Source organism: Squalius cephalus, assembly GCF_949319135.1.
Source record: "Squalius cephalus genome assembly, chromosome: 3".
NCBI lineage: Eukaryota > Metazoa > Chordata > Actinopteri > Cypriniformes > Leuciscidae > Squalius > Squalius cephalus.
Window position 1 is genome coordinate 23,392,129 of NC_137124.1, and position 72,089 is coordinate 23,464,217.

Genomic DNA, 72,089 nt, shown 5'->3' on the forward strand with positions numbered 1-72,089 from the left:
CTTCATTAGTATCCAGATGCTGCTCCTCTCCTCCCTGCAGCTAAACTGCTTTGACAGAGAGATACCACACAAATTTGGAATGAACAAATTGGCTTGAGACTTCGCTGTCAACATTTGGTAAGTTAATAACAGTGAAGAAATTATTTTGTGTTTCTCTCCACATCAACAACTGTTGCTTTGATTGAAATCCATCTGTCTACTCTACATTAAGTCTGCACATTACCATGACCCAAACAAAGACCTTCAAAACTGAAACCAGCCCTGAGATCAGACCCTACAGTATCCCTGACTGGATCTACCATTGATCTATTGATCCAATGCCAACAATCTTAAAGGGATTCTCCACCCAAAAATGAAACTTCTCTCATCATTTACTCACCCTCATGCCATCCCAGATATGACTTTCTTTCTTCAGATGAACACAAAGAAAGATTTTTCGGAAAAAAAAATCCATCTCTGTGAGTCTTTTTCTTGAGGCATGAGGATCATTTTGGGGTGGAATATCAATTTAAGCTGAAAAACTAAAACAATACTTTTAAACATGTTTAAAAAAAACTATTTAATCCAGCACTGGAAATTTGTTTCTGTATATTTTAGCTACTAAGGTAATAATATCCAGCAGTACATAATAATGTCAGCTCAGCTGGTATAAGAACTAAGGTCTGTTCAGTACTTCACATAGCTTATTGTGCAGGCATTTGTGCAGTATTCTACACAGTTTATAGAATGGAAGCAATTATGCATTTAAATATAATGGCAATGATTGGCCAAAACGATCAAGAAACATTTTGTCTATTGTTGTGTACATGTAATAAGCAATCCAATTTTTTTTTCTAGTATATAAGGTATTGGATAACCTAACGCATTCTTAAATAATAAAAAGCCATGAGAATCTTAAGAGTCAAAGACCACAGGTCACTGCTAGACCTTATGAGAGCATTGATAGTGATACCTCTGGTCTTGAGACAAGACGTAAACAAGATCAAGACTTCAGTTCTACTACAATCAAACAGGGTACTGCAGTAAATGACCAAGGTAAGTGTACACAGTGCACACGAATGGTCAGACTGAAAGGTTAGATTATTAACATGATGCCCTGCCTCACATTTGGTTCTCACAGCCATCAACCAGTACAATAACCACTAGTGGTATGAGCGCTCAATAGATTGCTGGAGTAGAATGTTATTAGTAATGGGTCGCTGTCTTGATTTCTGTCCCACTCAAATGGCTACTCTTCATTGGGCAGGGATTGAGCGGTCATTAATCAGGAGCTTGGCAGCTGCTGGACTAAAACTAAAACTGTTAGATTTGCAGTCTGTGCAACAGGGAGGGGATTGCTTTCACAAGCATAGTCAATAGGCCTTTTCCACAGTCCATGTGACATCACATGGCATACTTGTCAATGGACCGTTAGTAGATTTGATAAAACAATCAAACTTAGTTTAACTTTACAATAAACACATTTTAAACTGTTTTATAGCTTGTATAACAGTATCTGAAGAGGTAATTATAAGGGCAAGTGTGCGTAAAGAAAGATGACATTGCACGTGTTCAGGTTATTGAAGTTCGAGCCCAGTTTTCAAGCTTGTTTTATGTATAACATTAGCGTTTTCTTTGCTTTCTTTCTGCAATCTCCAATTTATATTTCAATACATTTTCAGACACAGTGACATTTCAGTGTTAAATATTGTATAGTAATTATTTACACTGCATACAGATCAGTTGACCAAAACTAGCATGATATAACTCTCTACATTTAAGATATTTAAGACAGTGGTTTCTGACTATTCAAACAATGAATAGCTTTCTATTTTTTTTCTATTTTTTTCTTTCTATTTCTATTTTTCCAGAAAGATTTCTTCTCTCAATTAATTTAAAACATGTACTGAATATGAACATGTAAGCAAAGCATAATGTAAGCTTCTGGGTAACTTTTCCTTGGTCTGAATCAATTTAAGATACTAAATACTGTATATTGAATTTATACAATAGTAAGGCAGTGTGAATGGCTTAGGTAGGTATACTCCAATAAAATGCCATAAAATGTGTCCTTACATTAATTTAGATAACATAAAAGAATATTTCATTTGTTATCCCTGAAATGGTTGGACAGGTGTTTAAATGAGCTGTTGGTGATGAACATCAAAACAATGCATGCAAATCATCAATGATTCCACTTCCCTACATGAACATTGAGGTGTGAAAAAGGCCTGTGTTGTGCTGTGAACTGTAACCACCGATTCGCAAAAATGCACCTAATGCACTCAAAAGAGAACCCTGAAATTTTTTTCAGAGAATGTGGACAAACTCAAAGCACTAATTCTGTGGATTTCGTGTGTTTATTGTCTGTGCGATCACAATCACATACTCAATTTAAAACAGCCATTCATTCATTCACTTCGTATACCTGAAGCAGCAGATCAGTTTAGCACCAGTCCTGTCAATTCCAATCAATTTTGGTGTGCGAAGCTCTTTTCTCTTAACAGTAAATATGCCTACATCTAACACGCGCAGAAAGTCCTACAATCCTGATCATTTTGCTTTACGCTGAGTCTCATATTTCTCTGGAGACCGAGCCGAGGTCTTAAGCAGAACAGGTGTTCGCGATTTTCAAGAGAAACAGCGAGTAGGCTATATCTTTGTCGCCGACAGAAGGCTTGAAGGGAGAACTGCTGGCCAGTAACACAGATACGCATCGCCCGTTGGGCAGAGTTCCAGTGCGCGGCAGTTGGAGACGAGCGGCCCTGTCTTCTCTTCTGTCCGGAGACAGCTGTGACGCAGCAGTGCGTAGCGCCGCAATCAGGTGTGTGTGTGAGTCACCTGAGAGGAAGGCTGGTGGAGGGACAATCTGACGGAGAGAGAGATACAGACACACTACAGCAAATTGTGACCTTTAAGAAGATTAATTTGTTTGCCAACAAAGGTAGTGGCTGTCACCGACGATCATGATGCTGTCAGCCTGATGAGAGAGAGGATGGTGTGCTTATCAACTGTCAGTCTTTTATCAAAATCTGTAAGGACATCTTTCACAGCCCAGCAGGCCTAACGCTAAAGCACTATTATACAGTAATAATATTGACCTTCAGTCTGTATTATGCCTACTTATGATTAGAATAGTCCTTCCTCCTTTTAGTCTTAGAGCTATTCATTGTATAGTGCTATTAGATGTGTAGTTATAGATGCTATATGCAATTAGTTTACCCTGCACTTATTTTGCACTAATGTTTAGGCTATATGTTTAATATTAGGCCTACTTAATTTGTTGTTGGTTGTTTTGTCATCTGATTTCAGCTTTATCATCACCTTTCTTAATTTTCAAACTAAATATTGTTTTTAGGTTTTGTTGAAAACAAATGTCTCATTTCCCCTATACTTAGGCTATGTATGCAGGCCTATAGCCTACTTACCTTATATAGTAGCAGATGATTAATTTATATCCCATAAGACATGTCATAAAGTGAAAAATAATGTATTCGAGTGTTGTTAAACAAATAAAATGTAACAAATTAACAAACTTCCTTATTGGCATTTTTTTTCTTCTTCTTCTTTTTTTTTTTTTTTTTTTACCTGAACCGTTTTCCGCCATTTTTCTTGACGTTTTCCTTGACATTTCCTTGTCTGATCTCTATTCAGCTCCCGTGGCCTTATTATGGGATAGTAGTGTTCAGTTCTCAAAGGCAGTAGCCTACGCATATTCAGGAATCTCAGTTTACACCCACGCGTGCAAAAAAAAAAAAAAAAAAATTTTTAAAAAGTAAAGCATTATTCAAGAAGAATATTCTAAATGGAATTCAGTGTATATTCCGAAAGTATACCTAATGAATACGTGGCTAGTGTGTTTACTACAATAAAACTAGGCCTATAGATGAAGCCCAGAAACTCTAATCTACGGTTTATTCCGCAATAGACCAGGTGTGAAGTGTTTTGGTTGAATGAAAAAGAAATCAGAGGCATTTAAACGATGAGTGATGGTGATTCAACAGCGCAAACAACCTTTCCCCGTGTGACAGCTTCAGTCAACATACACTTGTGATTGCGAAATGTGGGGATGCGTTTCTCTCGTTTGCCCACAGAGAGCGCTAGCGCGTAGGGAATAATCCACCGGATACTGTATGCATCTAACCTGAAATTTGGAATAAGAGAAGAACCTAAGGGAACAAACACAGCTGCCTCATGAACCTGAAACAAACCTTGACACAGTGCCCTACACATTCGAGAAGCTGTGAATAATTCATGAGTGTTATAGGTTTTGACCCTCAAACCTGTTAATTTTTCAGCAGCAGAGCTGGGTTGAGAGTTTAAGCAGCTAAACTCCTTGTCTGGTGTCTGTCTGATCCATCAGTAAGGTATAGGTGTTTTGTGTGTGTGTGTGTGTGTGTGTGTGTGTGTGTGTGTGTGTGTGTGTGTGTGTGTGTGTGTGTGTGTGTGTTTTACCTTTATTTAACCAGGATAATCTCTATTTAATTAAAAATCTCTTTCACAGGAGTGTCCTGGCCAAGAATGGGCAGCAGTTACAATCACAAACTTACAGATCAAAATAACAAATAAAAAATGGAAAACACTTAAAAACAATTGCACATCGAGTCTTCTTCAAGTGACCGAATAATAGATTTAAAATGTTCCACCAGAGTTTGTAATTTCAATTTCATTTGGAGTAGATTCCGTTCAAACGGAGCTGCATACATAAAAGCCCTTTTTCCCAGTTCAGTTCTTACAAATGGAACAGAAAGAGTATAACCATTTTGAGACCAGAGGGAATATTTCCCAACACTTTTCTGTTAAATAAGACAACCTAGATACGAAGGCAACAACCCCAGAATAGTTTTATAAATAATTAGGTAACAGTGCATTTTCCTTCTAATGGACAGAGAGGGCCAGGCTACTCTGTTATACAAAGTGCAATGGTGAGTTAAAGGTTTACAATTTGATATAAATCTTAAAGCGCTATGATAAATGGCATCCAAAGAAGAGAAGATGAGAAGGAGCAAATTGATACACCACATCACCGTAATCAAGTACAGGCAACAAAGTAACCTCTTTCTTACATTAAATGAAAACAAAACTGGTTTCTAAAATAAAACCAAATTTTTTCTTTAATTGAGTTATGTGAGAGCCAAAAGATAATGCATCATCAACAATGATGCCAAGATATTTATACTCTTTTACTAACTCAATCACGTTACCTCGTAAAGTCTGGAGAGGAACAAGACTGTCTACCTTTTTCGAGCTGAAGATAACATAAGCTTGGTTTTACCAACATTCAAAACAAGTTTTAGTGTATGAGCCGTGACTGAATGACATCAAAAGCCATTTGAAGCTTAAGCAAGGCTTGCTGTTTAGAAGGTGCACCACAATACATGACAGTGTCATCTGCAAAAATAAAAAAAGTGAAAATTTACATCCTGAATATCACAATCAAGACTATTTATGGAGATAGTAAATAAAAGAGGCCCCAACACAGATCCTTGGGGAAGACCTTTAACAATCTCTAATAGTCGTGAATGTTTGCCTTCAGCCTGAACACATTGAGTTCTTTCACTTAAATAATTTTTAAACCAGAAAATAACATGATTTGATAGTCTATGCAACAATAATTCATGATCCACTGTGTCGAAAGCCTTTGATAAATCAATAAAAAGTGAAGCGCAATAATCACCTTTATCCACTGATTCCACAATATCATTTAAAACTTCCAGAACGGCTGTTGTGGTACTGAAAGCCTGAGTGATCATTAGATAGAACTTTGTTTACGTAATGTAACGTTATAAGTTAGCGAGGCGGTTGTTATAGCGAATAACAACCCCGACAGGCTGAACGGGACCCCAACCGCCTCGCTATACATTATCCCGCTTATTACATGGCTACCTACAAAATAAATAAATAATTTGACACAAATTATTAATTTATAAAGGAGTTTATTGATTTAAAAACGATTGTATTGCTTCCGCTAAAGAAAATAGTCCGTTCCGCGTCCATAGCAACGCTCTGTTTTTCATAGCAACGGTCTGTTATAGTTCGCAGCGGTCTGTTATCAAGAAATAACAGACCGCATTCTACATTGGAATTCAGCCAAGCCATGTAATAAATTCAAATAACAGGTCACCTGGTCACTAATAAAACTTTCTAAAAAAATTTGATAGGACACAAAGCTTTGAGATTGGCCTATAATTATCTAATATAATGGGATTATACTCCCCCTTTTAATAAGGGAACAACAAAACTGATTTCCAAATTTCCGGGATAACACCAGTATCTAGTGAAAGGTTAAAAAGATAAGTTAAAGGGGTTGAAATAATATCAGCTGCTAATTTCAAATACATAGGTTCCACACAATCAGGGCCTGGTGATTTTTTAGATGCTGCAGTTCAGAAGAATTCTAGCGCCTCCCTGCCCTTAGGGTTCTTTGAACAAAGAGAGCTTTCATATTTCAGCAAGGAGAGGTAAAAAGTGCATTAGGTAACAGGCCAGGGTTGCCTTACCTGTCTCCGTATGCCAATGCACCTTTTACAGCATTGTCTGTCCTGATCAAATAATAAGCAGAACCTGACTGGAATGTAGAGAATGTTTAAGACATTTTTGACCTAACAAATCAGATGAGACTTTCTTTTTTTCATTTAAACATTTATTAAAAGTACAACAATAACAAACAATTATTTTTTTTCTCCTGACAAACTTTAAAGATGGAGAGAAATAATAAAGATTATATACTTGTACAGAGAAAAAATCTAACATGTCAAGCACAACAATCACCACTAAGTCACAACGTCACTGAATGTGAAAGTTTAACACAAGCACAATAAATGCACATTACTTAAAATATGTTCAACAATTTGTTGAGAAAATGAGATTTGATTTTCTTCCTATCAAAGAAAACAATTAAATGTTTGCTTAGATGGACAACAAATCATTTCCTGAATAATACAAGTACCTTCTATTTTGTCTTGCCGGATGACATCAAGAGATTTTAAATACATTTCAAGGAATCCAAGTCATACGACACACTGACTGACTTTATCAAAGTAAAGTCTTAGCGCATTTAAATCACACATCAGTCCTTATAAACATTTAAGCAAACAGATGTTACACATCTTTTCTCCTATTTGTGAAGTACATGACGCACCTAAATGCAACTTTCCTCCGTGATTCCTTTAATAACACACTGGGAGACCGGAGATTTCAAAAAGCCTGCAAAGAGCTCCTCATTGCAAGCGCATCACACTGACCTGATGCTAATTGAAAGTACTGAACATGATCTGGCATTGTGACATTTCCCTTCTTCAAGCCCTTCTCCATATCCTATGAGTATCTGACGTATACAAAAATACAACCTTACAAAAACCTGCCAGCAGTACAGCCCCCCCCCCCCCCCTCTCTCTCTCTTTCGACGGTTACAAACACAGAGGTAAGAGCATTTACTTTCCCGTCCCACTTCTGAAAAAATATTTGGTAGCAAAATAGAGTCTACAGTACAAATGGCATGATTTTCAGAAAATAGGCATGCATAATCAATTTATCAGACATATTTACAAGCTCAGCTGAGAACAGATCCCAACCCTGAGTGGTCCAACACTGGACAACCCACTTACTCAATATGGATGAACGCCTGTGAAGAAGTCTCCAATATACTATTTACAAACTCTGTTGTGAAAGTTGATGCGAAGGCACACTCACTCAGTTTCATTTCTAGAGGATGTGAGAACACAAGGACTCACAGGTAAGTGTGCATATCCACAGATGTATACAGACACAACCAACACTGTGAGATATGAAGCATGAACTACATAGTGCTCAAAATTATGTAATGCCCAGTTTTCAAAATTTACCACAACATGAAGAGGAAGTTTCTTTTCCAAAGCGGATAACAGAGAGACCTCACCAAACCTTGAACGGCTCCTCACCCACTCACAAAAGATTAACAAAGGAAAGCTGGCACAACACATGCAGTTGTGAGTGGTGAATCCTGTAAAACTCAATAATAATTCACATTCATACCCACAGAACAGACAGCCGGTTCGCTGGAGACAAATCTAACCTCAACACCAAACCAGACACTATTCAAAACACTCCCAGAGGACGCTGGAACAAGTAAAACACCCTCATGTAACCTCCACACACACACACGCTTAGCATGGGTCCGTGATAAGAGATGAAAAACACTACAACTGGAAATCTGCTGTAGGAGTAGTATCAGGCTTTCAGAACCTGTACAATGACAAAATCCCCTAACATTTCAACAAACTTAGATATTGTGAAGCATTGATAACACTTTCACAAGTGTTACATAAACTGTTATGTACACATATGAAGTTTGTTATATAGCATTCTGTTTAGTGAATTTTAAAAAAGTGAAGAGCTAATGTATGTTTTTTTTTAAAGTGCAGTCCTGCACATTTCACTGGCTAGGACAAAACGGGAAATGGAAATGTAATGTTTTGGGGAAACCTGAAAAACAATACTAATTTGAGTTTTCTTTCTCAAGAGGAAGGACAAACCCTCTTGATACGTACTACAATCACATTATGACATGGGCCAAGTTTCAGTTTGATCAAATCAAAAATAGATCAAAAATACAGTTTAACTGATATTTGAAAAACTTGATATCTTCACTTTACAGTGAAGCCTCTGTTATGGTAAAAAGGTACCTAATATAACAGCATCATAACGGACACAACAGAGGAGAGATCTTACATACACATGCAACAGTATATAACAAAATATGTCATAAATGGCAATATTTGATATCAATAATGGCAATAAAAATGGCTACCAGTAACATAAAAACGAGTATATACACATCCTGTAATACACTCCTCCAACATGAAAGTGCTACCGAGTCTGTGGAACCCAATTAGTTGGCAGGTATGAAGGTCTTCAACCTTCGACTCCTGAAGGAACTTTTTTCCCAGATCTGGTGGTTTGTATATGGAGCGTTTTTCCTATGACACACTCGAGCAGCGGATGGAGGGGGAGCCCATCTGAGTGAGCACCTTGTCCAGCCACTGCAGAGGGCCGTTCAGGTGCAGTTCTATCCAGCAGGGGGTGCTAGTCACAGTCTGCCGCCTGACAGCAGTAAAGAGAGAGAAATAAAGAGAAAGGTCAGAAACCAGAAACACACAGTGGCCAAAAGTATTCACACACTTAAATCTATAAATTTAACTGCATCGGATCAGTGATTGCAACGAGCGATTTCAGTGAATATCATTGCAGTGCACGTTTTCATATTTGTTACATTCCTTTGTTTTGATCACAGCCATTTTTTGCTTATCTTTCTTGTAATAAATGCCACTTGGTTTGATATTTTATTATATTCTAATGCAATGAAATCGGAACATTAAGTGTGGCTTAAAGGTACACTTCACGCAAAAATGAAAATTATGTCATCGTTTACACATTTAGTTCAAAAACCTGTATGAATTTTGTTCTTCTGTACAACACAAAAGAAAGATATTCTGAGAAATGTCTCATACAATGGAAATCAGTGGTCACCAAAACTGTTTGGTTTACCAACATTCTTCAAAATATCTTCTTTTGGTCTGCAGAAGAAAGTTATACAGCTTTGAAATGACCTCAGGGTGGGTAAATCATGACAGAATTTTTATTTGATTTTTTTATATACATGAATGTTCTTTTCAAACTAATAATATACAGATTTTATTCCAAGCATGGACAGATTGTTAATAAATCATCCACTAAACATAATTTACCGTGAATGTGAATGACTGTCAAGAGATAATTCAAAGTTTGTCGGTTTGTCTGGATATAAACTGTGTGTAAACTCTGCTCTGCTGTTCTTTGCTTTGGTCCCTCATAGGGACGTACTCACTGCCAAACACACTTCTTTTACATTCCACAATGCTTACACAACACTCGTCTCCATTTCCAACGCTTGGGCTCACACTCTCTCTCACACACACACACACACACACACACACACACACACACACACACACACACACACACAGTTAATAACACCTCACACTGCTCACGTTCCATTCCTCACTGGGACTTCCTCTAATCCTTCCACTCACTCACACACACACACACACACACACACACACACACACACACGTGCGTAAGTCTCTCCTGAATCTCTGTCCCTCTCCTACTACATGACTTATAGTCACTTCAGCACTCGAGAATAATTCAGAAAATAATTATAGACAAGTGGATTTCATTTTAAAATGTAATAATTCTATAATAATCAATAATGAAAACAGCCAGCAATAAATTATATTATTGATTAGTCAAACCTTCACACTGTGCACAGAAAACGTATGTGAGTAAAGTAGTGAAAAAATTTATGGAATTTTCTTTTATTTTTTTAATTGTACTGTTATACTCTATTATATGTTTCTATTTTGAAAAATAAACCATGTGTCCTGACATCAAGTAAACATGTGCTATTAAACAGAGCTCAGCAGAAAAGTATTAAATAAATCCTAATTGAAAGTTAAAAATCCTTCACTACCGTTCAAAAGTTTTGGGTCGGTAAGATTATTTATCGTTTTTGAAAGAAGTCTCTTATGGCAGGTTGCATTTATTTGTTTTATTTTCTCCAGTGTCACATGATTCTTCAGAAACCAGTCTAATATGAAGATTTGGAGCTCAGGTAACATTTCTTATTATCAATGTTGAAAACAGTTGTGCTGCTTAACCATCATTTTTGCAAAACATTTTATCAGGATTCTTTGATGAATAGAAAGTTCAAAAGAACATTGTTTGACAGAGTAAAGACATTTATAATGTTACAAAAGATTGCTGTCACTTTTGATCAATATAATGCATCCTTTCTGAAAAAAATATATAACTCATGCAATGATATTTTTAAATAAAAGTAATACAAAATAATTAAAAAGTAGCACATTGAATGTGCGTTCCTGGAGAATGTGCGTTCTGCTTCTTAACAATTAACAGTTTTTAATTACTTTGGTTATTAAAACTGTTCTGTTGCTTTCACATAGTGTTTCGAATCATTTCATTATGTAACCATTACATTTTAGACATTTTCATTACAGTTTCATCCAACAATGATGTGTCTACCCACTGTTTTTGTCTCCTAGCAGCTTCTTTTATTGACTGTTTCTTGTTCTTCGACGAGTTTCTCAGTAAATCTTTCAGCCATCTATGAACGAACCCCTGACTTTTTTTTATAAGGGCAGTGCTGAAATACAGCATAAGCGGAGGTCGCAGCCTCCATTATTCTACAAAGTCTACTAAGAGTTAAAAAGAGATGGAGTAGTGGAAAGAAAGTAGGAGAGCAGGAGGAAATGAAAGAGGAAAGCTCTTCCTAAATTCAGGAGTTTCGTCTTCCATGTAGATACTGCAAAATTATTAACACTTTTAATGTCCAGTTTTAGAAAAGATATTGGTAAATAAAAGCAAAAATGAGGAGAGGTGAAATCTACTGTAGTCATCGACCAAGTAATCTGGGGCAGCTCAGGTGACAGACTGAGAGAATATGAAGGTGAATTCAGACAATGGCACTGTGCTGTTCTACGTCATGATATTCGCTGACATGATGGTAAATACATGGTCCAACCATAAAGTGCTCAAATGGCATTTTTAAACTGCAACAGGGAGAGTTTGTCCGCACTTAAAGAGGTGGATCTGAAAGTGGGGAGAAGTGGAGGGGCGTGAGAGGGAGTGGGTGTCTGCTGAAATCTGACACAGCTCAGATTGTGTCTCCACACGCCAAGCTGTCTGGAAACCACAGTCTCACTCTCTCTCACACCAGTTTTACTCTTTCCCACTCTCTTCTCAAGCTTTCTCTACAGATGTCCATGGTCAAAACCCACAACTGCTTCTAATTAAGGTCTTGGTTCCATGGGCTCAAACAATGAAGTTACTCACAAGAGCAAGAGCAAGATGGGAAGAGAACAAAGAGAAACCAGGAAACTCTGAGACATTTTGAAGCACACCATATGTGAGTTTGTTTGGTGTGGAATGATTTGCCAGCGCAGACCTAACAGTTTATATGACGGACACGCTAGGCTGGTGGACACTGGGTTGCCTTACTACGTCAGAGCTCTTCACCAGAGCGAGCCAGACCGAGAAAAACAGTTACCGCAGCCTGTCAGACCCTGTCATGACCCCGCAGGACTGTCCATACTAAAATAGCTGTAAAGCAACATTCACTCCTATTGTCTTACGGAACAGTAAAATGGTTTGGGCTTCCTTTACAAACTTCTGTCATTACTAGTTATATCTGCTGATATAAGAGATTTCTTACTTTATCATTATCAGTTGATGCTGGATATTAGGAATGAAAAATATTAAAATGCCCCTATTATGAATTTTTGAAAATGACCTTTCATGTAGTGTGTAAAATAGCTCTAAGTGAATGAAAACATCCTGCAAAGTTTTAAATCTGAAAGTGTACCGTATATAAAGTTATTGTCTTTCAAAAGTAACATCAAGTAATTCGTTGTGACATCAAGACGAAACATTGCCTGCTTACTTATTGCGCGCGCAGACACCAGTGAAAACATGGTGCATGCTCACTTCACCTATTTTTACATTTAGACACCTTTGCCATCATCTAACATTTACTTATTTTCTCACTCATTTCAAAATTATTTTAATAACACTGTTAAATGTTCTTTAGCATCTGAATTTTTAAATGAATATATATTTTTTAAACTGTACATTTTAAATTTGTGATACCTAAATTCACAAGCAACTAAACTACAGAGTTTTTTTATTTTATTTTTATTTAGACAAAATAGAAAAGAATATTAATATCAAGATTTTATCAGTTATCAACCATAACATGAGAGTTTTCGGTATTGGCCAGAATTTTTATATTTAACATCTCTATTCTCAGAGGCGCCCCAATAGGGCAGGCAAGCCAGGCAATTGCCTGGGGCCCCGCATTTTAAGGGGGCCCCCGAGGGCTGATCATTCAAACAATCAGGAATGTTAAAATAAAGACGTAGCAACATCTCTGCATCCATCCATAGTGCGGCCCCTCTCTCGTTACGCTGGTTATGCTTTTATTGCCTTGCCTCAGCCGCCTTTTTCAAACTGGCGCAGCGCTTACTCGCTGTAGAAAATGCATGATTTGATTTGTTAAACATGAAGAGGACTTATCCGTCTGGCAAGGCCGCTCGCTCTAACTTTAACCTTGATAAATGTTTGCTATTATTAGGTGCATATCCAAGTGTTTGTGCGGAGCGCGCACTGCATGACATGGAGGCGCCGACGCGATTACTTTCATTTTCCTATAAACAGTTCAAACAACTTAAAGGAGAACTCCGGTCAATTTTAACATTGAGCTCATTTTTTTTTACATTTGGAGTGCTGTCAATACAGAGAACAACGACAAAAATCGGTGTTGCCTACACCGAGTTATTCTATTTTTAAAATTTGCATCCTGTTGACTTCAATGGGGCAAGTACTAAACCTGCTTTTAGCCTCTTAACATCCTTGATGTGTCATTACAAGTGCACAGAAAATGTGAGTGATTCCTTCTGAGTGAACACGAGTGAGTCTGACTGCAGTAGATGTGAAAGATATGTATAAAAATGATGTTATTTAAGCCAGCGCAAATACCTTTGTTTACATCCTGTTTTTCGGTTGAAGTCCAAAGTAGTCGATTGCCGAGTTCACGCGCGTGATCATAGGTATTAAACCTAATACCCATTGAAGTCAACAGGGTGCAAATTTTAAAAATAGAATAACTCGGTGTAGGCAACACCGATTTTTGTCGTTGTTCTCTGTATTGACAGCACTCCAAATGTACAAAAAAATGAGCTCAATGTTAAAATTGACCGGAGTTCTCCTTTAAAAGACTTCATTTCTGGCCATACAGAAAAGAATAATGCATCAGTCGCAACTACTTTTATTTGTGTAAACTCACAATAAAAAGAAAACGTTGTACTTTCGTAAAATAAAATAAAACAATCAGGGCACGCTTTCATGGTCTCCGTGAACTGGAGCGCGTCTCAAAAATAAACAGAAACACAGCGTATGCTATACTAGCCTCACATACATGAGAAATATACCTATATAAAGCTTGATATGTCCACTTTTAAACAAAAAAATTCAAATCGAAAGCAAATATCATCTGATTATGTAATCCGTATGAAAGATGCATTTCTTTCTAAAGGCGCATCCACTTTACAGCGGAGATGTACGGAGATATGTTTGTAGCCGACACTGATTTAGAAAACACTAGCTAATTAATAAACAATTAAAATGCCTCGTTATTTTTTAAGACATATTTATTTTCATTAGCCTGCTTTTGCGGCAAGATTTATGCATGCGCTTGAGCGCAGAATAGGCAATATTCCTCCATGCTCCCAGTATTTAAGCAGAAATTAATATAAACGTGCGATTAGTCGACCAGAAAAATCTTTAGTCTATGGCAACTCAAATCAATACATTTACTATAGTTGACATTATTTAATTGGTAATCTTTACGTTACATTTTGTTGAGTTAACAATTAGTTAAAACTAATAAAATAATAAAACAAAGATTAAATTAAGATGCTAACTATATATTTCTATTTAGCTTGGCTTGTTCCACCACGCAAATGACTGTTTTTAAGGTGACAATCTGTTACACATATGAAGATTTACTGTATCTTGAAGATTGTTGTATTGTATTGTATCTTCTGTTATAAAGATGAAGCTTTATAAATTTTATATTATAAAACATATATAAAATATATATATAAAAAAAAGGCCTTATTGATTAATTTTGCCTGGGGCCCCCACTCAGTGTTGGTTCGCCTCTGTCTATTCTTACGGTCTATTTAATTTAATTTAAATCAAGACAATGAATGTAGATGTAAAAGAAAATAAGCAGTAGTAGTGTTTAAGTCATTCAATATTCATAATCCTGTTTCTACAAAAAACTGATTACGACAATCAAATTCAAAGAATTTAACAGGAAGCATAGGTGGCTTCTGTGGTTTAGGTAACACCACTTCACAAGTAATGCAAAAGACTGAGAGCAAGATAAATCAAAGCCACATTCCAGGAGTGGCAAGCGTGTGGATAGATATAGAGTGAAGTGATTGCAGTAATCGTACCTGTACTCAGCTCCCCAGCCCTTCACGAAGCTCATGCGAATGGTGCACATGCGGGTGAGCTGGTACACGGCCTCAAAGCCCTGATTCACAGACTGGGCCAACAGAGCTGCAAACTCCTGGTTATTAAAGATCTTCAGATTACAGCCTGGATGGAAACAAAGCGGTTTGAAACAAGCTTTCAACTATCAAAAAGGGAGCTCTGTTTCATCCTTTTCAGAACCACAATTCAGTAACTTAACAGTTGAACTCTGTTGATGAGGGCTATTTGTTGAGGGTCTCTCGCTTTATCTTACCTGGTGGGATCTTGCAAACAGTGGCGGGGTGCCAGCCGTAACGTTGGTTACAGTTGGGACTCTGAACAAAGATGGCGCTGTCACTTAGACACTCTGCAAACACTTCACCACCAATGTAGTACAAACGCACACCTCGGCCTGCAAAAATAGAAGGTTGCCACATAAATAAAAAATACAATTATTTTATTATAAAATAATAAAATAAAATAAAAATAATGTTGTCTTATGAATGAGTGATTGAAACAGATGTGTGCGTACCAATGTGCCTGCGCGTGAGCTCCACAGCTGCGTTGCGGTTCACATTGGACAGCAGGCCCAGGCAGAAGCGCTCAGAGTTGGACGGGTCTGTGAAGCCGTCTACCGTTAAAGAGGGCTGGGAGGCATGGAAAGTTTCACCGACTCTCTGGTTCAGCTCATAGTAGGAGATAGAGCACCAGAACGCTGGTTCACAGTATGTCACTGGCTGTAGATCTGAGAGAGAAAGAGAGAGAAAAAACAATAAAAGGAGTGAATCCGACAGGCACAGACATACACAGAAAATGAAAAGAAATAGAAAAAAGAAAAAAAAAGAGACAGGAAAAAGAAAACAAACAAATGGGTGGGGATACAGAATATCCGAAGAGAAATAGCACGGGGGCTGGGAACTGACGGCACTGTGATGTCAAGAGCAAATGTTACTTCCCAGAAATAAAGGCTGAATCGGGAAATACCATCATCACTTGGACACAAATCTATATTAAATTACAGGCTCATGGCACTGGCCGTTCTCTCTGACACACACTCATACACCACTGCTGTGGAGAGGAGAAATCGCTGTGGGATCTGAGCGGTGTCTGCAAAAGCACAATCTGATTCAAAAGGAATTGTGGGCACTCCCTTGCTAAGATGGTCACTGACAGGATGTTTAGAGTGGGAGGTTTTCTTCCAAGTTGTTTTGGGGACATCCAAATAATCCATTTCGCAATCCATTTCCTCTAAAAGACTGAAAACACATTTCTACAAACACTCAGTTTGTGGAAATGTTCTAAATGTGTATTTTTAATAACAAACTGTCATTTAAACAATCAGTCGGTATTTGCACTGATTTAGATCTCACAAGCCCTTAAGCACATAACACAGTAACAGTTCTTGGTTCATTTAGAGCTGGATATGAGGAAGATAATGACTTGAATGAGTAAGAACTGCTTCGACTGACTCATTTAGCGAGTGAGTCATTAGACTGATTCAAACCGTGAGTTCATGCAGAAGAACTGTTAATGCAACTGGATGTCAGGAAGACTCTGAATCAAGACTAAGGGTGTCGCAATATGCCGGTATTGATGATAACTGTGATATTTAACAAGTGTGATTCATTAGCCAAAACAAGAGAAAACACAAAACAAAGTTAAAGATGAATTTAAAGATGAATGAGGTTTGGAGACACTATGAAGGGAGGCTGGGATCTTAAGCTTTCAAAGCTAGCTTGCTATTGCTAGCCTTTACGAAATTACCCACTTTAACTTTAATATCGAATTCTTTTGCCGACGATAATCTACAGTGAAAATCTGATATCGAGACAACCCTAATCAAAACCATTTGATTAAAAATTACTGCAAAAATGGCAAAGAAAAGTGAAGTTAGTTATGTGAAAAGATTTAGCATCATATATTTTCAAATAACACTTAGTTTTGTATATTGGTTTTTGCAATACAATTCGATCATTTTGTGTCCAAAATCTACACACACATGCAATCAGAGTTACCTAAGTTGTTATGGGCAGGAGACACAGGGTTCGGTGACAGGTTTGGAGACCCTGAAAAGAAAAGGACAGATTAATAATTAATGGTATAAGAATGTACAGTAAACAGGACAAACACATTTTGATTAAAAAACTATTACACTTCCAATAATTCAAGAGTGCAAAGTCAATTATCATGTGTTTGTCTTCAGACATTTTTCAGGTTTTCGTCCCAAAATATTGGTGTGTGTAGAACTACTTTCATACACCACTGATTAAGTGTCAGAAAGAAACTTGGAAAAGTGATATGCAACTGAAATGTCACCCAAAAAAACAAACCTGGAACTACTTCATAGCTGTGCAGTTATAGAAAATTCAATGTGTCAACCAATCAAAGAATGCAACAAATGCGGTGGTATAACTGGCGTCACCTGTGTCCATGCTGCGGTTCATCTGATGATCACTGGTCTCTCCATCCTCACTGATGTAGCCTGGAGGGGGCGTCTCTGTAACACACACAAACACACAAGGTTAGCCTGCATGAACACAAATTGTACACACCCGTAACACAGTGAGCCAGCTGATGGATGAAGGATTAGGCACATCAGCAAACACATCCGGCAAAATCTAGCAGGTGCAGCAGAGACAATGTCTCACAAGGGTTTTATTTTTCCCCTTCACATTAAGACACCCGATTTAGAAAGCTGGGGTCAGCTCAGTTTCAGCAGCAGGATATGAAACAACACACACCACCCTATTACAGTAAAAGACTGCCTCTCTAAAGCAAATACCATTCAGATGAAACTAATCCCAGCTAAAGCCACTCCATACAGACTTCATGGGATAATCTTCCCCTTATGTAGACAAAAGCAGTCTTAAAATCACTTCAGCGTAAATTGTTCAATTGTAAAATGGTTAAACATATTTTATTATGTTTAACCATTTAGTCCTACAAATATAGGCTAATAAGTAACAGGACCCCAAACTTTTAAATGGTAGTGTATATACAGGAGGTCAGAAACACAAGTGACCACATTATCTGTATAGTGTAAATGCTGATGTATCCAGGTCAACAAAGGCCACCTACCACTCACCCGTCAATCAACAACTCTGCTAAAACAAGGGATTTCAACTATGAAGTTTCAGAGCAGCTTAAATCAAAATAACCATCCGATCATAAAATTTGAAAGAGCACAAAGACAAAAATGCTAAACTTCTTTACTATGACTGATCTGTGGCACATCTGAAGTTCAGTTATAAATAAATACAGGCATAAATATCTAAAATAATTAAGAATTCTGCTTGAAATATCATGTTTGTATTTAGATTAAAATTCAGATTTATTCTGGATGAACATGTTTTTTTCATGCATTTACTGTTCATTCTTTGTGCTTCATCAACACACTGTAACACGATGTAGTGATTGGACAGTACTGTTGCTTTATCTGTGTGTTTGGTCTCTTCTGCTCATCCTACATCTAAAATAAAAGTGATAAAGTGATCCACCCACTGCCCACTAGTTCTTGAATGATCCTTTTTTCGATACTAATTTTATGAAATCATTTTAACAAGATTACATTACATATCACCTAAAAAAGGTTAAAAAAATAAATACTCAAAGACATATATAATATATAATCAGATAGTATAATTATATAATATAATTACATAATCAGAGAGAATTTGTTTTCGATTCGAATTGGTTCGTTTAAAAGTAGACATTTCAAGCTGTTTATATGCCCATTTCTCAGGTCTGTGAGGCAAGAAGCCTATACGCAGAGTTTCGGTTCGTTTGTGACGTGCTCCAGTTCTTCCTGCAGTCGAAGACTTTCTGCTCTTAAGTTTATTAGTCGCGTACTTCATCAGATTTGTCGTGTTGCCGGTCTTGGCAGCAATTATATTATCACAAATATTGCATCGCATGCTGTTGGCATCGAGCCTGGTGATATGTAGCCACAGTTTTGATCTTTTTCACATCTTTTATAACTACGGGGCTTGGGACGCTTACACACTACAGCCTCACATGTGAGCAACATCTCTGGGCGTAACCGGCGTAAACTAGTGTTTTGCTTGATGCCTCGCCACAGCCAATCATGATGCATGCTTATTGGCTCACTGACGAGATTAACCCCTTAGGTATCGAAATTTGGTACAGAACCACAAGAGATTTTTTGATAGTCGATGGTAGAGGCAATTCGGTCGGTGTCTAAAAAGTATCGAACTCGATACCCAGCCCTACTGGGACTACAGCTACAGACTAAATTGACTCTAGTACACCTGGAAAACATTTGAGATTGTGCCGCTTTGAGGCAGCTGATGGAGCTATATTCATTTAAAAGCCACTTGACATTTTTTGGTTTGGCTTTTCTGTTTTTATAACACTATGAAACTCATTTCCAAGAGTCTTCTCCATTACTTCCTGTACTAGAGTGTATTTGTCTTTTACCTGGTATGTAGTTGCTCTGGGGTTCGATGCCTGCAGGAAAAATGGTGTTTTCTGGGATGGAGTGACTGTAGTCATCTAGAGGAGGAAACTCACTGGGGATTTCAGTGTGACGAGGCACCAACACTGGAGGAAGAACTTCAGAGAGAGAGAGAGAGAGAGAGTTAACAAGAATGAAAAAAAAGGAGAAAAAAAACATGATACCTGAATAACCAAACAAAAAACATGTTTCGATTCACAACTTGCACAATAAATACTACATGCATATACTACATGTAAGGGATAATGTAGAGCGAGGTGGTTGTTATAGCGAATACAACCCCGACAGGCTGATCAGGACCCCAACGCGAAGCGGAAGTTCGGACTTCCCAAGTCCGACTCAGGAGAATGACTCAAGGACGCAAGTCCGGTAATTCTGCAAATGCGTTCTTGAAAGCATCACTCAGCGCGCTCTGCTACTCTGGTTATCTCTGTATGTACATTTTAGGCAACAATAAAACTAAATATGTAATAAAACACCACTCTGCCTCTTTTTGTTTTCATTTAAAGAAATCTTAAACATTAGCCACACAAATGTGGTTCAGGCATCGCGTAGGCTATTGATTATATTCACTGCATGTATAACGTTAGCCTAGGGGTGTGCCATATCATACTGTCTACGATAATATCAGTATACATTTTTACATGATAAAAAAAGTGTCATATCGCGATATCAATTATATTGCGATGCAACGATGTATGGCTCATTTACGTTCCCTAGCGCGCAACAACACCCGTAAGAGTAAGAGCAGGATGTCAGCCTCCGATGACGATTTAGTACCTAAAAAGGAAGCTACTTCAATAGAATGGAAGTGGTTTGGTTACAAGAGGTCAGACCTCCAACAAAGCACAATATTTTGCAAAATATGCAAGAAAACTGTTACCGCTAAAGGTGGAAACACAACAACCTGTTTCACCACTTGAAGCAAAAACACACCGACGAGTACAACCAGGCTATGAAGGGATACTAGCACAGGACTCGAATTTTGGCACGGGTATTGCGCATAATTTGAATAATTTATGTCACTTATAATAATCCCACTAATAATGCGGGAAATTCCCCCCAAAACATTGATTCACTTTAGCATGTAGATTATATGAGTAATTTAATCCACACAGATTATAAAATCAAATCAATCATTTTAAAACTATCTGAGAGACGCAATTTCACAAACAGTGTAAGTGTTCAGCAGTGCTGCATCTTCTCTCTCTCGTCTCTCAAAATGGGTTGAACAGAGCAAGCGTGAAGCGATACTAGACTCTCGCGTTTAGGAGTCGGGACAAGACGGAATTGTCACTTACACATTCGGGCCAGCATTGCATCGTAACTAAAGTTTATCATTTTCACGTCTTTTTAAGTCTTATCGGTTTAAATATTCAAGCGATTTTAAACTATCCAGTACTCGCACACTATCTGAGAGATGTTTTTCTCTGCATGCATACATACACTAAAGTCGCCTCACAAACAGCTCATGAGTAACAAAAGTTATTTTACGCGGATTATATCGCTTTAATGGGGAAAAAAACACGCAAAATTGTGTCAAAATTCCGGTCTTGGTAAGTATACTCGTAAACACAGTCGGTTATGTGTAAAACGCATGTAACTGTGACAGACAGTATAATGAAAACAGTAATGGATCCGTGCACTAGCTCTAAAAGTGACAGAAGCCATGTGTCTGTCATTAATGTTGTCGTCAAAACAACAAAAGATAGCTTTAATTGTAAGGAATCAGAATTAATAGCCTATGTATTTAATTTAGTCAGGACTAAAAGACTATCAGTGTTATTTTACATTTGATTACTTTATTCAGTTTCTGTAGTATTTCTGAATACTAGTGTTAGACCTACCCAAAAACTTTTCTCTTTATTTCTCTTTTTTGTATCTTTATTATTTTGTATACATTTTTGCTACTTTTTTCAATTTAATTCAAAGATTGAAATCAAGCTTCCTTGTGTTGTGTAAACTCTTAAATCTACTCGTATTATATCTCATGTTTAACCACTACAGAGACGTCAGAGTCAGCGGCAAACGTCAGAACGACTAGCCGAGGAAAGGTTGTTCCAGGGGGGGGTACATGAGCGCCGGGAGCGCGGTGATCGCCTGGAATGGATCTCACAACCTGGATAATTTTCATAAATCTTTATAAATAAACCACAGATCTGAGCTTTAAACAACTACATTCTCGCCTAAAAAACTCTTAAAACTTTTGACAGTGGAAGCGGAAATAATTGCGTACCATACTGTACCGTACCGTACCGCTCGGTGGAAACGAGCCATAAATATCAGTGTGCATTACCTGGTGTCTCGACCCGCTGGTAGTGGTAGGGATTTACGCAGACCTCGTCCTTTTTCGTGTGAAAGGCAAACTCGCAGAGTTCAACGGCTCTGAGCTCATGATGTGACTGCAGGTCAGGCCAGCGCCACAGACGACAGTAGATCACATGAGGGAGTCCTTTCCTATGAGATACTTGCAACCGACCATCTAGTGATCTGAGAGAAAAAGAGAAAAAGAAAAGGCAATGATGATGCTCACTGTAGCAGAAACAATCCCAGCAGCTCATTCTCTAAAATCCAAAGCAGAAATACAGCTGAAATGTTATTATGGCTTAAGTCAGAAACATTGTGTAAAATCCTAAATTACCACAATAAACACTCACTGCTCTAAGGCTTGCAGGGACAACGCCAAGGTATTATGTGAGACCGCAGATGAAGTAAAAGTGGCCCAATTTCCTGTTAATGTGGTGCTTTCGGTTACACATCACACGTGATGTGAATGAGGTGAAAAAAGAGGAAGAGGAAGTCCAAAAAAAAAAAAAGTGTTTCAGAACAATGTGTGTGTTTAAGAGGTTGATTGTGCTCAAGTTTAACAACAGCTTCATCTCATAAAGCCATATGAAAGCAACAGTAGACTCCTCACACACATATGTAGTGCGGGCCAAATAATGCAAATCCCAAAAGCTCTTTAAAGCATGTCTGTCAGAGCCCCCTCCTCCCACTTTTACACCCACCAAGCCTGACCCAGACAATGGCACGGGCCTGCCTGGCCAGCCCGAGGCTTCTGTGGCTCTCCCAGCACCTAAATATGCTTTAAATTTTTCATAGCAGAGCTTTCGCTCCACAGGCAGATTGCGTGAGGAAAAAAAGAATGATGTGAAAACCAGACACCCCAGGGAGTGAATGAAAAGAGAATCTATTAAGCAATAAAATCTAAAGAATAAACAAGAATATTTAGGCATAAACAATCCACTTTATGGTTGCAACACAGGCTCACACGGGCAGAGTACAGCAATAGAGTTGTAAACACAGAGTCACTTCCTTCAGTTCACAGTTCACACATGCACGCACGCCCAACCAGTCAAAGACACATTAAGGCTAATGGAGACGAGAGAGGGAAGGAAGAGGAGAGATGAACTCGGACAGAACAACAACAAAAATATGTATTCCAGAACACACTGTATTTTTTCCTGCTTCACTTTTTAACTGCAGGCAAATACAACTCAGACTTTTCTTTGGATGGCCCCATGTGGAAAAGGAAAAAGGCATAATCATTTCAGAATAATGCAGGGAAGGCCTTGAGCAATATTGAAAAACCACACAGTGAACTTTTCATGTCTGAGGCGAGTTATTCACTGGTCCGGTCTCAGACAAAGATGACTTTTGCAGACACAATCGAGCACACCATCATATCAAAACACATTTTCACACTAACCCCACCTACATTTCTTATCTTTACAGTCAAGGGCTGCGACCAAAACATTTTTATAATGCTTATCTGTGTAGCGGCCTCCTATAACGGCACACTCGCTGTCGAGATCAGATTAAATACGCCAACGTAATGCACGCACTGCTATGGTGTGCTGAAACGGGGCCGTACGGTGTGGCCCAAACCTCTCAGAGAACTCTATTATACATGACTGCTACATTGTGCGCTTGAAATATGCAACAGCAGACAAAGTGCTGAGAGAGAGGAGGGCTGTGCACTAGGTCAGCAACTCTTTGAGGAATCCAGGGCACAGATACCATTCATGACACTCTATTCATCCTTTATGCATACTACATAAAAGCAGAGACATGAAAAGAAAGGAGGAAAGAGGTGTGAACTTTCCTTACCGGAGCCCTTTAAAATGGGTCATATAATACATTTCACATCATTTTCTTTTTGTTCATATCCTGCACTTATGTTTTTGCCCAAATCAGGTCATTACACTGTTTTTTCATGACCATTCCCTCTCTCAACTTTTGAATTAAACTGGCCTTTTTTTACTTGTGTCTTGAAGACTTCTATGGCTGCGTTCACTCAGTCAGTGTTAGACGGTAATCACAGGTTTGACTCTTCTGTTCATACAACAGCGTGTATAAAATATTTGAGCAGCTACTGTATGAATCAATAACCAAGGTCAAGCCCCTTTTTTATTCTTGTGATAGTTGTGAAAAATGATATTGTCTATCATACTTCCTCCTTATGACCGCAATGTGACTATGTGGGCCACGGTGCGGTTACCAAATAGGTGTCATTGTGACAATGGCCATGTGTTATTGCATTCACCAACTATTTTGAAATACATTTTACAGTTCTGAATCTTACGGTCCGTATTCATTGAGCATTGAACCCTTTTATTTCAATTAAGGAAATTTAGCATTTTTACACTACCGTTCAAAAGTTTAGGGTTGGTAAGATTTTTCTGAAAGGGGTATCTTATGCTTATCAGGGCTGCATTTGTTTGATCAGAAATACAGTTATATTGTCAAATATTATTAAAATTAAAATAAATGTTTTTAATATATTTGAAACTTTATTTATTCCTGTGATGTCAAAGCTGAATTTTCAGCATCATTACTCCAGTCTTCAGTGTCACATGATCCTACAGAAATCATTCTAATATGCAGATTTGGTGCTCAAGAAACATTTTAATGTTGAAAACAGTTGTGCTGCTTAATATTTGCAAATTTTTTTCAGGATTCTTTAATGAATAAAAAGTTTAAAAGAACAGCTTTTATTGAAATCAAACTGTCACTTTTGATCAATTTAATGCATCTTGCTGAATATTGACCTCAAACTTTTGAATGGTAGTGTGACTCCTTTTAAAAGCATTTTTTCATACACAAAAGTCTAATTGAGATAAAAAGAAATGCAACAGATAACATCAATTAGGATCATTTAAGAAATGGCAAAGTTTGCAATGAGATCATTCCGTGGGGTCTGGCATTCATGAACTGCATCAGTCTGAAAATATTGTATCCATCATCAGTCCTTTACATTTCCATTACATTCCAGTGCTCAGCGGAGAGAGAGCCTGTGTTTGCTGCCATGTGGGCAGACCTCATGTGAAAAGGAAGCACTGAATGACTATTGATTGAGCTGCAGAGGGCAAATTGGGTCAGCAGTAAGGCACATCCAACCAACATAAACGTAGACACACACACACACACACAGCCTGGAGGGCGGGTCTAGCCTGCTCTCCCCCCCACCCGCATGCCGGCTGTCACTTGAGTAGAGAGCAGGGTGAGATTTGAACAGGGAGGGGGTGAGGAAGAGAAAGAGAGTTGAGGGGGTGAGCTGGAGGGATGGAGGGGTCTGACACAGGCTGAACCACGCTGGGCAGATTTAATCTAGAGGGTAAAAACACAGACGCCGTGGGCTGTAGTGGACAATTTCTGTATCAGCCCAGGCATCCTTGACTTGACCATGACACTTCCACTGAGAGCATTATCATACTCAACTCAATGCTTACAAGGAATCAGGATCAGGTCGATTTCTTTAGATGCTTACATGCAACTCGACATGAACTTATACAAAGTTTTGCTTAACACAAATTTAGACAGAGCAACAAAAATATGCAAAGGCAAACTACAGCTGAAGTGTAGTTTATTTGCACTAATACACTAAAATTAACATGATGCATTTTGTTTGACAGACAACAAGACAAACATCTTTCCTAAGTAATTTTCAACTTTTTTGTTTCACTTTTTCAAGCTGTGTTTAGCCTTTAATGTGTATGTTTTTAGAGCTGAACTTGCACGTCTCCGTTTGAAATCAGAGAGTCTGACAAAACACAAACTCTGTGAACTCTGATACATGCAAATTTAATGCAGAGGGAGAGAAGGACAAAAGCAACTTCGACGTCAGACCAGACCGTCTGCGGGACCATTTCACCCTGTGGAACATACCCCGACCCAGCCCCCCCCCCTAAAAAACACTTTTAAGACCATTGCTATTCCCCCATCCCCCCAGCCTAAACCCAGACAGCATGCAGCAGTACAACAGACCTAATACACGACACAGTGCAGTGATGAAGGACACATACCTGATCGTACAGTTACTACTGATGATAATGTCTACTTTTATGTCTGAACATACATTTACTCAACTTTGGATTGACTGGTCAAAATATTTGTATTGGAATAATAGCTGGAAGCTGATCAAATATAAAATTTGACTGTAAAGAATACGGCATAAATATCTGGAAACCCAACTCATATGGAAACTCTTATAGTCTAATATTTTTTTCTAATTCAAGGCTTATATACCTGCTTATCTTTTATTTCATAATATGAGTGTGTGGAAAATATCATGTTTAACTTGTATTATTTTTTTAAAGGTTTTGGTTTTCCTCCCTCTGCTAAAGTCATTAAGGCCTTCCTTAAGTAAACAGAGCCCTGCAGGGGTCTCATGTGCAGGTGGTTGGATGTGGTTACGGGGGCCCGTTCTCAGCAGGAGAACAGGACTATAGCAGAAACACTACAACCATCATACAAATGCAGCAGGGGCCAAAAGTAACACTCCAGTTAGCCACTTTTTTTAGTGTGAAATACTGCACGGGTCAAATCGCAATGTAAAAAGAATGTAAAATGGGCTAATCAAATTACACACAGATACAGATCGCTTCCTGAAAAAATGGTCAGTGACTGCCATGCATTGTATATTTTATAAGTATTATTTCAATAGACTGGCCTGTATATGATGCTGCTGCAAGTGACAATGTACCTGCTAAAAAAAGTATTTGGAAATGTATCTTTTTTTTATCATTCAAAATCTTGTTTTATACCTTGATAAACCTAAAACATGCTGTGTGATGAACACCACAATGTCAAACATACACATCACTGAACCTCAGGTTCCATAGCATAGCATTCTGTAGAATTCAGAGTAGATTTCATGCAATATTCTGAAGTTGGCATAGCCTGGGTTTCCCCATGCTGCCTTGCACGCAGCGCGATTTTATTCACGCTGCTAGGCAGCCTGGATTCCATGGACCAGATTTTCGCCTCAGCGAGGGGACCAATCACAGAACGGGGAGGGAGCAGCAAGACGATGACGACGTCTATGCGACACACCGAAGCAGTTTGTTTATATCTATACATACCTTCTACCCTCATGTTTGTCTTGCACAAACGGCAATAGTCGCTGAACGCCATCATGTACACATAAATCTCTGACCCATCGTCTTCTTCCTCGTCGAATTTCTGTCGCTCTACATACGTCATCTGGTATAATTGAAACGATTGGCTATGAGCTACGTACAGGAGCATTTGATAGACATTCGTAGCACCCAATAAACAGCTCTGGGCATTCGTAAACCACGCCTCAAATACGAGAAAATGAACATGTGGTTCCCAGACCACGTCTCAATGAGACTAGGTCTGACGTTAGCCAGGCTAAAGTTGGCATTGAATGAAAATTTCTAAAAGCATGTTATTGATCTTATTGTGAAAAATTAATCCATGCATATGTTTCCTTTTTGTTTTCATTTTTTGACTTTGTAACCTTTCATCAAAATGTCTGAACTCAATCCTCAGGTGAAACGACAGACTGGTGTACATTTATGACCATTTATGTACATTTCTGCAAATATTTTTTTGCATGGTTTTACTTACGATCCTGTCAGAACTAGGATCTGAACAAGACTGATAGCCAACACCAGACAGTTGCTGTGCCCACCCCCTTCTTCACATCCTCCCATCACACCTTTTCAAAATTGTAATGAGAGCAGACTCATGCTGAAAACACATAGCTAAAGCAGGTTAGATACATCATGAGTTGTGTCATAGAAAACAGGGAAGATGACTTTGAAAAAAGATCCAACAAAACATTGTTCACATTGTCATGAGCGGCACAGTAATCCGAGATGCAGAATAAAACTAGCTTTGTAAAGTCCAATGTACACTTCAGTTTTACACACGCTAGGTTATGCATACAGTGCACAATGTAAATAGTATGCACATACTTTATGCACACAGCCAGAGTACCGCATATACTCTGTACCCCGCAACGTGACGCGACAAAAGACAATAAAACCGGTTATAATCAGTGATACTGTCTACACTGGATGCAGAAGTGCAATGCGACATGACAAATCCCCGACAGTAAACTGATGCCCCGTTCTATTTTTGATGTCTGACACGAAGGACAAATGGATTTGCAACAATCGCTTTGCTGTTTCCAGTGTGGACGGTGTGAGAAATAGTGCAGACAAGGATAAGATTTTATAGTATTTTGGTGCATGTGTCGACCACCTGTGTTCACGCACATCAATTATTGTATTGTAAACTTTGAAAGGCTATGCATTAGGGGTGAATAATAACCACAATATTATTATTATTAGGGGTGTGACGAGATACTTATCTCACGAGACGAGACACGAGATTGGGTTCAGGAGAACGAGACGAGATTTTTGCACAATATTTTATAGAAATCCTCAATGACAAAGTTCATGCATTTTGAAATGTTTTAACTAATAATCTTCTAATGAATGTCAATTCATCCCAAAATAACTGTATTTGAGGACAATCCAAGAGGATATGAAGAGCAATTTCATCAGGGGCACCAACCACAATATTCTTTTACCATTAAGGAAGGATATGCTTTACACATAGGCCTATTTGTTAGATCTTGAGAATGAATGTACTCATGAAAACTTGTTTGTTCACAATTAAAATCCACAGAGTAGCTACCTTTTAATTTAGGGAATGAAATCCTTTTTTTTCTTCTTTTTTCCCCCTGTGTTTTATGATTGAATAAAATTGATATGAACAAAAATTTAATCAAATGAAAATATGAAACATTGAAATATTTTTTCAAATGAAAATATAACAATTAATTTACAACAAAACTGCTTTTTTTTTTTTTTTTTTTTGTCAAACAAGATGCTGCACAACAGAACTGTATACATACATTTAAAACATGGATGAAAAAACATCTTGGTTGAATGATATTCCTGACATTATTACTTTGAGAAGTACATTTTAGTATACAGTAGTGATATATTTCTGTCATAATTTTTTAGCTCTAGAGCAGTGTGTGAGTTTGTGTATCCGACAAAACAGCACCATTCTTTCACACAGACACACGCAGAAGTCACTTATTAGCGACATGCATTGACTGGCTGTTGTCGTGTTTATTTCTGCTGTGTGATAGGCTGTTAGATTAATCTATATCGAGTAAGAATGTCTAGAGCTTATCATCGTTATCGGCATAAATTTTAATTACAATCTCGATATGATATTGTTTAATTACCCAGCCCTACTATGCATTCAGCTGTATGCGTTTGTGTCAAAACCGAAGTATACTTTTTAAGCTTTAGTAGTCGTATACAGGAGGACACTTTTACCCCTGAACATAACATTACATAACATAACATAGACAAGATTTTTCAGTGTACCTGGCTGCAATACTACCGAGCCACCTCAGATAAAACAGTGTTAAAATTAAAGACTACAGCGATTAACTTGGATCAGTGTCAGTGTACATTCATAGCAGACTTTAAAGCAAGTCTCTCAAAACTCTCAGACAAACTTCAAAACATCCTGCGCAAAGTCTACACTGGTACTCTTCTAAAGAACACACAAACACACGGAGAGTTCACAACTGAAGGACGGTTATTTTCTCAGGATGGTCAGAAGCAGTCTGAGGGTCAGCGGTAGGGTTAGTGATGACAGAGTGGCACAAAGCAGTCTTGTTGTCTGCTGTACAGAGTGTCTATTATTCCAGCAGATATGGAGGCGGCACAGAGCTTTTCTAAACCTTCAACCCCGGCAGGAGCCACAAACCCAGAAGCGGCCCACGCCCTCCCCTGGGCAGACAGAGCATTCCTGAAGCCTGACTAACCCCGCCTCGAAAACCCCCACACAGGAGAAGACGCACACGACACTAACGCTCAAATACCTGCTCTCAATGCACAGACTTTCTTAGACACAACAGCAGTGTGTGTGTACACATACAATACACAATGAATGCACACACTTCCAGAACACAGAGACACCCAAACACTTACTGTACACAAACTCACAGACAACAAACTGTGTCGCTAATCTCCACCACAACCACAGTCAGACTTGGCACACTTGGCCTTCTCCGTCACTTGGGTGTTACAACCTTTATAACACGCTCAGGAAATCCACAAGCACCTACAGACACACTATCAGTCAAACAGGACACAAATATGAACACAACTTTCATGCACACAGACAGGGATATATTTTACACAGAAAAGGTAACAGCATTCAGTTTCTAAACCGCTCAAGTTAGAGGTGCTGCATTAAACATCTGGTCTGGAAACTGAAAGGTTCTTGGGAGATTCAGGAACTGGGGTGGCGAGGGGGTCACGCTAGTCGATTAGTCTTCCAACAATTAGCGAGGTTAAATAGTAGGGATGTGACGGTGAGGAAATTTTCCCACCGGTTAATCGACGTGTGACAACACAATACTGGAATGAACTGAAAACGCTCGCTCTGTGCCAGTGGACATGCACTGTTATAAACGCCTGTGCGGTATTAGCACCAATTCGGGGCCAGCAATTGCTTGACTGGTGGGTACATTATTATTCATAATGAAAAGATAAGCACAACTAATCTTTTACTAAACACTAAAGGTACTCATTCATAAGTGAAAATTAGTTATTTTTGCATTTTTTAGAGCAATCTTTCGGTTTGAAAAGCAAAGTCGGAGCAACGTCACGAATTCTGACGTCAATGTGTAATACCGGCAAGATCCAGAGTGGTGATTGGCTGCCGGGGCTCCAAGTAGGGGCTGGACGAACGAGCTGACGTCAGCCGGTTCTGAATGCTTTTGTGAGAAAGAGCTCGTTTCAATGCAATCACTGCGCCGTAATATGCATGAGAAGGAGATTGCATTACAGTGGAGAATTCAAATGTCAAGAAAGACCGGTTCAGCGCTGTTCATTCACCTCTCTGCCTGTTCTGCTGTGTTGTTGTCCTTCAGCCATGTGTCGTAATTTTATATTTCCTCAGTAACACAAAAGTGCACTTAGCATTTCCCCCGCGATGCATTTAGAGCTGGAGTTTGACTGCAAATACATGGGAAATATGATTAACAACAAGCAGAACGTGCATGACAGTGGTTTCTGCATGGAATGCCGCGATGAGTTTAACAATACTCGCAACGTGGAACATAGATCATATACGGACTGCAGCGAGCCTGTTTCAAGTTTTTATGGACATATTTCATATACTCTAGTGCTCTAAACATGAACCAGCACCGTGTATGCACACATATTTAATCATGTCTTCTTCAAATGAAATATATTGTCCAAATAAGGACAATGATACAGCCATAAATCTGATCATGAATACGATAAATGATTATGATACATCCATCCACAGAAGACAATTCAATAGACCAAGAATTCAAAGAAGAATGAACAAAAAGTTATTATGCCTTTATTCGTTTTGTGTTAAACTGACGTGTGTCGTTTTTTCAGAGACTGTAGTGCTCGTAAATGTAATGAAAATATTATTAGACCTTTTAAATGTTCTTCCGCGTTTCTCCCTCATTCTTGGGAGTTTGATGTCATATAAGGATTATATTTTTAAAATACATCAAGGTGCCCTCAACTCTGTTTTTTGAGTTTTTCCCCCTCTGTGATTATATATTAATATTCATGTGTCTGTATAATGAGTGTGTTGCAGGTCTGTGTTTTATTGGTTGTTGTCTCCCCTCTTCCCACCCTCTACACTCCCACTTTTCCACAGCTTTACACGCCCACTTTTTGAGACTTTTTCAGCTCTGAGGTGTGAACGACCGGGTTAAAACCAAGCGTGCCGCACAAGCCCTGAAAAGTGAAGCCAAAACGTCTCGATCGCCCCCCGGTGACTGGTCCTAGTATAGGTCATAAGCCCCGCCTCCCTATGTTATGCAACGGGTCGTGAGACCAACTAAACAATTAAATTACACTTCAAATATCTTTTTTCCAAGATGGTCTTTCATTTGCTGTCGTTTTATCATGCCGATGTAAGTTTAAGTGTCTGTTTCAAAAATAAGTTGGTTTTTAGTTAGTTACGTGATGCGGTGGTGTAACGTCATGATTGACAGAGCTGATTGAAAGGTTCTCTGAGCGAAGTAGTCACTGAAGCACCAACGGACGTTTTTTTCGGGATCTTCGGAGGACTGAGGAGATTGTATTTACTTTATTTTAACAAGCCTCTTGTCGTACTGAAATCAATTTTTAAAAAAGTGTGCAGAATCCACTCTCCCTGAGTGCATTCGGCGAGAGTGAGGGCGGAGCGTTGATTTCGCAGCTTTACTTCCTGCTCACTACTGCGCAGGTCTGGTCCCGAAATCGCTACTGCGCAGACTCAAGTTCCAATATGTCAGCGCCATATCGGGACACTGGCGGCTTCAGTTCTCATCAATGGAAGAGAGCGAAGGGGCGTCGTCCATCTTTTTTTACAGTCTATGGTTAAAACAGGGGGGGGGTTTCATGACACTTTAAATCCGAAGAATCGATTGGTCTATCCTGTTTTCAGTTGATGAATGAACAGGAACATTGTAGCGCACCTCCCATCCAATAAATCACAATAAGCTCTGTGCATTGTTACTTTTGATATGAAACAAAGTCTCAGATTTCAAATTCTGTCCATTTAATTAACTGTTTTGCCGCTGTTTAATGTGGCGTGACAGGAGCGCACGTAAACTGATCATCTCCTCAGCTTTAAAGGTCCCGTTCTTCGTGATCCCATGTTTCAAACTTTAGTTAGTGTGTAATGTTGCTGTTAGAGCATAAATAATATCTGTAAAATTATAAAGCTCAAAGTTCAATGCCAAGTGAGATATTTTATTTAACAGAAGTCGCCTACATCGAACGGCCCGTTTGGACTACATCCCTCTACTTCCTTCTTTAATGACGTCATTAGAACAGCAGGGCTTGAATTTCGGCGCGGGATTGCGGGTATTGTGCATAATTGTAATCATTCCCGCAGATCTCCCATTTATAATGCGGGAAATTCCCGCTAACATTGATTCACTTTAGCAGGTTGTATTAGTAAATTAATCCACAAATATTATAAAATCAAATCAGTCATTTTAAAACTGTCTGCGAGATGCAATTTCACAAACAGCGTGAGTGATTCAGCGGCGCTGCGTCTTCTATCTCTCGTCTCTCAAAATGGGTTGCACAAGGCAAACGTTAAGCGTGCTGCAGGCGGCGTTAATACACACTCGAGCGTTTTGGGAGTCGGGATAGACGGAATTGTCACTTGCATAATCGGGCCAGCACTGCATCATGACGAGTAACTAAAGTTTACCATTTGCACGTCTTTTTAAGTCTTACCAGTTTAAACATTTACGCGATTTTAAACTCTTCGGTACTTGCGCGCTGTCTGAGAGTTGTTTTTTTCTGCACACATACATAGAGTAAAGCCGCCTCACAAACAGCTCGCGGGCAACAAAAGTTATTTTTCGTGGATTATATCGCTTTAACAGTAAAAAAAATGCGAAAATTATGTCAATTTCGGTCTTGGTGAGTATCCTCTAAAAACACAGTGGGTTATGTCTTAAATAAGCATAAATCGCACGTGACCGTATAATGAAAACAGGATCCGTGCACTCTCTCTTAAAGGGACAGCAGCCATATGTCTGTCATTAATTTGGTTGTCAAAACAACAAAATATAGCTTTCATTTTAAGGAATCAGGATTAATAGCCTATGTATTTAATTTAGTCAGGACTAAAATACTACCCAGTGTTATTTTACATTTCATTACTTTATTCAGTCTCTGTAGTATTTCTGAATACTAGTGTTAGACCTAAGCAAAAACTTTTCTCTTTATTTCTCTTTATTGGTATCTTTATTCTATTGTATTTATTTGTGCTACTTTTTTCAATTTAATTCAAAGATTGAAATCAAGCTTCCTTGAGTTGTGTAAATTCTTAAGAACAAAATTACCCCATTGTAAAAATGCAATGAGTGAGCATACATTTAGGCGAGATAAATATGATTTAAAAAAAAAAATTCTAAACTCCCCCTCAAATTAAAAATCCCCCCCCCCCCAATAAGAATCACCTAAGGGGGGATTTCCCCCCCCATTTTCCAAAATGAAATTCAAGCCCTGGAACAGTTTTTTGACTAACCTCCGCCCACAGAAATGCTCCCTCAACTCTACCGAAATTCGTTTATGTACTTGCGCACTTCTTATAACTTACTGTGTTTACTCAGTTCTTACGGTGATTTTCTGAAGAAAAACTGACGCTTCATCTTTTGTGTGATGTACAATAAACTTTATTAAACTCATCAGTATATGTTTGATCATCATTCAGACAGCAGACTTGTAGGCTATTAATAAATAATGGATACATACAAGCAGATGACAAATACGTTATAATAACCATAATTAAACTACTAAACTATACCTGTTTCATCTCTATACAGCACTCTGACTCTGTAGGCATTATTGTCCGACTCGAAATGAACACCATTACTGAGAGTTTCTGATATTATCATCATTCCGTGAGGTGAAATTGTCCTGAGAGACTGAGCGTGAGCTCGTGAGGCTCCGCCCCCTGTGTCGTGCAGCAGAAGCTTATTTGCATTTAAAGGGCACACACTAAAACGTGCGTTTTAAAAGCGCGTTTTTCTGAGCCCCAAAAAATGACAATTTAAACATGCTGTAAAAAATGATCTGTTGGGTATTTTGAGCTGAAACTTCACATACACACTCTGGAGACATCAAAGACTTATTTTTACATCTTGTGAAAAGGGGCATAATACGGGACCTTTAATACCAGACCAGTTACAGTGCAAAACAAACATGAATTAACATCTGAAGGTATGTTAAAAGATAGAGTACAACTTACCGAAATCCGTATGTCTTATGTAACTGCTCAATCAGTGTTTCAACCGTGGAAATACGTCAATGAAACAGCTTGTAAACAATATGTCACGTAACATCACATCACACAACATCACAAAACCATATTCAGTGACCATAACTCATTAGTCAGCTAGAAAAATTAATTCTAGAGGAGCATTTTGCTAAATATATGCACCACATTACATATTCATTATAATTTTTTATATTCTTCAATATTTAATGCATGTTTGAATAAATCCGTCAAGTTTTTTTTATGACAGCCCTCATTTATATGTTTTAGATTTTATATAACTAATTGGAGTAGAAATATAACTATAATAATTGTAATTGTAAAGTTAGTATTATAACTTTATTATTATAAAGCATCCTTGAGTGTATTTATTGTATACAAATCAGTTCATTTTAACCTTCAATATTAGTAAAGTAGTACCAACTGACTCCCATGTATACTTTACAGATTAGTTGAGAGATTATTTTCCTTTGAGAAAATCTGTCATGTGCTGTAGCCTACCTGATATCCAAAATAATCGATATCGAATTGAATCGCAAGCTTGAGAATCAAAATTGAATCAAATCGTGAAATTTGTGTCAATACCCAGCCCTACCAAACACTTTTACATTACATCTTGTCAGTTAGCTCGCCTCTCGTGCTAAACTACATCCCATCAGTCCTCACTTTATTCTCTCATCCACAGACACTTTATTTTGGGCATGGGAAATATAAGATAAATATAAGCAGCACAGCACTACAGTTTATGTGCTAGTCGTCTCCTAATCAGGACCCGAAACAGAAAAATATTAAGGTCCAGATTTACTAAACAGGGCAAATTAGCGTGAGAACGCAATTCCAAAACAGCGCCGATGGGAAAGTTCTGTGCGACCTACTGACGACTCGCAAATTAAAGAACACAGACGCAGCCGGATCATTTCCATAACGACCAAACACCAGTAAAATACATTCTGGATTAATTAATTAATTAATTAAAAGTTCTAAAGCATCTAAACAGCATTTATTTGAAACAGAAATCTATCGAATCATTATTAAAGGTGCCCTAGAATTTGAAATTGAATTTATCTTGGCATAGTTAAATAACAAGAGTTCAGTACATGGCAACAGTCGGCATCATTAATATGTACGCCTACAAAAATTTGCATATGCCAGCCCATGTTCAATGCCAGGCGGAACTGCGCCCTCCCAGGAATCTATAACGTTACCTAGGCTACTTTCACTTTTAAAAATGCATCATAACCGCGCGCGCGCGCGATCTGCTTGCAGTCGTCGAGATGGATGCTGAGGAGTTGAAGAAAAGAATAGCTAGTCGAGATTGTAAAGTTGTCGACAATACGTCATCAAAAATCTAGTCCAGTGTGTGGGAGAAATTTGGAGTTATCTGAAGAAAATATTGTGAAAGGCTTATTTGCTGCATGCATTTTTCGTGTTTGATAGCCGCAGATGTGGAACTTCATCCCCGAGGAAGCACGCAGATAACTGTGGTAAGAAAGCAGTTCTATCGAACAGTATTTTTCAAATTTAACACTGTTAAGTATGTGTGGTGTGCAAGGCGTGTTTGAACCCAAAATTGTCAGATGTAGGCTAGATGAAATTGCGTGGCAGATATTGTTGTAGCCGCGTCTGTTCGATTGGTAAAATGTGATAAGGCTACTCAGTTTTGTGGTAACGTTAGCCATGTTCTTCATGTACCGGCCTTTTTACAGCTTCGGCTGAAGTTGCCCTTGTGTTAATTGTCGTGTAATAACTTCTGTATGACCTGGCAATAAAAATTTTTGTAATTGTGTCTATAATGTGATTGGCTAAACTTATTTTATTTCGGGTGCGGGTCGGGTGTCGGTTCTGTTTTAAGCGGGTCGGGTCGGGTACGGATTTTAATTATTGCTGCTGTCGGAAAACGGGTCGGATGCGGTTTGAAGCACTGCGGGTACGTGCTGGTGCGGATTTACAAAATCGGACCCGTGCTGGACTCTGATGTACAGTTGAACGCCTAATCTCTCCATTGTCACGCTGGACATCAGGGACCTGTTTGCTGCTGTCACTCTGAGCTACTGTAATGAGCCCGCAGTGAAACAGCCAATCAGAGCAGAACTCCTCATTACTATTCATGACCCTTCCAAATAAGGTAAAAACAGACCATTTCATTCTAGGGCCAATTTCTAGGGTTGAAAATGGACCTGTAAAACCATATCTGGACATTTTAAATGCCCTTAAATAAGCCACATACTCTCTATGTAGATATCAGAGCCAAAATTAAAATATTATTTCAACACATTCTAGGGCCCCTATAATGTCTTTTACTGTTATTTTTGATCAATTTAATGCATTCTTGCTAATTAAAAGTATTTTCACAAACTAAACCCAAACTGTTGAACAGTAGTGTGTAATTTTTATATTTTTAGCAGCGGTGCTATAGAGCGCTGACAGTAGGGATGGGTTACAATGGTTGACTAGTTGGTTGTTAGACAACTAGTTGACCATCAATTAGAGAGTTGACTCTCTAGATTCTATATAGATAGAAGAAAATAGATTCTTCTTTATATATATTTTTTTTGCAGTGGTGCGTTAACGCATTGTGCTTTTGTTATTTCCATGGTAAAAAATTCTAATGCCGAGTCTGTTTAACTGTTTCTCCTTCTGATCTCCTCCATCGCTTTAAAATATAGCATTCTGTTTAGAATTTGAATGGGCCCGATACGTTTTCTGTTATGCGTCGACTTGTGCATATAATCCACTCTGTGCTATCGTGTCTCTGGACCGGAGCAGACTGTGTGTGCGCTGTGGCGGTTACGCAAAATCAGACTTCATTCGCCCCAATGGAAAGCATAACTACACTGTCTGAATTGTTCCCTATCCTTTAGTGCACTATCACCATTCACCATATAATAGAAGATATGAAATGTGTGAACAAGTGACTGATTTCCGCTGCAGCTTCAGCGTCTATTTATACGCTTCAAATTCTAGAGAGCATGTGATTGGACAGAAAATCTGATGAGAAGCTAAAGTGCAGAATAAAGTCATCAAAATCGTTAATCCATATTAGCAGAAGTGAGAGACAGTGCGTTTTGAATGCTAATATCTTTTAAATGCGAATTTTGATGTTGTTTTGGAGCACACTAGCTTATAGATAACCTTAGGGCTAACATATTCACACTAAAAGCCAAAAAACTTCCATTTTGATTTCATGGGGACTTTAAGGTGTGCATTTAAGGTATACATTTTATCAGTTCATGCATGTCCTGGGAGACAAAACCATGACCATGGCATTGCTAGCACCACGTGACGTTATACTGTTTGAGCTGCATGAATGCTATTTGAGCACTGCCGCTATAGCCATACACATTCAGACAGACATCTTTGGCCATTGCATTCTGCGTCTCAGAGAACCACCATGAGCGTTGTGTTTTTAAGACACAGAGAAGGTAAAAATTGTCCACATTTTTAAAAAGTGTGTCCGGTCTTCTGTTACATTCAGTTGCACTCTGCACCCTATGAAACATTCGACCAGGATCAGGTGAACCCAAAACCAGCCTAATGGGCCTCAGGTTTTCCTTGAGGCACATTAGACTACACTGTTAGACTTTGCCGCAATTTTACAGTTACTTACTGCAAAAAAGCCCAGTAAAATACCACTTATATTATTTACGGTTAACTACTGTAATATGCACTGCATTATGGGTATTTTTTATGAAATTTACAGTAACTTACTGTATATGGAATTTACAGTACTTTACTGTTTACGCAAAAGCAGTAGTGCTACTGTAAATGAAGAAGACAGATTTTTTTTAAGTTTGTATATGCATATTGTATTTATGTTTTAGGCATATTAAAATATCATATGATAATGTTTTATATTTTTTCCACCCATCTTGTTCTGCAGATGAAAATCATGAATCTGCATTCTCATTTTTAAGCTATGCAAACACTGGATGTTTAAAAGTTAAATAAAATAAATAAATAAATAAAAACACGTGGATGGAAGGATTTAAAATTAGTTCTTAGTGAGAGACCAGAGTAATTTTTATATTAGCATTTTCTCCAATAACAAAATATATATATATATATATATATATATATATATAAATTCACAACTGGTTCCCATACAGGCAATATAAATGATATAAATGTATTTTTATTTTATTTTAAATTAATATAAACTTTATATATATAAACTTTGCTTACAAATAAATAATAAAATAAATAATAAAATCTAATAGGCTTTTAATAACAATTGTTTTCAATGGGAGCGCTGCGTTTTTAAAACGCCATGAGCGTAAAGCGTCAAAATGCGGGGCAGCAGCCAATGGAAACTCGGCGGCGAGAATTTTTATATGGGCGTTGCTATGGTTTCATATTCCCCAAGCAGCGAAAACGTCACAGGCGTCGCGTCGGAACAAAAATTGATTGGACGCTGGTGCGTGTGTCTTAAACAAAAACACCCATTGCCATAACAACATCAGCTGTCCTGAGGCTTCCTAAACCGTAAACTAAACACAGTAACGAACAATGACATCGATTTTACCATATCAATCCGAACGCGAGTCCAATAATGAAACTCTGGAAGAACTAGTTATTCAACCCGAACCTCCATCATAAGGACGACTCAAGCAGGACGTTTCTCAGTGATACACTGCATTAATAGACAAAGTTATAGATAATCGTGGCCCACAAACTGATTAGCATAGTATTTAAAGGGTTAGTTTCAAGGGTTTGCGCATATGCTTCAGTTATTGTGTGCGAGAGAGATCTCAGGACTGGTGGGAGCATATTGTGGCGAGCATTAACGAGAAGCAGTGGGTCCGAAATTTTAGGATGAGCAAGCCAACCTTTGATATGTTGTGTCAACGTTTGTTCACATTCCTCTCCTACGACGACACAACGTTTCGACAGGCCATCCGTCCCTTTGCAGACGCGCATCGGGGTTGCTCGTCATTAAACCGCGGAGAAGTAGCCTAATGTCTCAGAAAATCCGATCAGCCTGTTTGTTTACATGACAGTCGCATTGGCACATATCCGATTTATGTCTGATTTATTTTCACATATGAATGAGGCCTGAAACCGATCTCGAAATATCTGAAATGCATGTGTTTTTTTCCTGTTTACACTGGCATAGAACACATCCAATCTGTGTCACATATGAGCAAAAAATCTGAATTGGGTTACATTTCACTTGTAAACGAGGCCTTAGAGCTGTTACACACTACATGAAAGGTCATTTTCAGAAATCCATAATGGGGCACATTAATTTTCCTTGCTTTTATTTTGTGATTATTTTAATTCCTTACTGTGTAAAGCACTTTTAATTGCCAAAGTGTATGACATGTGCTATATGAATAAAACTGCCTTGCCTAATGTTGCATCACAATAAATAATTAAAATGGATGTAATTGATTGTGAGAGTGAATAAAGAATATGCTGATGTACATGGACTCAAGTTGCTTTTTTGGAATTTATTAAATTCAATAGCATTCATGTAAAATATAAATAATAAAATAGTGTAAAATGGGCGTACTACTGTAAAATGAAATTGTGGTAAGGGCATCTTACTGTAAAATTTAATTGCGGTAAGGGCATCATACTGTAAAATGAAATTGCGGTAAGGGCATCTTACTGTAAAATGAAATTGCGGTAAGGGCATCATACCGTATAACACATTTACAGTAAGCTACTGTAAAGGGGAACTTACAGTAACTTACTGGCAATAGTGCTGCCAGTAAGTTACCGCAAAAATACGATAAAATGTCTAACAGTGTACTTATTTGTTCAGTCAACCCAAAACTAAACAACACAACAAAATTTAGTTTTACATCCCCCAATGAATCATCACTATTACACCTAACTGCAGGACCGGACAGTCACAGTAATAAGTGCACAGTAAGGTGCTTTAGACAAAACTGTTAAAAGACTATGACAAGTTTGTGGCCAGCGGTGCTTGTCACATAGTGTCTTTACTGTTCGTTTCAGCCATCACTTCAAAGGCTTGTGAAATTCTGTCATGCTGTCTTTCACTCTCTTTCTATCAGCTGCCACACAATTACTCTGAATCATCAGACAGATTCACTTCCCTCAGACGAGCGGCGCTTTGAAGGCATTACACTGGCTGAAACAAAACAACCCTCGGCACATCAATTACAAGCCAATGACATCCAATCTCCACGTTTTATCAAAAGCGCCTTTGAATCACTGTATACTGTATAAAGTTTCAGGATGTCAGACTTAAAGCCAGACATCTCTTCAAGGCACAGACACTTTCAGTCTTAAATGCCAACAATAAACTATCGGCGTGGCAGGGCACATACAATTTCTAAGCTGATAGGCGACTTGTTTGAGAATTCAGTTGAATACGCCCACACAATGGACCACAGATTTAATTCACAGTTCAGATGCCTTTGAAGTCATTGTGCGAAAAGTGCAAAAGCAAACAAAGACTGCGGGGTTGAGATATAGCAGGAATCTCAGACCACAGACAAGCTGTGGAACAGACATCCTCTCAGGAAGTCTATGTGGAGACTCCGATAGGGCTTCGACAGGTGTATGGCAGGCGAAGGAAGTGCGACTATGGTATAATTATGTTTTTCGTATCCTGTCTTGGGACAATTTCAATCTGTCTTCCATCTCCTCTTTCTGCTGCTTCTTTTGAACTCGATGTCCTTTTCCACTCAATTCTATCTCTTTATCAGTCTTTCTCTGGATCTCCAGCAGGCCGGGACAGGTTTCCAGCATGAGCTGCGTGTGAGGGCAAGACAGGATTGTGTGGCCTGAGGTGAGTGGAGTGTGTCTGAGGAATCTGGATCCTCCAGCAGGGTGAGGCAGAGTGTTGTATCTCAGATGTGAAGGCTACCGTCTACAGATCTAGCCAAGAATAGAGCCTTGGACTGGATACTGTGTTGATTCAGGTTACACTACTCTAACAACAAGGAAAAAAACTGACTGAAGTCTAAGCTAAAACTGTTTTTATGCAGTTAACCGACCCAAACCCAGTCAATCTGAGTTACACAAGAACCCGTACTCACATCCCAATAGTTGCAGTCCTCACTTGTTATGGTTTCTGTCACCACCAAGCTCTACCAGAGAAGCACCAGTGGGTCACACCACAAAGCCACATGCAGGCTCAAACTCACTCTCCCTCTGGGGTGACTCAGCCCGATCTCTGGCTGGGAGCCCTGCTTTCACTGAGTGATCTGTTGTTTGGAAACAACAACCAATACAACAGCGCTGCAGGCTTGGACCGCAGTTGCTCGGCCCTGTAACACCACAAAATTATGCAAACTTCAAATTTGGAAAGTAAATCTCTAGGGACTGTAAATGTAAATGTTGTGACTATAAGGTTACAAACTCCTTCAAAGTGTCTTCTTTAATTCAATTCCGTAGGCCAACCCAATTTAGCAAATATATTAAATTTAGTCAAGCAACCCAAATGTGTCAAGACAATGACTTTGCATATAGCTCATGAATAAACTCTCTTATGAGGTTCTACAGCATAGCTATTCTGTAGAAACTCGTCCGGTTACAGGCAGCAACGGCTATAAGACTGAGGATTACAGAGAGGTGAGATTTTGTAGTCTTTACCTTTACAGTATTTTAGTGTGTGTAAATTGATTTAACTATAGTTTACTCTCAGTAACCTTGTCGAATTAAAATCCAAACTAATTTACAAAATGTTCACTGGTAATACGATCAGAATACAATACAAATAATCATTATCTGTCAATTTGACTGACTAGGTTGTAGCCTAAATTTCCATCATGCAGATGAAAAATAATTAGAGCATCGCTTAACCCTCGTGTTATGTTGGAATTCTGTGTACTCCCCTTATGGTCCGGGTCAAATTGACCAGCATTGGATTCAATACAATTCCTCAAAAATCACACGATGAAAAACAACAAAGATTCAGGTTCAAACTGTAAACTTTTAATATCAACATTTGTCAAATATTCCAAAAAATATATATCTTAAGATATGATTTAATGAAAATGTTTTTTAACCATTTTTTAAAACTACTTAAAATTTGAATATACGTTATATTTATATATATTTGCATATACATTTTTTTTAACTTTTTTTTTTTTTTTTTGCTTAGAACATCATAACTGAACAATTAATCAATTAATCTGAGCTAATTTTTCCTGCTGTCTATGTCGAAGTCTCAATATATTTCAGATATCTTGAATATATAAATGAGAGCTTATTTTACTATCTGTGTCTGTCAAAAATTTTCATTTGTAATTTGCAATTAATTCTGAACACCATGATTTAGCTTTTTCAATTGTGTTTGGTTTGGGTTAGAGCACTTTTAGATACACTTACACTTTAGAACTGGAGTTGATGCCCTGACATACATAAAATAAATGTTTTTATTTTGTGTCTGTACAGTTGCTTTTGAATAGCTGCCTATGATGGTCAAATTGACCTGCGAACATCACAAACGTAATAGTAATTTTGTTTGTATATGTAAAAAAAAAACACCAGCATGTTGAAACTTTGCATGCATGTTCATGATGATAAATGTGAAAAAGTCACAAAATATCAAGAAAAAAAAAAAGGTTTAATATTATTTCAGGTAGCTTGAAAAAATAAATGATAGGTAATTTTTACCATCTGTGGCTGACAAAATATTTTTCTGTATTGAAATAAGTGTGGAAAACCAATTTTTTTAGCTTCATAAGGTAGTAAAAAAATAAAATAACAAAATATAACCAAGAAATGTTATTATTTTGGGTCCGTACAGTTGCCTTAGAGCGTTAAAATATGCGGATCAAATTGACCCGCGAACATCACGAAAGGAACAGTAATTTTGTTTGTATATGTAAAAAAACACCAGCATGTTGAAACTTTGCATGCATGTTCATGATGATAAATGAGAAAAAGTCACAAAATATCAAGAAAAAAAACATAGGCTAACCAGTATTTCCAACAACTAGAAAATCTAAACGGGTCAAATTGACCCGCAACATAACACAAGGGTTAATGTGACATTGGCACATCACAAGAACTTTTCTGTTTTACCTACTCTCTCCATGTGAAAGAGACAACAGACACTGCGGTCCGGCATTTAATAAGCAATTAATTACTTTCTCAGACTCATATTATGCATCTTTCTCTTGGTTAAGTTTTTGGTTCAACTTTTTTGATTGTTTGATTCATCTATTGCCTATTATGCCTATTAGCAAACCTTTACTCTGGGAATTCTTTAAAGTAGGGGAGCGCAATAAATACTTTATTTTTACTTCATCAGGATGGATACAATATGTACAGAGCATGATAACCACTGGCCAATATAATGTTGTTGATATAGACTGATGTTGACATGATATATTATGCTCAGCAATAATCATTTATTTGATCAAAAACACAATAAAACATGTGATTTATTCCTGTGATGGCAAAGCTGAATTTTCAGCATCATTACTCCAGTCTTCAGTGTCACATGACCCTTTAGAAATCATTCTAATAGGCTATGCTGATTTGATGCTCAAGAAACATTTCTTATTATTATCAGTTGAAAACAGTTGTGCCGCATAGCCTAACCTTTTTGTGGAAACTTTTTTTTAGGATTCTTTGATGAATAGAAAGTTCAAAGGAACCACATTTATTTGAAATAGACCAAATTAAATATAATATTATAAATGTCACTATTGATCAATTTAATGCATCCTTTCTGAATTGAAGTATTAATCTTTCTAACGGTCGTGAATTGACATAATTTAATTTAAAAGACAAGCAAATTAGCCTAGATGGACACAACATTATTTAAATGACATAAATGATTATTTTATACAAGATTTACTTTCCCAAGGACAAGGCTGTCAGCAGATTTGGCAAAAAAAACAAGGGAAGACGACACTACTGTAAATTGGCCAAGCATGCATAGTAACACCTCAAATCTACCATCTGATCGATTGGTCTGACCTGTAGCCTAGGCTATATATTAGTCTATCAAAAAATTCAAGTGAACTTCTAGCTGACCTTCTGATCAATCTGTATAAACACAATACTTGAAAACAAATATACCTGTTTAAAAGAACTTACCATATGGATATTACATAAATAAATAACCTTTATGTACTATCCAAACCAAGTTCATCAATAAGAAAATGTCTTACAGCAACAACAAAAAAGCATAATTTACAAAAACTCTTTGGTGACCTCTCTAAATAGGTCCTTAATTCGCACAATGTTTGTATACATCAACAAAACACAAGATAACAGAAGCAGTGCAAATGCCATGATTCTCTGTCCTGAAGTGCAGAGACTGAAGATCTGCTGAGTGGAGGGGCTTGTAGGCAACCCTCAAGTTCTGTGAGCAGTTGGCCAGCATCGGACTGTGACATAACAAGATTAACCAGTCGTTGCAAAACTAAGAAAAAACAACTTCAGACCACAACGTCCATCCTAAATCCATCGATGCACACACACTTATGAAGAATAAAAGAGCTGAACGTCCTGCGCCAAATATATCCGCCATCCAAAATATAAGCACGGGATAACATACACGCCGTTTAGCCAGACACAGCAGTTACAGTCAGCCAGCGCTCCCCAGATTAAGGTCGGGTTATATAACCTCATCAGAGAGTAAATGACAACCCCAGGCAAGGCAAATGTGGGTTTATGAAAACCAAGAAGAGTATGAAGTCATAATAAATCAACAGGAGTGTCGGAATTTGATAATATAAACAGATACGAGCTGCTGCACTCACTCATAGTTAGAGATGCTGTTTACGATCTATGTAGGAAAACACACAGTCGATTCCAAAACTGCTTTCTTTAAACTTTACTGTGCTGTTTGAATGTGTTATAGCTTCAGTTTGAGACTATCTGGGCTGGCTCGGCAAAAATCACGACAGTAAAACAGCCCCACTTCACCACAACCCGATGTTTCCCCTCAGTAAAGTCGAGGATGTTTTTAACAGCACTCACCGAGGTATGGTGATACACTTGGTGTTGACATTCTGAGTTGTGATGGCTTTCTCCAGCTCGTCCAGCTGTCCCGTCTTCTTCAGCTTCTTCACCAGACTCTTGACGGCCTTTTCACACCATTTCTCCTCCTGTCCGTTCTGCTCTCCCTTCTTCCAGCCCAGCAACCTCTTCACAATCGGCGGAGTAAACGGTAAAATTGACATGTTGAATTGAATTCAACGTTCCTCTATTGCGCAGTCTCTCACGCAACTCGGGAGAGAAATTCGGGATACTTTTTAATCTTCAGTGTAATCCGAAGGCGGTAAATCAAAATAAACTGCTTATAGCTTGATAATAATATGGAGAAAAGTGAGAGGGACTTGAGGCGTGACTGAGACACGGTCTCAAGTTCAGCGCTCAGCTCAGCTCCGTCTATCCGTCTCTCTCGAGATCATCAGGCATAGCGCGCTGAGTCCACACACACACCAATAACTGCGAGGCCATTCATATCACTCCGCGCAGGAAAATAGTCCCCTCCATCCCGTCTGGACAGGTTGGAACTTGGAAGAGAAATAAAACAGATATATTTAATGAAATAATTAATTACCTCGTCTGTTTGTAATATAGCCTACGTTTTTTGTGCACCGTTCAAAAAAATGAGGTTTACTCAAGTTTAAAGTCATCCGCTGTGCTGTGTAGTGCGGCTCTCTGTAATGTATTCATTGCGTCTGCATTTAAAGGTGCACTCAGTGATTTTTTCCTCATTAAAAAGTTTTACCCCTAAAGCAGTTAGTACGTTTGGAAATATGTTTAAAATGATGTAGAATCACATGAGAGGAGGAGTTCAGTCATATCATCTTAATCAAGCGTATCTTAATAAAGTTTCTTTATTTTTTTCTGGTATAGTCCATGAGGGCGGCATGTTGACATCACATGGCCACAATACTCCCTTACAAACATAAAGACAATATGCCATAGACTTAGGCGCAATGTCATACATTTGGAACAGTCCTACTGAGCAGTTTTATTGCTCCCTTCCTCTTGTGCTATTGTAAACGCTCATAAAACCCGCCCAATAACCACTATTAGACAGTGACACACAGGAAACAATTTATACAAGACCTTACTTATCATTCACAGTAAAAGCACAGTTTATTTCTCAAGAGAGAAAAGAGTGACATTCCCTTTTCCTTTACCTCTCCCACCCCCACTCTTTCTCTCACCATAGGACTGTCTGTGAGTGGGTTGTCCCACCAAACTGAGTAGGCCTATACAGGGTTTAATTCATCTGATACTGGGCATTGGCTGCTTTTTTTAGTGAGGGAGTGAATATTGCTGAGTATGAGGATGTCTTGCCTCAGCATGACAACAAAATGCAATCATACACACCCCTAAAGTAGTAAACCCGTATACACACTAACATTGTACAAGACTCATTAGCAGCACATAAACAAGTCTTAACAAACTGCTTATTTTGGGGGGATAGAAGATTGAGGAGATTGTACTGCACTTTATCGTGTAAACGGTTAGCTAATATATAGAGGAGATAAAAATTTACATGATCCACTTTTTAGTTCTTCTGTGGACTTGTGATGATATTTTATCATGATTATTTATGTTGTCTTGATTTTTGTTTTTACACTAACTTTTTAACCTGAATGGTTTTTGTTTTTGTTTGTGTTTGTTTTTATGTCATCATCACTGGCCATCGTCTTGAAACACACACACATACACACACATGAACATATGCCAGTGGGAGTTTAGGTCAGAAGTGTCGAAAAGAAGCGTGTGCAACCAAGGGCCAGCTGTTACATTCAAAATGCAAACACAAGGGACTGCACTAGTCAGATTTGATTTATCCTTATCAGACTGAGCATTAGTTTTTTGTCCCTCTACACAAGACATTACACACGAAAGAAGCAATAAGTAAGACGTGTGCAGTTTTATGCCAATTTTCTCGATTTTCTCAGATGTAATGATAAAACATCAAGGCAATTTTCATGAATGTTTTAAAACAGCTTCAAACCGAAGAGTTTTACATTGGAGGTCATTAAACCCTGGCCACACACATTTAGTTAAATTTGTGTATGGCAACCCTTGGTACACGTTTAAAACAGTTCACTACAGCTGTGCTAAAAATACCCAGCCTGAACCTCAGCTCAGCGTGGCACTGCTTCTTCCTTTTATCTATTTTAAAGAACATCTGATGTATATTTTTTCATAGCATTTGCTTTCTTCTTGTCCTCCCACACGGTTATGGTCAATATATACTCAAAAATGTATAACAAGATTCTGTGCACAGCATGACACACCTCAGGAATACAGAAGATAAAAAACTGCAGTGTAGTTTCTGCATCTTGCATATAAATTCACTATGATGAACATGAATATTGGTTGAAATGTCATTTTCAGGTTTTCAAAAATTTATATTTAGGAAACTTTAACATGTTTGTGTATGAGTTTACGTAGTAGGGCCTACTTTAGGGATGCATTGTCAAAAGCTGCCTAAATATGAAAAAATGTACATCTAAACACTGCCATTCAACATTTTTATTCAGCAAAGGACTCATTAAATTGATTAAAAGTGACAATAAAGTCAAAAATAAATGTTGTTGTTCTGAACTTTTGTATTCATCAAATAATCCTGAAGAATCCACAATTTCCACAAAAATATTAAGCAGCACTTTTTTCAACATTGATAATAATAATAATAAATGTTTTTGAGCACCAAATTAGCATATTAGAATAATTTCAGAAGGATCATGAAAATAATTACAGCAAAAATTACATTTAAACTTTAATAATATTTCACAACATTACTGTCTTTACTTTTATCAAATAACTGCAACGTTTGGTGAGCAGAGACTACTTTCAAAAATATACAAAATTCTTACTGACCCTAAACTTTTGCATGGTTACAAAGGTCTGTATGGTATATTCTCAGTTAGATAGCTAAACGTGTGTGTGTGTTTGTCATATGTGTGAAAGCGTGTGGCAGGATGGAGGCTGCGAGTGTTAAAATGTGCAGCTTGACTGCAGTGGCCATGCACAAGCTCAGCACCTGTTTATTCCCTCAGGGGATTCAGCTCCCGGACAGCTGGTTTAGGAGTATAGGAAGGGATGAAGTCCAGGGCCTAGGGGGCTTGTAGTTTAGGATGTGTGGGGGCAGGGGGCAGATGGGATCTAGAAGAGCGAAGTGGGGGGATTTGGGGATATATGTGTCTGTGTGTGTGCGTGCATGTGTTTGTCTGAAGAATTGCCTCACACAAAAGGCAAGGCAGCGTGAATGAGTAATGGCCTTATACAATCTGATGGCTGATGAGGGTATTGTGCATACTTTGACTCAAGAGACCCTGGGGAGCAACAAGGTGGTAAAGAGGGTCTGAGGAGGGCTGAACTATGTCCCAGTGGAGGACATGTGTTAGAGTGATAAGATGAAGCTTATGTCTAATCAACAGTGTTTAACACAATACTGGAACCAATGATAAAGGACAGGTGGGAGAATGATTTCAGCTTCATCTGCACACTCAGAGCAGAACTGAAAACAGCAGTAGAGCATCTCAGTAGGACGACAGCATCATTCTCAGACTATCTGATGAAGTTTAGTGCAGTATTATATTACTGTATACATGTGCGTTTTGCTGTGTTGTATTTACTCAGTGTTCTCACGAGATAATTTTATGAGTAAGTCTACTGCTGAAGGAGACATCTGGAAAGAAATCATTTTGGAAAACAGTTCTGACGTGATGACTTTGCGCCAGTATGTTCAAGTTGTGAGTGGCAGGTGCGGAGAGATAAACAAACATTTCTGCCAAGAGCTCTGAGTAGCAGTGTTTGTGTGTGGCAGTATCTGTGTGTTTACATGCATCCATCCGTGTTTAGATTTTTGCGCTCTTATTCCAACGCATGTGTCTGGATATATGCATGTTTGTTTGAAGGGTAAGCATGCACACATTCATGTTTATGATAGCATCCCTGCTGAAAAAAATCCAGCATAAACCATCATGAATTCCATGTTGGTCCAGGCTGGTTCAATTTAATGTGTCATGGCTAAATCAAGTATTACTGTAATTTCCTTCACACACACACAAAAAAAAACGTACGCAAAACCTTTAAATAACAGTGTATTCATTTTTGTTTTGTTTTAATTATAAAAAGGCAAAAAGGTTTATGTTTAGTTTAGCCATTTGCATTGCTTTTAGTTAAGTAAATGTGCGTGTGTGTGCGTGTTTATGAGTGTACCTGATTAAGGCAAGTTTTATAGCAGACTTAAATATGTTATGTTGAGAGCAGTCACACCACGACAGCATAAAGATTGCAGGCAGCAGAGCACAATAAAAAAAGTTTTTGCCCTTTAAAATCCATCAATCTGTCCACATTCAAAACAGAACAACAGGCATGTGCAAACACACACATACACCTCCTCAGGCAGAAGTCACTTTTCAGTTACTGCCATAAACGCCCCATTCTCCGTAGACACATATTTTGATACATAGTCCCTGTGCACTGCACAAGAATGAAGGTCACTTTTTTATTAAAAATGTATTTAGTGCTAAAGGTGGGGAAGGTCAAACTCAGACTCATCATGCTGCTTTCAACTGTAAGAATTTAAAGTGATGTATTCATTATTGCTCCAAAGCACAAATACAGCTAAATACCCATAAATACCCAAACTATATATAATTATGTTACCTGATTGTCTGCAACAGCCTATCAACACCTCTTGCATATTAAAATAAAGCTTTTCCATCGTATTGCATGTAAACAATGAGGAAATGCTGTTCTGAATTCATCACTGGAATAAAAAGATAAACAAGAAAACCCTAAACATATGATCAGCTGAATTATTTTGCATGCTGTAGTCACTCATGTCGCTGATAAGCTCAGAGGGCTGTGATAAATCTGTTCACCACCACTCAGTCAACACCAGCCCACACTCCGGCGTTACATAATCTTATGCTCTGGATTTTTTATTATTGAAGGAGTGTGCTGTGTTGCAAAACCAACAGTGACTCACCGTGTGTATGTTTCTGTTTTTTTATGAGTAACAGGGACTAAAAGAGTGCAGACCCAGCATGGAGGGCATATATTTTGTGGATGATATGGGCCCAAAGTACTACACACCCATGTGAGGATTACCATGATTCACGTGCTGATGCGTGTACAAGGCTGGAGATCTGACTCTATTGTGCTGAGTGTGATGCATACTGGTCTTAGCACCCATGAGTCAGAGCGAATAGCCAACTGTGTGTTGGAAACACTGAGGGTAGAATGATATGGATCAGCAAGCGATGACTAAAATATCCAGTGTCATCTTGGCCTTTCATTTGGGTTAGTTGAAGATCATCTAATTTGTTTATCTTGGGGGACGCTACACTACAATTAAAAGTCTTTATTTTTAGCTTGTCACACAATTGTTTTTTTCAACAACTCAGCTGGTCCTACAAAATGTATACTTAATTGGACAGATGGTATAGAGCCAGCTGTTCTTTTAGGATTCACACAAGCATGTCAGCGCCACCTGGTGGTGAAGATGTTCTATTGAAGTTGATACTCAAAATGTATTTTTGATTCAAACTGGAAAATCCAGCTTAAAGTTGTTAACTTGTGAAACATGGTACCTGCTTTCTTGCTGGTTGACAACAAACTGATATATATATATATATATATATATATATATATATATATATATATATATATATATATATATATATATATATATATATATATATCAGTAGCATGCAGAGGTGTTCTGAAATGAGGATGAAATAAATCAAATGTATCTTCATGTCCAAGTTACACTTAACATTGTCACATTTCCCTGGCTAAATAAGCATTACTTTACCTTACATCAAATAAAAGAAATTATATTTTGTATTTTCAGTCCGTTTTTCCTCTTTGTCGCCATCTCTGTTCGAAATCTGCAATTGCAGTTATTCGCGGAATTATCAACTTTACGTGGGTTGTGCCCCTATGGTTGTGCCTCGGCATGGCACAGCGCGGATGAATCCAATGTTTTGAGGAGAATGTGCGGCTGTCAGTCACCATGCAGGTCTTTTGCGTTTTACAACGGGTGAATCTCCAGTTGTCACTGGTGATTGTCGTTTGAACCTTTCTGGATCCACCATCAAATTGAAATGTTTAATTATATCAAGTGCTGTGAGAAAAGGCTACAAATCTCCACCACCAACATGTCATCCTCACACGCAATATAGCCTACTAGCCGGGACATCTTCTTTATGTGTACACTGTGACGTAATGACGCAAAGAAATGCTCAAATTTCCCGCGGAAATCCTTCAGTACCACTGGAATTAAAAACATTATTACAAGCTTACCGTTTAGAATCGAGCTAAGGCAAGCAGATAGTTTTGAACACTGGCTGGTTATGTACTTGTTAAAACTTAGTAGCCTACAAACTTGTTAAAATGTACTTGTATAATTTTTAACCCAAAAAATTAAGTAAAGGCAGTAACAATTTAAACATTATATTTGATTTGTGAACTGATGTTCAGCTGTTTTTTTTTTTTAATAGTCAACATATTTTCGGACCATCATACTGCGTTCACGCCATGTTGTAATTACTGTAGGCTCGAGATATCAACACGTGACGTTCTATTCTGAACATAGACTGTGATTCTGAGCTGTTCACATCCTCAGACTTGGAATTATACATTTCTAGCACCACTATCAAGCCTAAATCAATCTGCGGCGGTCACGTGGAAAAAGTATGAGCTCTCAGAAGAGTCCCATTTTACAAGCTGTAATTATGAGCTCTATGAGGACGTGACAGTTTTTTACAAGTTGAAACCTCGAAATTATGGTAATTTCAACATGGCGAATGCATCTTCAGTCATCATGCTCGGTAAACACTGGTCACAGACACGGAGATGCATCTTTAAATGGGTCCTTGATTATGATTTCACTTTTTAAACTTTAGTTAGTGTGTAATGTTGCTGTTCAGCATTAACAACATCTGCAAAGTTACGACGTTCAAAGTTCAATGCAAAGGGAGATATTTTCTTTTACAGAAATCACTTTTTAATGACTACAACAAATGGCTGGGAGGGACTACAACGAGCCTCTTACCAGGTTGGTGACATCACAAACACTAAAATGTACATAAATCCTGCCCCCGAGAACACACAACAAAGGGGGTGAGGCCATGTTGGGCTGCATTATAGAGAAGAGGAAAAGTTGTTGTCGCCGTTTTTTACACCCCAAATAAAGTTTGTCCTAAGGCTGACAAACTTAGAGAGGCTAAAATAAATTTTGAACACTGTTCCTTACCATTATAACGTTTGTCTGTCCGCTGCACATTTTACGGAGAACAGCTTCCAGAAGAGAGTAGCCTACAATGCAGGCTATACACACAAAAGCAGACTTAGCCATTCCCATTTTGTCGGGACAATCTGTTGTTTATGGTTCACTTCTTGTAAGTATGTCTTATTTTTTGTAGTTGTGTTTTCTACTAACAGTTCTAATTATAAGCTTTATGTATGATGATGCAAATGAAGCTAGCCTGCTAACTAACATTACGGTATTGATGTAGTGTCTACTTTAGCTTTTGTAAGCTCTTGCTTTTTGTAAGACTGTTCACCGCCTCTTAGGAAAATTACCCATGATTTTGTATTACCATAATTTTCGACAAATATGATTAATATGGTGGATAACATTGTATCTATATATAAAAAAAGAAAAAAACACAGCACTCTGAAACGTCCTGTAAAATCAGTGCTTGCAAAGTCCATGCTTGAAATCCATTCAGCACAATCCTCTTGTTCGTTAACGTTGCAAGGATCTGAATCGGGCTCGAAACGGTTTGAAATTGACACCATTGTTAATATTTACATCTGAGTAGAGCTCACGGTTATGAAGGGGCGTGACATTTCCCGGACACGCGCAAACCGCTGCCAATCACAACACACTGGGCCAGCTAACCAATCACAGCACATTTCGTATTTCAGAAGGAGGGGCTTCATCGAAAACGACACGTTCAACCAGATTGGGGAGAGAAGAGCTGAAATAATGTAAAATATGTGAAAAATAATGTGTTTTTTGAACAATCAAGCATGAAAACATATTCTAGTACACCCCAAAAACAAAATCAAGACTTCGTAAAAGGGCATTATAGGACAATAAAGCGGTGATATCTAAGTGGGTAAGCTGTTTACTTACTTTTGAATTAGTCTTCCCATTAACATTTTGTTCATTCAGACTGATTCGCGAACGCATGAAAACAAGAGGTGTGGGATTTATCACGTGGACCAATCATAGCCAATTATAACCAATCATATCCCCTCATAGGCCGATGGAGGCATTGCCTCCTCTCACATAACTTTTCCCCATTCCAAATTACCCACCACTAAACCAACCACACGCTAGGGGGGGTCTGTTAAAACTCAATGTGCTCAGGGGAGGCAAGAGAGATGTGGCGTCCCGCTGTATCTTCACCTGCGGGTGTCGCTGTTGGATAGAGTTACTTTAGAAAAACGAGTGATTTATACATTTTGTAATGTGTAATAAAAAACAGATGTTGCGTTAGGGGCCGTTCACACAGAACGCGTTTTTCCATTCCACTGCGTTACTTTTCCATTATTTTTCAATGTAAACACACGTTAGACGGAGGTCTTTAACCGTTGTGTTCACGTCTTGCGCCTTTTGCAGCATCTCATGCATGACACAGAACTCTAAAAATATAGTTAAAATAAGTCCAGTTTTTAAAAAACACATCTCTAAAACTTGTGCTTTTTTTTCGTTCTATTGACCTGCATCTCACATTTTTTTAACAGCAAAAACACATTCTGTGTGAACCGGCCCTTAAAGGTGCTCTAAGTGATGTTGGGTGACGTGACTTCTTGTTGACGTTCGAAGTATTGTCAAACAAAACGGAGGCTAGCTTGACCCCCCCCCCCCCTTCCGTGCTTTTCCGATGTAAATTCGGGACTTTGCACGTTCCTTCTCCTTTTTCCCTCTTCTTTGCTATTTGTTCATCAGAACGTCGTCTCTTTGGTCGCGTGTCGGCCATATCAATATATATAACATATATAATTCTAACGTTAGTCATTGTCGTTGTCTAGGACATCTCTCCTCTAGCTAACTTCCCTCTTCATGCTTCTCTCTCCTCCACTCCCCACACCCCCCTTCATGTGCACGCGCACTAACTCCCCAACCCCCACCCCCAAATCAGTCTTGTCGGTTATTGGCTGGAACACTGTTTGTTATGTTCCGTGGTCCAGGTTGGGCCAGTTTGTTTTTGTTGCCATTTGTGGAGCCTGGGCTATCTACAGAGACCGTGTTTTTTTACAGTGTGTTCAGGGGACAGGCAGCTAGCGGATAGTGAGGAGATGTTTGCTGTATGTGACAAAAATTGTTTCGGCCTAAAAAACACATGACATCGCTTAGAGCACCTTTAAATGTGTTAAATATTTTTAACACATTAAACTGAAAAAAATGTACATGTTAATTTTGACAGCCCCAATATATATATACAGTATATATATATATATATATATATATATATATATATATATATATATATATATATATATATATATATATATATATATATATTGAGACATTCCCTTTGCTGTCTACTTTTGTCATCTAATAGTTCAGAGTGATGAACCAGCATATTAAACTGTCAGCAGTGTTGTGGGCTGGGCTGTCGGAGTGAGTTTAGTGTGAGTGGATGCAGGGCTTGGCTCAGGTCTGCTGTTGTTGGGTGAGTCTGAGAAGCAGGGGCTCCGAAGGGGCTTGAAGCAGCTTTACAAGCGCCCTTTAATCCATACTTAAATACTGTTGTGTGCACTGCAAATATTCTTAAGAGGAAATAACAGACTTTAAAAATATAACTTGAGCAAACATGGGGTCTGAACAGTCTAGTCTCTTTAGCTGTTGCCTCACACATGGAGAGGGATAAACACAACCCATTATACAACCCAGAGCTTGATCATGGGATACTCTTTAATTAAACACCAGCCTTTATTTAGAGTAGCAAAAGCCAGCATGCAATTAGCTCCTAAAACTTTCCACTTATTAGAATAATAATGTAGCCTACATTCGCTGTAATTTAAGAAATGCACTCCATAACTCATAACAATTTGTGAGTTTCATACAGTGGACAAAATTATTGAATTTTCATTTCATTTCATTTGTTATATTTTGTTGTCTGTAGCCTATTATTGTGAAGAACAGACATCAAACTGTGACGAAACAAACACAAAACTGACCACCTTAAGCTGGTTTAATCAGCTGGTTGCAGTTTTGTTGGTGGTCCAAGATGGTCTACTAGGTTGGATCAGCTAATGACCAGTTCAGACCAGCTAGAAACCAGCACCTTGTCTAAACCACAGATACAATTTTTAAGCTGGATTTTTCCAACAAGCAAGGCAGACAAGAAAATTGCTGACAGACCATTTGATTAGACTATTATGAAAAGTTTAACATATCTCTCACATGTCTTATAGGCAAAAGACTCCAGGCATGTGGGTTGAAAAAATTCATCATGGTTAGGCAGCATTTAGAAAACCATAGAAACGTTTCCAGTGTCTGCTAGTATAATTTAGGAGATTAAACAATACAGAACAGTTATAAATCACTAACGGATCACACAGCTATTTGGGCTGAGCTCCAACTCCTCATGAATGGAAGCAGAAACGGCAAAGGAAAACATCTGAGGTTGCTTGGCTCCAGTGAGCATTCACATCTAATGTGTCTTCCAGGAAAATATTGACTAGCTGCATGGCCAGTAGCCAAAACATGATGCCAGAGGATTGTCCTGCTCCTTCCTTCCAAAAGGTTGTTACTGACATGTAGTTAGTTCAGACGCCGCTAGGTGGCAGCAAGTGCAGACAATTGATGACAGAATGAATTTTTACACCCACCCCCATCCCCCCATCCCCCCATCCCCCCATCCCCTTTCCACAAAGGGTGGGCTATATACCTGAAAAAAGAAAATAATCATTTAGGCTGAATCTATATGTTTTGATATGTAATGCAGTATGAAAAATATAATTAAAGACCTTATATTATTGTAATATTGAGATGTAAAAACCTCAATCATCTGTAGACACTTATTTAGGTAGTTAGGATACTATATCCTTGAGAGACTTTATGACAGGCCTGAAATACTGCTTCAATAACACCACAGGATGAGACAGAGGAAGAGGGGGCCATTTTAAGAAGGAATGTCCCCCGCTCTGGTTTCACTGAGCGAGAGAGTGAGAGATGATTACGTAGCAATAAAAAAAAAAATTTAAAAAAAATTTTTATCAGGATTTGACTAAATAACACAGACAAACATATGCATTGTCTGTTGCAGTGAATCTCATGAATCTCATCCATAAGTCATAAAACCGGAGGACATTAATTCACAAGGAACAAAATAATTTTGACATTTTGTTTTATTAATGTTTATTAATTGTTTGTAGGCTATTTATTATTTATATAGAGTTTAAGGTGTGGTGGTAGCATGTGCCGGTCTGATACTCAATCATATCATCACAAATATGAATTATGTGCATGGATAGATGCTTGTGTGTCTGCTTAAAAACATTTCTGTCATTATATTCTTGAATATCATCTTCGTATATATGCTGTATTTATAGGCCTATCCAATATATGTTCTAGATTACTTATAAGTTTGAGGAGAAACCCATATATAGATTAAGATAATGACACATGTGGTTTCTCATGTATGTGTGTGTGTATATGTGTGTCTACTCTATATGTGTGAGAATGTTTGCTAGCAACAAGCATGTTTAGCTGAGGCTAGGGAAAGTAAAACTGATGAGAAAATGTCTGACTGTGTGTACGGATGCCCAGTCTAGTGTGGAGCCAGTCCGTCTGCCGGCCGACTGCCCTCCTGGAGACTCGAGAACATCCGATCCTCCTGTGGAGAGAGAGAGAGAGAGAGAGAGAGAGAGAGAGAGAGAGAGAGAGAGAGAGAGAGAGAGAGAGAGAGAGAGAGAGAGAGAGAGAGAGAGAGAGAGAGCAAAGGTGAGAAAATAGAGAGAGAAAAAGAGTGAGGGGAGTGGGAGAGAAGGCTGGCTAGGGTGGAGAACATCCTAACACTTTTTTGCAATATCAAATTTGTCACATTACTGTATGTAAAAAATTACATTAATATTCGGCCCCCTTCAGACATTCTGTTGACTAAAAGTAACATTGCACCTACTTGTCAACTTAGTGGACTGTTAGGGGTAGGGTTAGGGGTAGTAGAATAAGGGGTAGGGTTAGTAAATAGTGTTGGGTATAACTAAATATGAGTTACGAGATCAGATTACTTTTTTCAAGTAACAAGTAAAGTAATGCATTACTTTTAAATTTACAGCAAAAACATCTGAGTTACTTTTTCAAATAAGTAGGCATAACACAAGTTCCCATTTACTGACTGACAGCTCTCCTGTCCCCATGTTGAGAGAAATCCAGAGTAAAGGTGCAGAGGCGTTGTGTGCGCTGTGTAAATATGATGATTATTGTAGTTCTAGACTAAACCTGAGCAGGCATTTATTCATCTCACTTACACAAAAACAGATCCAGTATTCCTTAAAATCAATAAAAACAGTAAAAAGCAAACTCAGAAAATTCTGCAAACCTGCAATAATTAAATATGTAAAATAACACAAATATAAGGGCCTGTCTTTTACCTGGAAAATATTGTATTTCCAATAAGACAAAGGAAATACATTTCAAAATTATTACATAAAATACCTGTCAATTAAAAAAAAATTAAATATTTGGACATTGACATCTTTTGGGTTTTTTTGTAAACAAGCAGAGGAGACATTTGCACATTTGTTTTTTGGTTGCCCTATTTCCAAACAACTTTTTGTCTGTCACATATGATTCTGCCATTTCAGTTTAAAAAAAGACATGTATATGCATGACAGAAACTGATATATAGTCAGATCTTCTAACCCAACAATCCAGAAGAGAATAGAAATAGCCTAAGTTTAACACTGAATTTTCATATATAACTATATATTAAAAAGTTCAGTAGTTGATCAAATGAGAAAGTGTTAGTGATGAACGAAAAACTACAAAAATAGTTCTGAAGGATAATAGTCACCCACTGAGACACACACCACAATGAGCCCATCAGGAATAAAATGAATCTTTATATATCACTGTGTGTCTGATAAACACTGGAGGTGAACAGCAGAACTGTGTCTGGCTCCATGGGGACCATATTGATTTCTCTGCTGCAGAGCTATTGACAGGAAATGCTGGACGGTCTACAGTAGCTCAGTCTTTCGTAAAGTACACAGTTTATACTGGAAAAAAAAAAAATACCATGCAAGCCTATGAAAATATAATAATTCAAAATTATATGATAAAGCAAAGGCAAATATTTTTCCTCTGCAAGTAAAACCACCTCCATAATCAGATACTCATCCAACGGTTTGGGGTAACCTATTTAAACTGCGTTTGAGATTTAAAAGAGAGGGGGACATAGATGAGAGGACTTTCAAAACAAGGTGAAAGGGTAGGGAATTGGTTTTGGCTGTGTTTTGGGATCTGGGTCTAGCAGTGTTGTGTCTGAAGGATGTTTAAGGAGCGGGCCGTCCCGAGCCAGGCTTCCAGTCTCACTATAATTACTACAGTGGCTGACAGACATAGTGCTTAAAGAAACAAAACAGAGACAGGATTAGGAATAAACACCAGTACGCCTACACGCAAAGAAACTCTACACACATCACACACACAATACATACATACATTGACTTTAAATAATCTAAGAGTTATATGGACTGCTGAATGATTTAAATGAAGGGAAAAGGGTGAAAGAAAATAAAGGCTAAATATTATATTTAGATAATTACCTGATGACAGAATGATTTATGGAGCTGTCTACTCTAATTTCTATTCTTATTTATCCATTTTGATTTTGAGACTGTATGGGAATAAAGAGAAAGAAAGGGGGACATGTGGGAAATAAATTCAAATCAGCTAATATGTAATTAAATGTCTTATGTGACGTCATCATGGCGCCTCTCTGCATCTGCTTCTCTTCCTAAGGGCCTCACAGCTCTATTATGCTATTGAGATCCTTTCAAGCCTTAAAGGCTTATTCCATGAATTCAACAAGCAGTAACTTTACAGTGGTGATTTAACAAAAATGTATCATTTTAGTAAGTTCACCCCCCACACCCCATCTTCTTCAGCAATCTACCTTGATATCCGAATGCATCTTCAGCTCAGAGCATAATATCGCCAAACCAAGATGCACAATTTAATTACATTAGGCATCTAAAAAAAGGCAACAGCATGTTGTAGTCAAACTGGATGTATAGAACATGCTCTAGGAAAATCAACTCTGTTTATACAAAGGGCAAATATTTGAGTTGATTCTTTGCAATTTGCACAAATAAATCCCAAACTGGTGAGATCTGGTGCAGTTGAAACCGAATTAGAGCAGCACTGGCTGAGCCAAAATCACCACATTCACTCAGAAATCCAGTTCACTGTGAGGTCAGCCCACCATGGAGTTAAAAACACCACGGCTAGAAACCAGAGCCATTCCGACAGAGATCCTGCTTCCAGAATATGACAAATGAGATCAATTAGAGATATAAAACTAAAAACACTGTAAGAGAACAGACCATATTATTTGAGATGATTATGCTGTTTTATGCAGAAACACGTTAACCATTGAACCATGAGAAATGTGTGAGAAAGCAACAATGATTGAAAAAAAGTTGAACCTATCAAAATCCTCCATGAAAAGCAGCATAAACTCTTGAGAGGGCACACAAGCTGAATGCAAATGGCTTCATTCACATATATAAATGTTCGAAGGTGCTAGTTTTTCTCTTCTGTCTCCACAGTCATAATATGGTGTTCACAGAGCTGAAGAATGCGTCTGGAACTGGGCGGCTGGGGCTTCATGGCGCAGGGATAATGTCTATGTTGCTTTCTGGGAGTCCTGTTTTAAAAGGGATGAGGTGGGGCCAGGCAGACTGCTGAGTAAGCTAGCCGCTACGCGGTCGCCCTCTAGAACAAACAACGGCACTAAAAGAAAGCTTCCCTGGACCCTGATGTATTGCAACATTGGAAATGGAAAGCTGTGACACTTATGTGATGTGTGAGCATAGTAAAGTTCACTTTGTACTTGGAAAAACAAAATTGAATGAAATCGCTTCATTCTCCAGTAACTATCAGCGTGCTACCAGTAACTACATGCCCTGTTATACTTAAAAATTAAGTACTTCAGCTAATTGGACATTTTCAAATTATCTCTAGACAGCAACCTTGACACATATTTTTGATATGCAATAACATTTAGAGTTTTATTCATGAAAATTAAACCAAACATCAAATATTTGTCAGCAAAGACAAAAGACCCAGTGATAAATTCATGAATGTAAGCTCAGCATTGATTATAAGGGTGAAATTAAATTAGAGGTTTAGCTTTTTCTCAAAAAGCAGCCAGCAAAAACAGACAAAACACCTACACTGATATTAATCCTAGTAATAAAATATAATGAAAGTGCTACAAGTTTTTTTTTGTTTTTTTGCCATCTATTGGTTTTTTAAAGAAATATTATTTAAAGTGTTCATTAATAGTCCTATGTGTTTGTTTAAACCTGCAGCTACGTATTGCATCAACTGTGTGTACTGCCCTGACTGGATCATGCTGAAAATCTGCATATAATTTATAGTATACAACAAGACTCAATGTAAATTCCAAAAATGGCACATTTCAACACACAGAAATCCAAAGTGCATTTCTTTTGTTTTTATTTTCTCTGTCCATCCATAAAGACATTGCACCATACATAAATAATTGTTGTAAAAATGACTCCGTATTTACAAGTATTCCATATAATACGTTTATATAAAACTTTATATTAAATTTAGATAGATTACATTTGGGATTGTGGCTGTGGGTGTCTGAGCATTTGCAGTGAGTGTGTGCAGTATGTGGTAAGAATGTATATGTCTGCATTTGTTTGTGTGTATACATTATCTGTGGTTGTTGAGTAAAATCTCCAACCAACATGGACATGATGTAATGAACTGTCTGGAGTAGCATGGTCCCCAGCCCTTGGCAAAACTGATCCTCACACTGTTTGGGTCGTACGGCCCTTCCAGGTGCACCAAATCGCTGGGGGGTTGAATTTGGCACGACTTCTCATAGTCAAAAACCTTTATGGAGTAGCCTGGCATGACTCTCCTCACAGTCAAACTCAAGTAGGGGTGATGCTCCAGAGTTGGGGAATTCACAAAAATAGGGTGCTGACTGCGGTTGTAGGCCCAAACTCCATCTGGCTCTTTGCTGAGGAGGATGCCGTGTCCGATCTTGCCACGGGTGCGCTGGACGGAAGTGGAACGTGGAGAGAGGGGGAGCAGGCCCAAGCACAAGCCTGTACCCTGAGGTAGGTCATAGAAGATGCTAAGAGAGGCGTCGTGAACTGGGTACAGACGGCCCACGCGTGTGCGAAGCTCCCAGTATGCCACGTTACACCAGTGATTCTGTGCCAAGGTGGATGGAGACATACTGGCATCTGAGGAGTGAGAAAACAAATGCATGAAACACAAAAAAATACACTAACCAAAGTACACAAAGCACAATATATTTTCACAGTTTTTTAAGAAAAGTGCTGTCTGTGGTATTTTTTACAATTAGTTGGTCAAATTCATTGGTCAAAATTAAATAAAATATTTAAAAAAAAATTGTTTATGCTGATTAGGGAAAAATTATTTATATTATATTATATATCTTCCTACAATACTGGTATACCAACGATTATAGCAATATAAAGCTATATTGTGTATTTTTGTAGTTCTGAAAGCCACTAGTGTGCCAGCGGAGTGTTCCTTAGCATTACCACACTTATTTCTACTGTAATGTGCTGTCATGACAAGCAATGTCAATGTTTTGACCACTCTCATATAAGCTCCCTTATTCTTTTTGATGTTACACAGAGCATATTCATTCACTAAATCTCCAATCCTATCAGGAGAGGATTCGAAACTGAAGAAGCAACGACCCCCACTAACAGGCCCAAATCTGTCATCTCTGACTCTAACACCCCCCGCTTCTGCCTCAGCATTCCTCTCTCCCCGCGCGGGGCCGACTGGGGCCCCCTCTCCCCCTCCGAGGACCAGCATTCAGCTCTCTGACCACTCAGTGAAGGCTCGCGACCCCCTGACCCCCCAGCCGCCAGCCTATCCAGTCTGATTAAGTCAAACACAGACTGATGGCATTATTTTGCTTCACAGGCTCTATTGAGGGAGAAGATCTAAAGCCCTGGGCCTGTGCCCCCATTCTGCTCAGTCTCAACCCTCTCTGGCCCAAACAGACATCAGAGGACACACTGTTAATGAAGTAAGTTTTGGGTACGGAAGGGTACGGAAATGCACTGTCATTATCTTGGATTCTCTGGCCGCTGACTTAGTAGGCTATGTGCTTCCAAGTACATAAAAAACAGAACTGCATGGAAAAGACCAATAGAATTATGACAAAGAGAAATCATAATTTCCATAGAGATTTGCATAAAATTACATTTCTAAAATAGATACAAAGGGAAAACCAGGCAAAACACCTATCAGAAGTCACTGGAAAAGAATACAAACAATCTGCTTTTCAAAGAGTGCCTCATTAATGTTGAAGTTTAACTTTCTTAAATCTTACGCAAAGACATGGAAATTGAAATAAATAAGGAATAAACACATTTGCTGCCTACTTTAATTCTGTAAGCAATGCTATTGTGTATGACAATGAGGTTTCAGGATCTCCTTTAAGTTTAAGTTACTCATATGCACTGTTTTGCATGCACAGTTGTTAGTGCCTGTAAAAGCATTCTTGTGTGCCTAGCCTAAACCAACACCACAAAATGAGAGGGGGGAGGAGAGGATGGAGTCTTGTCTGTCCTGCTATGCCAAATATTAGATCTCCCTCCACACATTAGACCCTTCCACCGAGCCAGTAAGTGGTGGGGGAGCTTAGAGGGGTGATAATGAAAATGCCACGACAAGAACCACCAGAGAACTCTATAACACTTCCAGTATTTTCACAGCTCTAGAATAATAGCAGCGGTCCAAATCGTTTGGCTACGAAAGCAAGCTAACATCTTTCTTTCTGTGCATCTAAATCTATACTCTGAAATAACTCTTAAAGGGACAGTTCACCTGTACTCATTCCATTTCAAACCTGTATGACTTCCTTTCTTCTATGGACCACAAACAAAGATATTTATTTTGGAGTCCATATACTTCAGAATTTCATAAAAATATCACTCCTTTGTGTTGTAAAGAAGAAAGTATGTCAAAATGGTTTGGAATAAGGGTGAGTAAATGATAACAGAATTTTCATTTTTGGGTGAACTGTCTCTCTATGCTACATTTTTAGTAAAATAATACATGTCAGTCAGGCATACATGCACAAATCCTTAAATTAGGGGACATATTTGTAGAAATGTCTCTCTTTTGCAAGTCATTTTGTTGTTCATTCCTCTGGATGATGAATTTGTGGTAAGAGAATTGACTGCATATTGATCCCTATCTAAGATGAAACTAATAGCTTTTGTCAGGATGAGAAAGCAAAATGATTTCTCCCTGTCACAATACTGAGGAGACACTGAGAGAAATATGCAGACAGACACACACAATCATGCATAAACATAATTACAATAAATCAGGCAAAAAACAAAAACAAAAGAAAAGAATAGATCTAAAAAGCCTAAACATGTGTCCCTTAAAAAGCGGGGGCAAATCATTTTCCAACAATTGATAGAGTCATTCTTTGTCAACATCTGCAAAGAATCTCTGCAGAGACAGGCAGGATTTCATTAGTTAAATTGCGTGTTGGCCTGCGCTCTGTCAGGAAGAGGGGAAGCCACAGCGAGGCCTGTAATTTAAACCTTATTTTAAAATGCGACTGGCTGGCTATGCCAGGGCTTGCATTGCAAAACTCAGCAGGAAGCATCAACATGAAAATAATGTAGGAAAGAACGTATGCGACACACCAAAAGGATCTTGTTCCTGGTCTTCAGAGCTTTATATGCAGGGTAATAATCAGCGCAGGACTGTAAGACTCACAGCAGATAAGAGCTCAGGAGGCCCTGAGTCCCCCAGTCAGCATCCTGACAAGACTGCCCATTGTTGCTCATAATCTAATTTTGACTCAGTGCTGAAAAGCTGCTGGATGACGTCTTTTAGCTGTTTGCATAAAGCTCATCTAGATATCCTATTCAAACTGGAGACAGTCAATATCGATGAATGAATATTCAGAGGAAGGTGTAACATGTTTTCATCATATTAAAAATATCTTTAAACACAGAAGCGATTAAATGGAGAGAACCACAAACCACATGGGTGCATAATTGGACTATAGGAAAAAGATAAAGAAGGAAAGAGACAACAAAACAGATGTCTGCACATAGACAACATGCTTATCCTTCAAGAACCAAATATATATAAGAACCATAAGAACCTCCCCACGTAAAGTTTCTGTGCTTGTTATATATAACAAGCACAGAAACTTTACGTGGGGAGGTTATTATATGCACGATAGAGAGAGGAATGCTTAGCTGACCAATGCTAACAAAAATAGCATGGATAAGCAAAGCCATTTGACATGTTATACTAATTAGCAGCTCTGAAAACAGCAAGGGCCAAACTAAAGCATCACATTCAGCATACACTAACGTTCAAAAGTTTGGGCTTCTTCTCTTATCTCTTAAAACAGGAATAGTTTGAAATAATATTACAATATAAAATAACTTTCTATTTTTTTTTTATATAATTGTGATGGCAAATCTGAATTTTCAGTCTACATACTACCAAATAATTCTTTAGTAATTGGATCGACGGCTCAATCAGACTGAAAAGCCTTCATGTAAACACCTTAATCGATCGGATTGAACTCGATCCGAATGAAATTTCGATCGGATTCGAAGGGATGGTTTATTCCTTTTCTAATCTGATCGAGAGGACATGTAAACACTTAATCGGATTGAAAAACGAAACTGGAAAGGACTGTGCAAGTGAAATGACGCAGAAATGGCGTAATGACGTATGACGCGCGGAACGAGCTGCAGTTGTTGTTAAATAAAGTATTATAAATTACTTTTGTGTTATTCTAAAATTCTCCTACCATTCATCGTCTGTGAAGTGGAGCAGAACTAAGTCCCATCATTCCTTACTTCAAACTCTCATCTGCAGACACTTTATTTTGGGCATGGGAAGGGGTGTTTTTACTGATTGATAAATATAAGCAGCACGGAACAATAGTTTATGTGCTCGTAGTCTCCTAGTCAGGACCCGTCATAGCTTGTGTCATAAAAACGCGAACATCAAACCGATCACTTTATTTAGCGTTCATGTAAACACTACCGTCGGATTCCTCAGGCGGAATGAATTCATTCTGATTGAAACAAAAGGTGTGCATGTAAACGTAGCCAGTGTCACATGACATTATCCTTCAGAAATCATTTTAATATGGTGCTCAAGAAACATTTCTTATTATTATTCATGGTAGTCTCGACCCTCTCTGGCCCAAACAGACATCAGAGGACACACTGTTAATGAAGTAAGTTTTGTACGGAAATGCACTGTCATTATCTTGGATTCTCTGGCCGCTGACTTAGTAGGCTATGTGCTTCCAAATACATAAAAAACAGATCTGCATAAAATCTGCATTGCATTTTCTTTCTTTTCTTGGTTTAAAATAGATACAAAGGGAAAACCAGGCAAAATGCCTATCAGAAGTCACAGGAAAAAAATACTCAAGAGAGTGCCTCATTAATGTTGAAGTTTAACTTTCTTAAATCTTATGCAAAGACATGGAAATTGAAATAAATAAGGAATAAACACATTTGCTGCCTAGTTTAATTCTGTAAGCAATGCTATTGTGTATGACAATGAGGTTTCAGGATCTACTTTGACAAACCAATTTGACATGTTGACAACTTAACCATGTTAAATTCTCTTCATGTTTATTTGATGAATATAAAGTTCAAAAGAACAGCATTGATTAAAAAAATATATATATATTTTGAACTTTTGAATGGCAACCCAAACTTTCGAACAGTAGTGTAAATACACATCACTTGATTTTCAGGATCAACCAGAAAGTCTCAGTAATTATTGAATACTTTTCCCTCATTTAAATGCATTAATTTACTGAAGACTTGAACACCAACCTGAATAGTCCTGCGACATGCCACAGTGTGAACGCGTGGCTTCGGTTTCTATGTAAGGCAGCATTGGGAGGGAAGAATCTGCAAAATGACAAGACATAAAATTCAATCTTTTCTCCATTTGACTGCAGTTAAAAGACATGACAAACAGAGTTAAACATCATACTTTATTTCAAGGAATCTTTGCTTACTCGAACTAAAGAAAACTAAATTACTTACTCAGTGGCTTGTGTTCTGGTAAGGGGGAGAGATGGGAGTATGGAGGAGGTGGTGTGTCTGAAAATAGGGAGAACTGAGTTAAGAGTTTTCTTTTGATTGAGAATACCTCCAAAACCGAACACATCTCTGATGCCTATTTGACCAGACCTAGATCTAAAGATTTAACACTGCGAAAGTGTTTGGCACAGATTCTCCAGCACTTTTACAGCCAATGAGAATGTTACCAGCTGGTATGGAAATTACAGGTGAAGAAGAGCCATCCATCAAAAAGACAATGAATGTGTCACCATGACCAAGAATGCATGGAATCCAATTAAAAGTGATCAGTTCTGAATCTCATTAGTACAGAGGGTGGAAACACTTTTGCTCACACAGTGAATAAAAACTTCAGATGAAAAAATATGGAAACCACTTAATGTATCAGACTTTGCTTTAAAACTATTAATCACTTACATGACATCAGTGTTGGACTGTAGTGACCATTTGTATGCATGACTAGTTCACACGTAGGACTAAAGCGCAAGTCATACTACTTTTATTTTTGATGTATGCTTTAGTTACTAAACCAGCATGCTACATTTTTACTCTGTATTCTTTCTTGACCCTCCTCTAAGATTATTGTTCAATCAATTCTGTTCTCAATCTGCAACTGTTCATACACAATGTTAGGGCAGTGTTTTTGTGAATAGGGAGGGAGCAGAGAAATTGAGAATCCCAGAGGGACTCTAGTTGGGAATTCCACTTCCTGAACAGGAGTATCACTGTCCAACTCCCCTCCCAATCATTCACCCAGGCTTTTCAAAAAAAAAGTGTTATATTAGTACAAAGGACTTCATTTTGTGTTTTGCCTCATTTGATACTACAGAAACAATTAAACCAGTCTAAGATGGTTTGCTGGTCTCAGCTATTAAAATGGTCTTAACTGGTTTAAGATGGTCTCCTGGCTTAGGTCAATTTTTACTTCCAAAAAGTGCCCATAACTCATCTAAAAGCATCAAACAGACCAGCCTGGATCAGTGGGAAGAAACAGCAAATTTCAGTTTTTTCTGCAGGGTTGAAATTAAATTATTACAATTCAAAAGCATAGCAGACTGAACAAGAAAGTCATTATTGCCAACACTAAAAACATTCACAGGGTTTCCTTACCATCTTTGACTGGTCCACAGAGGCGGCTGTAGTGATGGGGGTTGCAGCAGAGGGTCTGGCTCTCCTCTGCCCTGAAGCTTTGACAGTGACAGAGCGGTTTGAGAAGAGAGGAGAGCCGCAGGTCTGGCCAGCGGAAAAGTCGACACAACAGGTACTGTGGAGACACCAGTTGACCTCCAATGCGCACTTCAGTCTGTGAAACCAGGACACAACCACTCGGCATCCCGCCTTGAGATTCCACAGCTTCCAATAAAACATCCAGAGACTTCTCTTTCAACTTTTTGAGAAACGCATAAGTGCACTTCTTGAGTTCTTGTTCGGTCACGGCACCATTTTTCAGTTCCCTGCCACTCAGACTGCTGTAGTTGTTGTGGTTCCTATGTTCCACGCGACAAGCAAGTCGGTTTTTGCCTCTGGGGAGGTCTTTAAACAAACAGCATGTCACCGTCCTGCCCTCGCTCCCCTCGTCGAGAGGTCCATCCTGTTCAATAAGGACCCCCGGTTCCCCGCGTTCCTCTACGCGTTTGCTGCAAGAGCCCGCATTGTTTCCCAGTGCGTATTCCGTTCTGGGGACCTTCTCTGGGTTGCTGTCACTCCAGTCATCCGGACCTCCATCGCCCCCCTCTTTACCTGCGGTGACCAAACGGCTTCTCCAGAGTCGCCGAACCAGACCCGAGCGTCTCGTCCTGAACATACGACAATTTAAACAGTTTGCATCCGTTTTTTCTATGTTTGGTCAGAACCGCGGAGACTCCAAACGGTCGTGCGCTCGCTGTCCGACATCAATGATCTGTGCTCACATGCACAGCCGAGCAGAGCCTGAGCAAAGCCCAACATTAGACTCCACTGCTACAATATATCAACACTGTAGCAACGGGATGGCTGTAATCATAGTGCACTACGCGAGGAGCGGTGCATCCACTTTCTAAACATTCCCCGTCAACATGATAAACTTTATTATTGATAAACAACGCGAAATGCACGATGTGCAGGAAAATAATTTCCGTAACAAACCTCCTTTTTCAAGAAAACCTCCTGCAGCAGTTTAATGACGCCGAGCACATGAATGGATCTCACTATAATCCTTATTGACGTTTAACGCGCTCCTCGCGGAAGAAAATGATCGTGTTGCGACGGCAAAGTGGTCGTTCCGGGTGGATATGGACATGTAATGTCTTGAGGTTTCGTTCCGTGTTACGTGCGAGATTAATGGGATTCTTCGATGGTTTCTTTCACCGTTTCACTCTCTTTCTTCTTCAGATACACACACACACGGGGCCCCTGAGGAGAGCAGTGGAGCCATTGGTTGATTCCCATCATGTGCTCGTCTAGACACTTTGGCGGCTGCGAGCCGCTCTGATTGTTGCGCAAACACAGTATCAAGTTTCCGAACTCTTAAAGGAGCAACATGTACCTCTGTGTGTGCGCGCGCTGTGCCTGCGACAGGAAACCAAAATGTTATGGCTGCATTGATTGTGATTGTGCACGAAAAAACGTTATTGCAAGACACCAAAATGTTACTGCTGTAATGACTGTGATTGTGTAAGAAAAAGAAAACGTAGGCTATATCACAAACTGCTACCTCTCAAAGTGGATATATCGCTAGTAAGACAAATAGTAGGCTAAGACACTCATATTTCAAAATAAATAATAAATAAAGTATTCTTTGGGGAACAATAAAAATCTTTGCATCATTAGCCTAATTTTTATTAAGTTAATTTTTATAATATAAATTATACGTTTTATATAAATACTACTAGTAGGCTACTAATTATTCTTATAATAATTATTAATATAGAAACATTAACTTTTGAAATAACTGCAAGATGAATTCACTTCATTTAACTTTAATAGTTTATTCTACATCTTTTTTTTCACACACACACACACACACACACACACACACACACACACACACACACACACATCATGTCATGTGGTTCACTGAAACAGACATTAAGTAAAATGTTCAAATTTTTTTGCACGCATATTTTTGTGTAATTTTCATTTCACATATGTAATTAGGTAAACACTACTTAACTAAGTTAGGTATAATTAGCAAAGAAAATAAGTAATTTTAACTTGGCCATACAGTAAAAGGTTGAGTAATTTCTACTTAGTTGAAGTTTCCTAAACAATACTTTTTACTCAAACAATATAACACCGAATCAATGATAAAACAGTGAAAATACAGCTGAAAAACAGCACAAAAAAAAAACGTATTAATTATTTAAGCCCCAGTGCATGATGGGAGCACCAGTATCAGAAAAGCTGAATAGTTTCACTTAAATTTATAACGTTGATATTTACACTTTCAATTCTACAAGCTTAAATTGACTGCTAATATAGAATTTACTTTTGTCTTTTTACGTTATCCAAAATCCCTCTCCTTGTGGGGAAATGTTTTGGTCCCCAAGAGAAAAACAGCTTATAAATCATACTAAGTGATGTGTTTTTGAAAATCTAAAAATGCAGAAAGTTTTATGTGATGGGTAGTTTTAGGGTTAGGGGGATAGAATATACCGTTCAGTATAAAAATCATTATGTCTATGAAAAGTCCCCATTCATGAAAACCCAACATATGTGTGTGTGTAGTCAGAAGTCTGGATAAACCCATATGATATTCTTTATTACTTTGAGAATTTGCAATTTGTATTAAGCATTTTTTTTTTTCTGCACTATAGTGAATGATATTTAGCATAGATAACAGACATTCAGAATGATGAAGATTTTGCCCATTATGTAAATGTTGCAAACTTTTGCAAATTGTCAACATCAAGAGCAAACTGCATTTGCTCTTACACTCCTACTTCAGTGGCAGAATCCTTAGGCTTTCTCCCTTCACTTATCAGAGGGAGTGATAACTGTTGTAGCCTGCATGGCGTCAGGCTAATAATTGCAGCTACTCCCATGAAGTCTCTTAGATAATCTATCAGCAGAGGTCTGGAGCAGAGACGGAGAGACCAGCACCAAACTACCACCCAAAATAACCCCAGTCCTTCCAGTCCAGACAGACGTGGTCCTGTTGATGGGGTCTAGCAAGACCCAACAGGAATAGCATGTCAACAAGTGGCAGCCCCTTACTCCTAATGGACTTTAGGGAGAAAGGCAAGACAGTGGGAGACAGAAAGGACGGCACTCACATCCTCTCAAGGCCTTTCCTTGGGCCCATACTCCATACTAGATGGCACTGTTTGGATACTGCCCATATTCTCCAGACTAGAGAGACAAAAACAAAGTAAAAAAAAAAAAAAAAAAACATTCTAAAGGGTGAGTATGGCTAATAAGTGAGTTGAGCTGAGATGGAATGAGTTTAAGAAAAAATCCTTACATTACACAATGTAAAGATGTTTTAGCAGTATTGTAAGTTGCTGATTTGTGACTGCTGGTGTGGTCTATGTTGTAGCCACAGACAGACATTAGCAGTGCAATCTGTCTCCTGTGGAAGATTCTGGAAGTCAAAACAGAGTTTCGGCAAGGAAAACCTCATTTATGGTGAAGACAAGGAGACAGCCAGAGACTTAAATGAATGTCTGCTGTGTAGATGTGACAGATGTTTCTACGTGGCAGGAGTATGTGCATAAAAACCCCAACTATGGAATATCCTTAACAAAAGCAGACTGTGAAGTTTTCTTCTGAAAATTGTAATATAATGGCAACTTGTTCTGTTTGGAAACTTTTTATGTGTAGTTGCTGGTTGTTTTGATGAATATATTATTGTGTGCATTATAGCATCAAGGCATCAGTGTGTGTGGAGGGTGTGTGAGTTGCTGTGTCATTCATCTCACATCCACTGTGGCTGCTTCTCACTAAAACCAATGAAAAATTGATGGACAGTTTATGGTCACTTTGAAGACATAAATAAAATCATATTAATAATATTTAATGAATTAACATTAATGTTCATAAAATATCAACATTAGAATTTGTAGCTCTGTATTTTAGATTTAAAAATGCTTGCATAAAATTTCAGAACCTGGCACACAACTAATTCAATGAGGTTCCTGCTGATATCTTTTAACACTAATGTCCATTGTGA

At 38.3% G+C, this 72,089-nt stretch overlaps 2 protein-coding genes across 3 annotated transcripts; both read right to left on the reverse strand.

The window, feature by feature from the left end:
- Positions 1-6,611: 6,611 nt before the first annotated feature.
- On the reverse strand, positions 6,612-46,020 carry smad3a (SMAD family member 3a). 2 transcript variants are annotated; one of them, XR_013820721.1, is made up of 10 exons: positions 45,560-46,020; positions 21,825-22,018; positions 19,492-19,626; positions 17,477-17,551; positions 17,070-17,120; positions 15,587-15,799; positions 15,329-15,466; positions 15,036-15,180; positions 8,041-9,060; positions 6,618-7,926 (listed from the first exon to the last, which is right to left on the reverse strand). XR_013820721.1 is itself a non-coding variant. In XM_079867880.1 (9 exons), the coding sequence occupies exons 1-9, from the start codon at positions 45,760-45,762 to the stop codon at positions 8,937-8,939; spliced, it is 1,278 nt and encodes a 425-aa protein (XP_079724006.1). In that variant the 5' UTR covers positions 45,763-46,020; the 3' UTR covers positions 6,612-8,936. The 2 variants fall into 2 exon arrangements, 1 of the variants encoding a protein (XP_079724006.1); XM_079867880.1 differs by having other exon boundaries at positions 6,612-9,060.
- A 14,786-nt stretch (positions 46,021-60,806) lies between these two features.
- Positions 60,807-69,431, reverse strand: smad6a (SMAD family member 6a). Its single transcript, XM_079865378.1, has 4 exons — positions 68,051-69,431; positions 66,905-66,961; positions 66,689-66,766; positions 60,807-62,047 (listed from the first exon to the last, which is right to left on the reverse strand). Exons 1-4 carry the CDS (start codon positions 68,742-68,744, stop codon positions 61,506-61,508), a joined length of 1,371 nt encoding a protein of 456 aa, XP_079721504.1. The 5' UTR covers positions 68,745-69,431; the 3' UTR covers positions 60,807-61,505.
- Between the last annotated feature and the right edge of the window lie 2,658 nt (positions 69,432-72,089).

Bases quoted from the DNA above. Each gene is read 5' to 3' on its own strand.
- smad3a (XM_079867880.1), bottom strand. From the start codon at position 45,762: ATGTCAATTTTACCGTTTACTCCGCCGATTGTGAAGAGGTTGCTGGGC. The intron at 19,627-21,824 runs GTAATGCACACT...CTCTCTCTGAAG, and splicing joins CCAGCGGGTCGAGACACCAG to TTCTTCCTCCAGTGTTGGTG. The intron at 15,467-15,586 runs GTACGCACACAT...CTATTTTTGCAG, and splicing joins GCTCACGCGCAGGCACATTG to GCCGAGGTGTGCGTTTGTAC.
- smad6a (XM_079865378.1), bottom strand. From the start codon at position 68,744: ATGTTCAGGACGAGACGCTCGGGTCTGGTTCGGCGACTCTGGAGAAGC. The intron at 66,962-68,050 runs GTAAGGAAACCC...CCCTATTTTCAG, and splicing joins CTGTGGACCAGTCAAAGATG to ACACACCACCTCCTCCATAC. The intron at 66,767-66,904 runs GTAAGTAATTTA...GTCATTTTGCAG, and splicing joins ACCAGAACACAAGCCACTGA to ATTCTTCCCTCCCAATGCTG.